This window comes from Schistocerca americana, chromosome 7, assembly GCF_021461395.2.
Source record: "Schistocerca americana isolate TAMUIC-IGC-003095 chromosome 7, iqSchAmer2.1, whole genome shotgun sequence".
Classification (NCBI taxonomy): domain Eukaryota; kingdom Metazoa; phylum Arthropoda; class Insecta; order Orthoptera; family Acrididae; genus Schistocerca; species Schistocerca americana.
In genome coordinates, this window is record NC_060125.1 from 142,008,361 (window position 1) to 142,080,449 (window position 72,089).

The 72,089-nt window shown below is 39.8% G+C and overlaps 2 protein-coding genes across 2 annotated transcripts; one reads left to right on the top strand and one right to left on the bottom strand.

Moving 5' to 3' along the window:
* Positions 1-15,828: 15,828 nt before the first annotated feature.
* Positions 15,829-17,906, bottom strand: LOC124622190. The gene is made up of 2 exons (XM_047147834.1): positions 17,630-17,906; positions 15,829-16,067 (listed from the first exon to the last, which is right to left on the bottom strand). The coding sequence occupies exons 1-2, from the start codon at positions 17,889-17,891 to the stop codon at positions 15,943-15,945; spliced, it is 387 nt and encodes a 128-aa protein (XP_047003790.1). The 5' UTR covers positions 17,892-17,906; the 3' UTR covers positions 15,829-15,942.
* A 10,251-nt stretch (positions 17,907-28,157) lies between these two features.
* On the top strand, positions 28,158-31,060 carry LOC124622177. Its single transcript, XM_047147823.1, has 2 exons — positions 28,158-28,420; positions 30,820-31,060. Exons 1-2 carry the CDS (start codon positions 28,207-28,209, stop codon positions 30,942-30,944), a joined length of 339 nt encoding a protein of 112 aa, XP_047003779.1. The 5' UTR covers positions 28,158-28,206; the 3' UTR covers positions 30,945-31,060.
* The last annotated feature ends 41,029 nt before the right edge of the window (positions 31,061-72,089 follow it).

Consider the following 72,089-nt stretch of genomic DNA (forward strand, 5'->3'; position numbering starts at 1 on the left):
GAATCGCGCTGTATTCTTATAATGGGGATGAAACTCAGGCAGGTATAAGCTATGTACCTGTGATAACTTCAATTCCATCATTGCTAAACATACCTCCTTGTAGAGTTCGGTAGTATGCACACATCTTAAGCTGTAAGACTTATGGCATTTTGATGCTAAAACTCAGTTTCTGTAACTCGCTCTAAATACCACTTCTGAAACATGTCAAAGCGCTTAAAAAACCGTGGAAAGACGACATCATGAAATCTCACTGATGGTCACTAAGAATTTTCGAAACATATGATTAACGTTTACCATATTTCAGTAAACTTTCAACTATTTTTGTTAACTTGTTTGTTGGCACAGACATATTGTTCTACCAGAAAGAGTAACTGCAGTAACTTTCTTTCTGATTTCAAAGAAAGGTTAAATGACAGGCAACTAAATGATTAGCTCAGAAATGTATAGTGTGTGTTGCTCAAAAGAAAACATGTTCTTCCAAATTAGAAAACTCTTAGATTTATTTCTGAGTTCTTGCGATTCTACATCGTACATCTAAAACTACTTTCTACTTTGTGAGGTTTGTTCCATAAGTGTGTTGCACTCAATTACACTGGGATAATTTTCTTAATGTTATCTGTATTGAAAATAATTACATATCACACCAAAAATTACAATCTGGCTTAAAGATTCTAGTTAATCAGGAGGATCAGAAACACATTCCTTATGCTCTTAGTTAAAAGAGTGGCGTTAAAATATGTCGAATAAGCAGTCGTTGTCTTATGGAAGTAATTCCAGATGTGGAGAGGGCTCTCCTGGATGCCATGAAGAGCACAGGGTACAGCCAACTGCAGGTTGTTGCTCACGTTGGTGCCAATGATGTGTGTGACTTTGGATCAGAAGAGATTCTCTCTAGTTTCGAGAGGCCAACAGAAATGGTAAAGGCTGCCAGTCTTGCTTGCAAGATGAAAGCACAGCTGAGCATTTGCAATATAGTCGATAGGACCGATTGCGGAGCTCTGCTACAGAGCCGAGTGGAGGGTCTGAATCAGAGGCTCAGACGGTTCTGCGACCGTGTAGGCTGCAGATTCCACGACTTGTGCCAAAGGGTGGTTGGGTTTCGGGTTCCGCTGAATAGGTCTGGTGTCCACTATACGCAGGAGGCGGCTACACGGGTAGCTGGGGCTGTGTAGCGTGGAATGGTTGGTTTTTTAGGTTAGAGGGTCTCGGGAAAACACAAGTAGGGCTTCAGTCACAAAGAGTGCAGGCTGAACATAGGAAGAACGTAGATACAAGAACCGTTGGTATATAATTTGTAAATTGTCGTAGCTGTGTTGGGAAAGCACCGGAGCTCCAAGCGCTAATAGAAAGCACTGATGCTCAAATCGTTATAGGCACTGAAAGCTGGCTAAAGCCGGACATAAGCTCAGCCGAAATTTTTGCGTGAAGCTAACGGTGTTCCGTTAGGCTAAACACGGTTGGCGGTGGCGTGTTTGTTGCTGTCAGAAGTAGTATATCTTGTCGCCAAACTGAAGTAGAAACTTCCTGTGAGTTAGTATAGGCAGACGTCATTGCTGCCAAACGGAACAAAATAATAATTGGATCCTTTTACCGACCTCCCAATTCAGATGATACAGTTGCTGAAAGGTTCAAAGAACGGTTGAGTTTGATTTTGAACACATACCCGACTCATGCGACAACAGATGGTGGTGATTTTAATTTACCCTCAATATGTTGGCGTAAATACATGTTTAACTCCGGAGGTACGCATAAAATATCATCCAAAATTGTGCTAAACGCATTCTCTGAAAATTGTTTCGAGCAGTTAGTTCATGAGCCCACGCGAATAGTAAACGATTGCGAAAACACACTTGACCTTTTAGCAACAAACAACCCTGAGTTAACAACCAGCATCAAAACCGATTCAGGGGTTAGTGAACACAGAGTTGTCGTAGCGAGATTGAACACTGCAATCCCCAAATCCTCGAAAAATAAGCGAGAAAGATACCTTTCAAAAATCAGAAAAAAATTCACTTGAAGCCTTCCTAAGAGACAATCTCCACTCATTTCAAGCTAATTATATAAGTGTAGACCAGATATGACTTGGATTCAAGGAAATAGTGTCGGCAGGAATTGAGAGATTTATTCCAAATAAATTAACAAACGACGGAGCTGATCCTCCTTAGTACACAAAACGGGTTAGAGCACTTGCAGAAACAACGAAACAAACGTGCCAAATTGAAACAGACGCAAAATCCCCAAGATTGGCGATCTTTTACTGAAGCTCAAAATTTAGCACGGACTTCAATGCGAGATGCCTATAACAGTTCCGCAACGAAACGTTGTCTCGAAACCTGGCAGAAAATCCAAAGAGATTCTGGTCTATGTGAAGTATGTTAGCGGCAAGCAACAATCAATGCCTTCTATGCGCGATAGCAATGGACATACTATCGAAGACAGTGCTGCCAACTCAGAGTTACTAAACACAGCCTTCCGAAATGCCTTCACAATAGAAGACAAAGTAAACATTCCTGAACTCGAATCGAGAACAGCTGACAAAATGTGTAACGTAGAAGTAAATATCCTCGGAGCAATGAAGCAACTTACATCACTTAATAAAAGCAAGTCTTCTGGTCTAGACTGTATACCAATTAGGTTCCCTTCGGAGTATGCTGTGCAGTAGCAACATACATAACAATCATATACAACCGTTCACTCGCCGAAATATCCGTACCCAAAGACTGGAAAGTTACATAGGTCACACCAATATTCAAGAAAGGCAGTAGGAGTAATCTACTAAATTATAGGCCCATATCGTTAACGTGGATATGCATCAGGAGTCTAGAATATACATTGTGTTCGAACATTATGAATTACCTCGAAGAAAACGTGGGTTTAGAAAGCATGAATTGTTGAGTGCTATTGACTTGCTATTGACTTACAAAATGACAAGTGCAATCAATGTAATTGAAAATTGCTTATAGGGAAGCGCAATTTTATGTATTTTTGAATTAACTCTAAGTTTATTAGCGATTGAGTTGATACCTATACACTATTTCATTGAATGTCAGTAAAAATGGAACAGGAATTATTACCTTCCCCTTACTTTCGCCTCTGTGTTTACCAGTGGGAGCTTTAGGAATCTTAAATATTTGATCATCTTTTAATAAGAGTTTTAGTTATATATGCACTTCTGTAGGGATAACAAGCGAACTGCCTTTGTGTGCCTTGAAATTTAATTCGTTATTGTCTGTACCAATAATACCTAGGTCACTTTTGTGAAACTTTTGCCTTTTTCCAGGCGTTACACGCTCTTTCATGATGCTGTCAATACATTTCACTAAAACATCAATACACATATGTACAACACATCCCTCTATATTCTTCAGTCTGTAGAGGACGGTTTCCTTATCTATGTTTTGCTTTTAATTCACCCTTAAGCCATTTATTTTTACAATATATCTTGATATTGTCAGACAGTTCAACGAAGTAAACTTCCTTACAAATCCATTTGCTTGTACACACATCAATTACTTTAAATTGCTTCTTTGGTACATATTGATCAGCAAACTTGCTTTACTGGGCACCGCAAGAAATATTTTGTGCATGTGGCGCTAAGGAAGTTCAAAGAATGTTAAGAATTGGATTATGCAATACACAGTCGTAACGACATATTTTATAACAGACAATCAATTTTGGTCTAGGATCAGACCATCATCAGGACTCCAGTACCAAAGAAAATCAGGAACCCGCATCACAAAGTGTGTAACATGAAAGCATACAGCTGATAAGTGAGACACCAATAAATACTTTACAGCTTATAGCAAAGTAACAAAGAACGTACAGACGCATCTTAGCTCTGTGTCTCCATGATTGTAGTATGAGATACAGGATGTACAATCTTCCAACTTTGCTATTAGCTTGGTCCATTTATCCTTATAGCTGTTAACTGTAAGAAAACCGCATGGATCCAACATAATAGGTAAAAGATTTAACGAAAAGCCAATATGCATCTGCTAGAAATACACTCCACTGACGTTAAGATCATGCATAACAACAAACTCAAGGGGGATCCATTATATTACAATATTAACAGTTTAATAACAGATTACTCAAAATACATCTATTATACTACAGCACTAATAGTTCAGTTACCGTCTGCATGTTATGGTTACTAGACAGCGTTAGTAGAAACACAGGTAGACACATCTCAGTTTAACCAACACTGAAAGTGTTTTATACAGGCAGAGACCTTATACACGGTTTAATAGTCATTATAAGTGCTAACATCGCTAGATCTAAACATTGCTCTAGTTCTTTGTTTAATACATCACTTATCTAGAGTTATAAGGAAAGGCTATCAATGTTCAGCAGTGCCATATGGATTAGGGGAATTACAGATCATCACGTGGTTTAACAATAGACTTACACAGCATCAAAGTAAGTCACCAGCCAATGTCATACTGATATTTGCTTAATAGTTCTCAGTTGGAATTCTTGCCTAGTTATTGTCTTAGTTTATCAAGCTACGTTATAACAGAAGGTCGTGTTAGGTGGGTCATGGAGCCCTTCAGGAACATAGCGGGCAGGGAAGAAGTCCAACGTTCACTCGGTGTGCTCGCCGGGATGTGGAAGAGGCTCTTCCAGCGGCTATCATGCGTGCAGGGTGAAGCCAGCTGCAGATTGTTGCTCATTTCGGCACCAACGATGCCAGTCGTCGGGTTTCTGAGGAAATCCTTTTGTCCTTTCGACGGCTGGCTGAATTGGTGAAGGCAGCCTCCATCTCACCAGGAGTGGAAGCTGACGACCTGCAGCATCATACCGAGGGTGGACCGGGGTCCTCTGTTTTGGAGTGGAGTGGAGAATCTAAACCAGATGCTACGTCGACTCTGTGACGAAACTGGTTGTAGATTCCTCGACTTACGCTATGGGGTGGAAGGTTACAGGACGCCCCTCGATGGATCGGGGGTTCATTATACACAGGAAGCAGCTACATGGGTAGCACAGTGCTTGTGGCGTGCCCGTGGGGTTTTTTTAGATTAGGTTCCTCCCCATGGGAAACAAACGGTTGGCCCGAAAAATTACCAGATCATGACACTGATGTGGGTGTTCCAACTGTAAAAATTGTTAGTTCGCCTAAACACGTCATTCCAAAGGATTTAAATACACTTAATCTCATGTTAGTAAATTGTCGAAATGCCTGTAGAAAGATCCCCGAGTTAATCTCCGATATAAACAGTAGCAATGCCAATATTGTATTAGATAGGAGGGATAGGACTGATGCTATAGGAGGTGGTGTGGTCATTGCAGTTAATAGTTGTTTAAACACAGTTGACATCGTTAATGGGTCGGACTGTGAAATAGTTGGGATAAAGCTGTCAATCAGACAAGGACTGACCATTGTAATAGGATGCTTTTATAGACCACCAGCATCTTCAACAAACGTCACAGAACGTTTCAGGGAAAGTCTTGAGTACATAGGAAGTAAATATCAAAATTATCCATAGGTGGAGACTTTAATCTAGCATCCATTGACTGGCAAACTTACACGTTTATCACAGGGGGCAGAAGCTAAGATTCGTATGAAGTTATTCTAGGAGCGCTCTCAACATACAACCTTGAGCAATTGGTTAGAAAACCAACTCGAGATGTGAACATATTAGATATCTTGGCGACAAACAGACCTGATCCTTATGAGGAAGTTAATTTAGAAGAAGTTATTAGCCGCGACAGTAATGTCGTTGTGGCATCTGTGTCAGTTGTAGCTGCAAAAAAAAAAAAAAAAAAAAAAAAAAAAAAAAAAAAAAAAAAAAAAAAAAAACCTCGTAGAGTTCTCTTGTTTGGGAAAGCAAATGAAATTGTCATTAATGAATATCTTCATCGTCAGCTCCAATCACCGCGGGACAGAAAGATATTGAGCATCTTTGGTCGGAATTTAAAGATATTGTTCACCATGTGCTAGGGAAGTATAAGCCCAGCAAAAGTAGGGGGGAGGGAAAGGATCCACCTTGGTACAACAAATATATTAGGAAGTTGCCGAGAAAGAAGAGAATTTTTCACAGTAGTTTTAAACGTAGTAACTGCCCCGCTGACAAACAGAAATAATGCGAAATAAAAGCAGCTGTCAGAAGGACAATGAGAGACTCTTTAACAAATTTGGAAGCAATATTTTATCTGCAGATAATAAAAATAACCAAAAAAATTTTGGTCATCCGTAAAATCTATGAACGCTCAAATAATTCAATACCTTCTCTTGCTGACAGTACGGGTAATATAACTGATGATGATAAACAGAAGACCGAAATTCTAAACCTAGCTTATAGCAACTCGTTTACGATAGAGGACTGCAGCACCATTCCCCCTTTCAATTATCTAACAAACGCAAGGATGGCTGACATAGTGTTTAATGTATCTGAGATTGTAAAACAGTTAAGATCCTTAGACGGCAGGAAGGCATCTGGCCCAGACGGTATTCCCGTTAGATTTATGTTAAATACGCTACAAATATAGCACCATTCTTATCCGTCATCTATCAGAGATCATTGGAACTGCGACAAGTTCCACGGGACTGGAAGAAGGCCCAGGTCATAGCAATCTATAAAAAGGGTAGAAAATCGGATGCACAAAATTACCGGCCAATTTCACTGGCATCGATTTGTTGTAGAATCATGGAACATATTTTGTGTTCAGACATAATTATCTTTCTAGACTCTGAGAAGCTCATCTGCAGAAATCAACACTGCTTTAGGAAACAGCGGTCATGCGAGATACAGCTGGCCTTCTTTGTACATGATGTACAACAGGGTCCCATGATGTACCGGCTCCCAGGCTGATGCCATATTTCTCGACTGTCGAAAGGCGTTCGACTCAGTTCCGCACTGTCGCTTGCTACAAAAAGTACCCCCTTACGGTGTATCCAATGACATATGCGGTTGGATAGAATGACTGGCAGTTATCTCTCAATATTAGAAAGTGTCGCCCTGAATGGGGTAACTTCAACAGAAACAAGAGTAACTTGAGGTATGCCCCAGGGCAGCGTAATAGGTCCTCTGCTTTTAACGATTTACATAAACGATTTGGTTGATGGTATTGACAGCGGCCTTAGACTGTTTGCCGATAAAGCTGTAGTCTACAGGAAAGTAGTATCACACGAAAGTTGTGAACAAATCAATGAGGATTTGCAGAAAATAAATGAGTCGTGTAATGACTGGCAGTTATCTCTCACTATTAGAAAGTGTAATTTACTTCGTGTAACAAGGCGGTAACATAAGTCAAGTATCTATGTGTGACTTTTCGAAATGATCTCAAATGGAATGATCAGTTTACACAAGTAACGGGTAAGGCGAACTCTAGATTTCGTTTTATTGGTAGAATCCTGAAGCGATGCAGTCCTTCAACAAAAGAAATAGCTTACAATACGTTAGTTCGTGCAGTCTTAGAGTACTGTTCGTCTGTACGGGACCCTTACCAGTTGGGTCTGATTCAAGAGATTGAGAAGGCCCAAAGAAAAGCGGCAAGATTCGTGACTGGTACATTCAGCCATCGCGAGAACGTTACAAATCTCATAGAAAGTTTGAAGTTGCAGATAGACGAGACGCTAAACAGAAGGTTCTGCTCTCTCAGGGCCGAAATCCAATCTTCACTGAGGATGTAGAGCATATATTATTACCACCAACTTTCAAACCACGTAGTGATCATCATTCAAAGATAAGGGGAATAAGAGCTTGTACTGAGGGGTTCAGAGAGTCGTTTCTCCCTTGCGCGATTCGCGAGTGGAACAGTGAGGGGGGTGGGAGAGAAATGTGACTTTGGCGCGAATTGTGCCCTCCGCCACAAACCGCTTGATGGCTAGCGGTGTATTTATGTAGATGTAGATGTAGAAATGCATGACATGTTCACGTATATTTCATAAGAGAAACAGCACAGTTATGGATCGAACATCATCAACCAGACTTTTAAGGTCTTTTAATTGGTTACTATTACATCAAAAATGTTACTAAATAATGGTATGTTAATCTGAATAAAGGTTCTATAAATGTGAATGAAGGAATGGTATGTTCATCTGAATTTTTAGCACCTATTAGGCATAAGATTCCACAACTGTTGCACGTTACATAATTATCAGAACTCGTTACCTGCATCTTGCTTATTATTCTGATCAATTGCCTTAATTAGTTACTAATTATCCAAACGTTCATAACTTTTCATCACATGGCGTTAAAAAGTATACAATAATTCATTTGCGAGTGGGTTCTTTGTACATTTTCTTGCAGGGCATTAAAATAACAAAAATTTGTAGCATCAACAATTCTTGTCACACTATAACAATCAGTAACCACTAGTAGTACAACACATATTCAAAAACTACACAGTAAATTCCATGAGCTAAATCCTTATATAATCTCGACTATTCAGGTAAAAGTATATATTGCTATCAGTTTATGATAGCTCAATAGTGTAAAAAATCACTTGTGGCCTTTGTGACCAGGAATACATACCCTAACAGGAAGGAAGCTTAACATAAGATTTAAAGAACATTGTAAACCCAGGCATAAATCTTTTTTTAGTGACAACCTTACAAAACTTGAAAATACAATGGGGAACATTGAAAAAACGTGTAAATATTTCATGAAATGGAAAAAGGTATTCAGATTAATCTTCTGAAGGAGGCAGAGATGTATAACAATCTAAAAACCCAACCTAAAAGATACTTAATGTACAGAGAGAGCCTAACAACACAAAGTACTTTGAGAACTTTGTTGATGTCTTTGCCAGAATGCAGGTCAAATTATACCAATGTCCGTTATGCCATGTTGTAAGTTAAGGCTACATAGTTTGTGTTGAGTCCTCATAGTCAATTTCAGCATGATTCAAGGTATGCATAGATGTTTTGTAAAAGTTTAGTACTATGGCAGGATAAAAAGTTTAAGGAATTTATCATGATCTTCGCTGTTGGCGTTGTATACACAGTTTGGTGTGGTGAACTATCTTCCTGAATGATCCTGTCAAAGCTTCAATGCTGAATTATATCTTGTGGAGTGGACAGAAATTTTAAGTGGAAATTGGGAAGTGAATATGCTATTAATAGCCTTTTGAAAAACTTTCTGTTAAGTATCGAACTTCTGACTGCATGTCATTCTTTATTCACCAGAGTTTATAAATGTATGATGACATCACTAATTAGGTAGAAGGGATAGTTAAGAACAGTGACAACTAAGAGGTATTAACTGAGCTGTAAAGTGCAAATAACATATTAGGTATTCTCAATACGTAATAATGTAAAAATTGATGTAAATTAAAGTGTGTGTAAGTTTACAATATTTTTGTAATACATTCCTTGCTTTGTTGAGGCAGTATTTTAATAGTTGCCTATATTCATTAATGTGGATTTCATCCTGGAGTTTTGGCGCTGTTGGTCTTATAATTACTATAAATGTCAAGGAAAAAATTTGTGTTAATTAAGGCTGTGATGATCTACTTCTACCACAATTCAAATCGAAATTTTTTTGTTGTGTCTTTATTTAACATTGTACTAGCAGTCTTTACAAATATTTTCGTGTTGAGATATGAGTACAAGATGATCACTATGAGATAATGTGAGGTCACACATGAGAATGGGTCATGCTTTGAATGGAATTGCTATCTTTACCAGCAAAATTGTGGGCACTCACACTACACAAATAGCATATCAAACAATAATGCTCTATGGCATTCCCACTGGACTAATACTACAGACACTCCAGACTGGGTGAGGTGCTAGCTGACAAAATGTTGATTGAAATGTTAATATTAGGAGTGACCGCCAGTGGTTAGTGCACTGCAGACGTCCTACATTGCCATGGCTTGAGAAGATATCATGTAGGACTGAAATCTAAGCCATTCTTCTGACTGCGGTCTCCACAATCATGTTTTCCTTGTCAGGCGCAACACAGATGGTTCTGTACTCCATGATTCTGTTTGTGAACAATGATTAACTAGAGTTGAAGAAACAGTTTATTCTAGAAACAGCCTCTTCATTTTCTACATGCATCGTTTTCTACACGGAGCAATACTGTAAACAATGTCATTAACATAATTTACATCCACTCATTCGACAGCAGACTGATATTGAAAGTGTAATAGACTAGGTTGTTTGGTGCTTAAGTAACAAATTCAGGAGGCTAGCCACAAAAAGTTCTGGTTTCTTAAAAATTTGTTTCATTTGTAGGTATTTGCGTTCTTTTCCATAAAAAAAAGATTATTTATACTGTATTCATAAATGTTTCAGACAAACGATATATATATATATATATATATATATATATATATATATATATATATATATATATATATATATGTGTGTGTGTGTGTGTGTGTGTGTGTGTGTGTCTATGTGTGTGTGTTGGTGCATATGTATATATATCTGTGTGTGTGTGATTTCAGAAGCATTGCGTTCTGATATGTATTCACTTAAAATGGATGATAACTGCTCTTGGGAGATCTGGTTTACTCACAAGATATATGTCTGAAGTAACATTGTTGATGTGGTAATGATGCCATATAATTTTTACTCTTTTCAGGAAATGTTACTAAGAGTACAGTTATTTAAAATAATGATGGTCTGTTGATATGGACCCATAAAGATATACATTGCTATTAGAGTATCAGTCCATTATATGTTAGTGTAATTACTCAATAATTATTGTGTTTGTGTTAGGTGCATGCCGGAGGTTAAGTTACCATTTCTGGAATGCTGACCACCCTGCAAAATAGCATTCGAGATTTGCTGTAAATCTAAGGGGTGTTTGATGAAAACTTTTCCTTAAAATTTCAATGATCAATTTATCGATTCTTATATGAATTCATGCTCGCAAGTCTGTTCAAAAGCTTTTCCTACCAGAACTATCGATTGCTTAATGCATTCCAGTCTTTGACTATTCGAGTGATAGCATGTCCACAAACTTATACTTTGCAGACACTGAGTATGGACCAGTCACAGAACAGCATGTACTGTGTCACGTGTTTATGGGCTTTGTTTTATAGTGGACAAAGTGTTGTCCTTAGTTTTGCGATCTTCTCATCTCGTGAGTTCCACATGTTCTGTTCTGGACGACTGGTGTCGCAACTTGCTCATGGACTCTAGGTAACTGAATTGACATTACATTCTGATGGCTATTCTCACACTACAAACTACATCTACAGCTACATGAATCCTCTGCAAATCACATTCAAGTGCGTGGCAGGGGGTTCATCTGGCACCTACACAATTCTCTATTATTCCAATCTCGTATAGCGCGTGGAAAGAGTGAACACATATATCTTTCTGTACGAGCTCTGATTTCCCTTATTTTATCGTGGTGATCGTTCCTCCCTGTGAACGTTGGTGTCAACAAAATATTTTCGCATTCGGAGAAGAAGGTTGGTGATTGGAATTTCGTGATAATATTCCGTCACAACGAAAGACGTCTTTCTTTTAATGATTTGCAGCCCAAATTCTGTATCATTTCTGTGAATCTCTCTCCCATACTTCGCGATAATACAAAACGTGCTGCCTTTCTTTCAACTTTTACGATGTACTCCGTCAGTCCTACCAGGTAAGGATCCCACACCGCGCAGCAGTATTCTAAAAGAGGACAGACAACCGTACTGTAGGCAGTCTCCTTAGTAGGTCTGTGACATTTTCTAAGTGTCCTGTCGATAAAACGCAGTCTTTGGTTAACCTTCCCCACAACATTTTTTATGTGTTCCTTTCAATTTAAGTTGTTTGTAACTGTAATTCCTAGGTATTAAGTTGAATTTACGGCTTCTAGATTAGACTGATTGATCGAGTAACCGAAGTTTAACGAACTCCTTTTAGCACTCATGTGGATGACCTCACACTTTTCGTTATTTGGTGTCAATTGCCACTTTTCGCAACATTCGGATATTATTTCTATATCATTTTGCAGTTTATTTTGATTTTCTGATGATATTATTAGTCGATAAACGACAGCGTCATCTGCAAACCACCGAAGACGGCTACTCGAATTGTCTCAAAAATCGTTTATATAGGGGGAACGCCAGAAATCACTTCTGTTTTATTCGATGACTTTCCGTCAGTTATTACGAACTGAGACCTCTCTGACAGGAAATCACAAATCCAGTCACATAACTGAGACGATATTCCATATGCACGCAATTTCACTATGAGCCGCTTGTGTGGTACAGTGTCAAAACCCTTCTGGAAATCCAGAAATACGGAATCGATCTGAAATCCCTTGTCAATAGCACTAAACACTTCATGTGAATAAAAAGCTAGTTGTGTTTCACAGGAACGATGCCCTCTAAACCCATGTTGAATGTGCGTCAATAGACCGTTTTCTCCGAGGTAATTCATAATGTTCGAACACAATATCTGTTCTAGAATCCCGATGCATATCGACGTTAACGATATGGGCCTGTAATTTAGTGGGTTACTCTTACTACCTTTCTCGAATCATAGTGTGACCTGTGCAATTTTCCAGTCTTTGGGTACGGATATTTCGGCGAGCAAACGGTTGTGTATGATTGTTAAGTATGGGGCTACTGCATCAGCATACGCCGAAAGGAAAGTAATTGGTATACAGTCTGGACCAGAAGACTTGCATTTATTAACTGATTTAAGTTGCTTCACTACTCCGAAGATATTTACTTCTACGTAACTCAATTAGGCAGCTGTTCTCGATTCGAGTTCTGGAATGTTTAGTTTGTCTTCTTTTGTGAAGGCATTTCGGAAGGCTGTGCTTAGTAACTCTGCTTTGGGAGCACTGTCTTCTATAGTATCTCCATTGCTATTGGGCAGAGAAGGCATTGAGTGTTTCTTGCCGCTAACATACTTCACAAATGACCAGAATCTCTTTGGACTTTCTACCAGGTTTCGAGACAAAGTTTCGTTGTGGAAACTGTTATAGGCATCTCGCATTGAAGTCCATGCTAAATTTCGAGTTTCCGTAAAAGATCACCAATCTTGGGGATTTTGGGTCTGTTTCAATTTGGCATGTTTGTTTCGTTGTTTCTGCAACAGTGTTCTAACCCGTTTTGTGTACCAAGGAGGATCAGCTCCGTCGTTTGTTAATTTATTTGGCATAAATCTCTAAATTGCTGCCGATACTATCTCTTTGAATCGAAGCCACATCTGGTCTACACTTATTTTATTAATTTGAAATGAGTGGAGATTTTCTCTTAGGAAGGCTTCAAGTGAATTTTTTTCTGCTTTTTGAATAGGTTTCTTTCTCGCTTATTTTTCGAGGATTTGGGGATTGCAGTGTTCAATCTCGCTACGACAACTCTGTGTTCACTAACCCCTGAATCGGTTTTGATGCTGGTTGTTAACTCAGGGTTGTTTGTTGCTAAGAGGTCAAGTGTGTTTCCACGACCGTTTACTCTTCGCGTGGGCTCATGATCCAACTGCTCGAAACAATTTTCAGAGAATGCGTTAGGCACAATTTCGGATTATACTTTATGCGTACCTCCGGAAATAAACATGTACTTAGGCCAAAATATTGAGGGTAAATTAAAGTCACCACCAACTATTATCGTATAGGTCGGTATGTGTTTAATATCAAACTCAAGTTTTCTTTGAACGTTTCAGCAACTGTATCATCTGAATTGGGAGGTCGGTAAAACGATCAATTTATTATTTTATTCCGGTTGCCAACAGTGACCTCTGCCCATACAAAATAACAGGAAGTTTCTACTTCAGTTTGGCGACAAGATAAACCACTTCTGACAGCAACAAACACGTCTCCGCCAACCGTGTTTAGACTATCCTTTCGGAACATCGTTAGGTTCATCGCAAAAATTTCGGCTGAGCTTATGTCCGGCTTTAGCCAGCTTTCAGTGCCTATAACAATTTGAGTATCAGTGCTTTCTATTAGTGCTTAAAGCTCTGGTACTCTCAAAAACACAGCTACGACTATTAACAAACGATATACCAATGGTTCCTGTATCTACGTTCTTCCTGTGTTCAGCCTTCACCCTTTGTGACTGAAGCCCTACTTGTGTTTTCCCGAGACCATCTAACCTAAAAACCGCCCAGTCCACGCCACACAGCCCCCGCTACCCGTGTAGCCGCATTCTGCGTATAGTGGACATCTGACCTATTCGGTGGAACACGAAAGCCAACCACACTTTGGCGCACGTAGATGAATCTGCAGCCCACATGGTCGCAGAACCGTCTGAGCCTCTGATTCAGACCCTCCACTCGGCTCTGTACCAGAGGTCCGCAAGCCTGTTTGTCAGACAAACCGTGGTAGGCCTTACGTGCTGCCGCTTGGGAAGTCTTTCGCCGCCTGCTTCGCCCCAGGGCGACGTTCCACTCTACCACAGGTGAAGGGTCAACTTCAGTGCGAGCAGTAACTGGGATGACCACTGGTGAGGACCGATCTGCATTATGGTGAAGTTCCAGAAAGCCTTTCGCAGCTTGGTACAATACTCCGTATGCAATCTTTCAGGGTGTTAAGTAGGCCTTCATTTGTATTCATACTTAACTTGTTTTGTTAAAAGAGACATGTTATGAGCCATGTCTGAGGTATAGTATTTGATTCTCCTTCGTTTACCAGTACAGTCGGAGGTGATGGCTGCATCACATTACCGCTTATTCAAAGGCGTTCTTATCTGCCGCTATGTGAAGAATTTTTCTTTGTACAGTTTCTCAGATAATGTGGCATTTTCTACCACATGGTCACCGGGCGGATTGTGTAATCCTTCATTTGTTATTTTTTTGAATTGAGTATTAGTGATAGGTATTTAGTTAAAAGGTGTATCATTTATCTTCCTTCCAAAATCACTTTTAAAATTAATGCTAAATTTCTACTGTACACATGATTTATTATTCAGTCTAGAGTCTGCGTTTAATTCGTACACGAAGTTTACTGTTAACTCTGACATCAACAGGACTATTAGTTCATGTGTAGTAAAAGTGCAATCAGCAGACGCTGTCCCAAACAGCAGTCAGCAGAAGATCGTTGAAATCTTTGCATACATCTCAGAAAGTAAATAGTGTAGCTGAGATTCTGAGACAACTTGTTTTCGAGATTACATCTGACATAATCATTATATTTTATGTTCTTTGGCACACATCAATTGACTATCAGATTGAGGCTCACATTCTCATTGGTCTTGGTCTACATCCATGTCATATGTAGTCTACTTTCGTTGAACACAGCTATAAAACTTTGAGAAGTAGCTCTGGCCCTAAATTCTTTCCAGTATTCATTCATGTCTCCCATTGTTCCAATTGCAAAATTTGATTATTTTGTACTGCATATTTTTTAAAAACGTTCTCAAATAGCGTTATCAGTTACTCCTTGCGTAATGATTGTCTAGACAAAGGCCACATTTTCAGGTCATTTTTTTGAACACACATATCCTTATGTATTGAGCTGAGTTTGGAAAAAGATTAAGAGGCATACTACCGTCAAAGCCTAAAATCAGATTCTCATTCCGCCTCTATATTGGACATGCAACAGCTCGCTGCAGTCATGTCTGTAGTTTTGGAAATGTTATAACAATTAAAAATCACAATATGTGCAATTACTACAAGGACTTCTTTTCTTGTGTCTTCAGAACCACTAACTCAATATGATACTGGGGTATACACCCTAGCGCTCTATACTGTAGATTATGACTCCATAAGCAGAAATCCAAACTGCCATTCACATCACTGTGCAACATACACAGATAATAATATGATACTGGTAGTATAGTATCGGGCCGCATATCTCGTTTACACCCGAAAACTGGAACACTTATAAGAGTTTGGAACTTTTGCAACTTTTTTCCATTTTAAGTTATTACCTATGTGTGCACTTAATCTTAAATTTATAGGACAACGGGTAATAGACACATATGTTTGCCAGAAAGTACAGTGGTGCTTTATTTTCTCCACATGAGTGCAGGGTACAGGACAGTGGGAGCAGATCCAGACTGCGCCTCTGCAGTGTGGTGCTCCCTCAGCAACAGCGACTACTTGCTGTGTGCAGCTCTGCGGGCGGCGCCTGACCTGGCATGGGGTCTCCTTCCAGCTCTGGATGCAATGTTTCGGCTGCCTGCACGTGCATGTTTCATGTGGCCAGCCCGGGCGTGAACACCTGCTCAACAATAAACAAAAAATATGATGTTCCTCTGACACTTGCGTACTCTCTTGTCTCATCAGAAAATGTTAGTCGGCTTAACAAAAACTTCCATATACAGTTGACACAGATACTAACCTTAAATTTTGTAAGTATATAACACACTGAAGAATTGGATCACACATAACTTGTTTTTCTGACTGATTTCCTTTGGAGTAATTGCTGCTTCAAATATCAAGAGCACTGCTCTAGGCTATAACTTTTGTTTGTAGCATATCCAGCTATACACAGTGTAGCTTTAGGTTGCTATTTTATACCATAGTGATCTGATATATACAGGGTGATTTTCATTAATGTTTAAAAACTCTCAAAGCGGAGTATAAGACTCTGAGACAAGAAATTTAATACAACATACATGGAACCAAAAACGTCAGCAAATATCCTAAATGTGGTTGACGAACTTTGCACATGTTACATGACCAGTTTATGTACCTCCCCACAGGTGCAGTGGTAGCGGTCAGTACTAAACACTACTCTGCTAGCGTACTACGTTTTCCTAATGGTAGATAGATTCACCATAGTCTTGTAGTGCCACTACCATGAACACTACAGTATCGCACTGTATAATGCAAGAATAAACGCAGAATAACCACGTGGAGCAATGTGTAGAAGTGCCACTACAGTGTGGATAGACTGATCTAGCTACTGCACTTACATTAAAGTATGCATCCCCTGATACCATCACGTGTGCTACATTTGTCATCCACTTGGTTTGGGGATTTCCTGAAACTTGCGATCATATGTGTCTCATGTCAAATTACTTATCTCAGAGTCATCTACGTCACTTTTGGTTTCCTAAACGGTGATATGAATCACCCTGTATCTTTATAATCGCCATGAAACTCAGACAGATATAAGCTATGTACCTGTGATAACTTCAATTCCATCATTGCTAAACATACCTACTTGTAGAAGTCGGTAGTATGCACACATCTTAAGCTGTAAGACTTAAGGCATTTTGATGCTAAAACTCAGTTTCTGTAACTCGCTCTAAATATCAATCCTGAAACATGTCAAAGCGCTTTAAAAAACTGTGGTAAGAAGACATCATAAAATCTCACTGACGGTCACTAAGAATCTTCGAAACATATAATTAACGTTTAACCATATTTCAGTGAACTTTCAACTATTTTTGTAAACTTGTGTGTTGGCATAGACATATTGTTCTACCAGAAAGCGTAACTGCAGTAATTTTCATTCTGATTACAACAAAGGTTAAATGACAGGCAACTAAATGATTAGCTCAGTAATGAATAGTGTGTGCCGCTCAAAACACAACATGCATACTTAATGTATGCACTAATGGTATAATACTACACACAAATATCCTCGAACCACCTGTCTTGTCTAGAGACGAATGACTTCAGTGTTCAAAGTATCAGAATAATATAGATTATCAACTAGGGACTTAAACCTACAAGAAAGTACACTCAGACTCGCAGTCTACACCATAACCTGATGCCGTGAATGGTACGGCAATTAGCCCCTTGCATTGCCTGCACGCCTCAGCTGCTGTTTACCTTTGGCTGCCCGCCTGCTCTCTCCACTTATACCCTCCTCATCACCGCTGTCGACGGCGTCGTCGTCTGCTGAGCCGTCGGTGCCGTCGTCATCAGCGTCTCCGTTCTCGGCTGCTTCATCCACCGGTTCCTCTTCATCGTCTGCGACAGCGAACGGCGTGCAGTACGCCACGAGTAACACTCCAGCGATCAGCAGGACAAAGGACGCCTTCATGGCTGCAGTGGTTTCTACTACGCTGGATGCCTCAAATACAAGTGCCATTAGTGAGCACACCGACCTCCTCTTATACGGCGTGTCGGACACTTATCTCCCAAATTGTGGCATTCAAGGACAGCTACTTAGTGCGTACTTCAAAAGCGCGATAGGTCATATCGTCGTCATAACTTACTGCCACAAATATCTTGGGGGCCTTGGTATGCAACCTTGATGCTTAAGGTGATTGTAAGCAATTATAAGTAACTTGAATTATGAAATTGTCTCCTTTGTATGGTCAAGTGCATATAACAGCACTGACTTAGAATAACGGCCAATTTAAAAACGAATAAGACTTTCATCTACTGTTAATCTGTTCATTGTTCTCGTTGCCTTACGTAACAATTGTCCAGATTTAGTTAAAAGTGTACAACGTCTTCCCATCATACTCTGTTATCTTATGTTGAAAATCGTTACTTCGTTTTACCAATAATTAACACCAATTATTAACAATAAGCTCTGGATTTGTTTAACGTGAAGCATAAATTTGTCTTATGAAACCTATCCACTTGTTAAGAGTTTCTCTAAATTCTCCTTACTGTAGATTATTACAGGTAGGTAGACTGTGAACGTCAATATCGACGTTTGGTGCCAAGCAGCTACTTTCCACATTAGTGATTTTCTTTTATTTCTTTCATCGTTTCTCCCATGCGCACAAAAATAGCAACAGTGAGAACCATCAGCCGGTTATCACTTTCGTCATAGTCTTCCATTTTTCTTTCTTTATTAATCACGCTATTTGTATATGAACTGACCCAAACAGGATGGGATACATCACGTGTCTCCACTCCGATGTTTATCTGACTTTGAGGCGTCGTTCATCACATATCGGGTATTAATTATTAAACATTGTTTCCATCCTGAACTAATAATCTATATCAACATCAGTAAGACGTGTGATCCCTAACGACACTGAGACTTTATTTTATACGTTGTGGCTCGGAAGCAACCAGACACCAAACGCATTTTTCACGAATCTCTTGAATGAAACCCTTGCTGTGTCGGTCTCGAAGCTTTCGTCTTGCCGGACATGCTATGTGGGTGACAGATCAGAAGGTCAGTTATGCCATTTGTAAATCTGTTCGTTCCTAAAGACATCTGTGCCATTAACTGCAGTGTTTGATTAGCATATTGCAATTGGCAACCCAGTTATCAAGGGTATAACAGCAGAACTGCTTCTTATGAGCTTTCAGTAGGGTGTCCATGGACACGTTGCTGGCAATCTAACCACCACAAATGGCAGTGAGACTTTTCGCTACGCATATTCGACTAGTCTTTCGTCTGTTTTATATACTCGTCTTGACGCCTATTTAGAACGTGAGACATGAGGCTCGTATGCTCATTCTAAAAATAACTGATTGCTCATCTTAGACATTTAGTTGAAAGAACAATTCGTATATTCCGAGTGTACATCTAGAATTCCTCATTTTCCTCACAAAATAAAATGAGATTTTAATCTTTTCCGTCTTAACCTTCTACTTTATTAGTTCACTAATTTACTACTGCAATGTATTACATAGCTCGGCAGTTACAGGCAGTGTGTGATGCAAATCGATATTAACAATCAGACCTAGTTTGTCATTGAGTAATATGCTATAAATGCCATTCCATGTATCCTGAATCATTCTTGGCTGCTTATAAATCAACTTCACGTTTAGGAAGTGTGAGGTGGAGTGGTTCTGGCCGTAGTGTGCATATGCTGAGAATGCAAAATTAAAGTATCTTTGATCAGAAAATGAAATGAAGCTCCCTATGCAATCATGCAAGTTTCCTTATAAATGACAGTAAACAAGTTGCGTAAAGGATAACTACTTATTAACTTCTGAATTTAACAGGGGTAACCTCATCTTTAAATGTAAATAGTTCTGTATGAAATACATTGGTCAACCACTTCACAACAGCACAGTTTAGTTAAACGTGGCGTCTTTCTGTTAAATGAAAATACAGGCTTATAAAAGAAGCTGTTTATATCGATTAACGAGCATTCAAGTGAGAAAACTTTCAACAAGATAGAATACCGGAAAGTTGTAACGAAAAGTGAACTCGGAAATCAAACATTCTTCACAGATGCAAAAGGTATCCTGCAATTCGAAAAACTAACTGCAGTAGTCAATTACCGTTACGACTAACTCGACAAAGTTAACATATACCACGCCCCGCAAACTACTCCACGAGAAAGCATTGCTACCCGAATCTCAGCAGATAAACGCCCATCACTCGATTCCGTGCGCGCCGGCTGTGGGCGGAGATCTGTAGTGTACTGGTCCATTTTAACATGTGCAGCCCGTGAGGATGACAGCAAGACCGTCGTTCATGGGGGCATGAGGCAGAGTGTCTAAAACTGCAGTTCTAACTTCTCTCTCAGGTTTTGGAGAAGTTCCAAGTCATCCAGCAACGACAGTAATGATTGCGAGCGCTGTACAATCTCTAGATATGTTTTGCCACTACTGCGACCACCTCTCCAATGAAATTTCAAGATTTCTGCAGAGCACCAGCAAGAGTGAAACTTTTTGCTTATTTTGTAGGGGAATGGGGCATAAAAAGAAGGTAATTGTCTTGCAGGTCAATTTCCATAACACCCACTGAGACCAGATTCTATCGATTCCCACAGAAAACTTCCAATCACCACCCCTTTAACTGAAGGAGACATTCCCTCATGTAATCATCGCACCTTGGTAAGAGCGCATTCTAAGAGCCCAGTGTATTATCTCCCATCATATACCAGCCTCGAGTCGGAGGAACCAGCGAGCGTGGTGGATGCACTGACCCTTAAGACCACTTAAAGTTACACACTTATGGCGGTAGCAATGGTTAAACGATTGGGTCCATCTGCCATTTCTCTTTATTAGGCTGCCGTGCAGAATACATGGAAACATACAGCTTCTCACAGGCCGAAATTAACAGTTGTTTCAATTCCTAACTTGACCATAGGCAATATGTGGAATTACTTGTGCATAATGGCAAAAACATTAGAAAGGTTACCAAAAGACTTTGTTTTCTTAAGGTCTTTCACTTCTTTATAGGGGGTCTTCTGATTAATATATATCTCTACTTCTATAACAACACCTTTTCTCAGTTTATACAAGGTTTTTCATATCTTCTTCAGTGTGCCCTATTGTAAGTTGATGTGTTTTAAAGTAGTCACTCAAATCAGCTTTATGACTGGGATTACAGCGTTCTTTGAATCTTATCGTAAGCTTCCTTCTTGTTTGTCTACGTATTCTTCATCATATAGACCACAGATGAATTTAGACACCTCTGATTTATCATATACATCTTCGTTCTCTATCTTGTGCCTTAACAATTTCCCTTACCTCATTATTTATTTGAAAAACCACTTTAGCAGTACCACTTCAGAAACCTGTTTTATTCTATCAGGGATCTTTGCCTAAATATGGCATTATTACAAACCTAGGGTTTCCTTTATTTCTTATTTTCTGTACTTCTCTTTTAATCAAATCTGTGTCTCGTAAACCTTTTCTCCTGACATAGTCAGACCCATTTTCCACAACTACATGATGTAAAATGTTACTCTCACTGTCTATACTTTCTACAGATATGGGTAATCAATTGAACATGTCATCATGGCATGAAAAGTGCACACTTAGAAACATATGGGATGAAATGAAGACACATGTATGATTGCATCTGTGGTTGTTAGTTTTCTAAATACGTTGTAAGTATGCCATTAATTAAGTTTGGATATCTTCAAAAAGGAGATAGCTTATAGAATTATTTTCTTCTACCTTCATAACACAGTTAATATTAGGAAGTAGCTGATTTAAGATACTGTGTAGGTGTTCAATCTATGTTGTACTGCAACTGAAATGTATGAGCATGTCATCAAGGCAGCTTTTATAGTTGTTAAGTGTAAAAATTAATTTTCTGAATCATCCATGAAAATGTTTGCTAGTGTCCCTGCTGGGCGATTACTAATTCCTAAGCCATTTCGCTATCTGCCGAAAGTCAAATTGAATACAAAATACTTTTGAGACAAAACTAGCCTGAACTGATCACATACTAATACAATTTGCTAGTTATTCATTTTCTTGTATGTCAGTTGATTATTTTTGATGATGTTAATTATTTCTTCAACTGGTACCTTTGCATATGGATTGCTACGCTCTAACGGTATGAATTTAGCTGCTGGGTTTGTAACCTCTAAGCTGAACTGCATCAGTTCTGTTGTATTTTTTAACATGTGATTATTTTGGAATCTGTAGTTTTCAGTAGTAAACTCTAAGTTTATTAGCACTTGAGTTCATAGGTATACACATTTTCTTTTGAATGCCAGTAAAAATGGAATAGGATTTATTACCTTCCCCTTAATTTCGTCTCTGTATTTACCAGTGGGAGCTTTAGAAATCTTAAATATCTGATCATCTTCTAAAAAGAATTTTAGTTATATATGCACTTTAGTAATGATAAGAAGTGAACTGTCTCTGTGTGCTTTGAAATTTAATTACTGTACTACATTTAATTAGTTATTGTCTGTACCAATAATACCTAGGTCACTTTTGGAAAACCTTTGCCTTTCCTTGGTCTTTCATGATCTAGCTATTTTACACACTATCCTATTTTTAGCTCAATCCTTGAACCTGTCATTCAGCCAATTGACAGATTAGAATCAACTACCATTTCTTATGTTTTTTTCTCATTAAGTCTGGGTGCAACATTAAATTTTAAGCATTTGCTAAGCAGATTCATACTCGACAAGTGCACAATACAGTCATAAAACGTAATACTGGGGTCAATAAATGTGCCCAGAGTATTATGTAAGTCAACCAGTATGTTAATTTTCTTACCATGCCTGTCTTTGATTACTTACTATTCATTGTCAATAAATTTATGTACAACATCAATACATATATATGTACAACACATCCATCTAAATTCTCCAATCTATAGAGGATGGTTTCCATATCTATGTATTGCTTTTAATTCAACCTTAAGCCATTTCTCTTTACAATATATCTTGATGGTCCCACACACATCACTCCCAACCTTGACATTCATGTAGAAAAAGCTGGAATCACTTTCAACGAAACACACTTTCTTACAAATTCCTTTGGTTTTACACACATAAATAACTTTAATTTAGTTCTTTGGTACATCATGACGACAAATTTTCCTTTACTCGGCAACACAGGTAACGTTTTATGGATGTGGAGCTATACAAGTGTAATGAATGTTAAGAACTGCATTATGCAGTACACAGTCTTAACGATATATTTTATAACAGACAATCGATTTTGGTCTAGGATCAGACCATCACCAGGTCTACAGTACCAAAGAAAAACAGAATCACATATAACAAAGTGTGTAACATGAAAGCACACAACTGTTATGTGAGACAACACTAAATACATTACAAATTATAGCACTGTAACAAAGAACGCAAAGACGCATCTTTGCTCTACATCTGCGTAATTGTAATATCGGATACTGGATGTACACTGTTCCAACTCTGCTATTAGTCCATTTATTCTTATAGCCATTAACTGTGTGAGAAACGCATGGATCCAACAGAATAGGTCAAAATCAAAGATACATCTGCTAGAAATACACCCCACTGCCGTTAAGATCATACATAATAACAAACTCATGGGGGATCCATCATATTACAACATTTTAATAACAGATCATTCAAAATATATCCATTATATTACAACACTAATAGTTCACTTGCCATCTGCACTTTATGGTTACTGTACAGTGTTAGTAGAAACACAGGCAGTCACACCTCAGTTTAGCCAAAACTGAAAGTAAATCCCTTTTAAATATGCAAAGACCTGATACATGGTTTAATAGTCATTATAAGTGCTTAACGTAAGTAGATCTAACCATTACTCTAGTTCTTTGTTTAATATGTCACTTATCTAGAGTTATAATGAAAGCCCATCAACGTTCAGCAGTGCCATGTGTATACAGGGTAGTTACAGATCATCACATTGTTTAACATTTGACCTCTGGAGTATCAAAGTATGTCACCAGCCCAAGTCATAGCAATATTTGCTTAATAGTTCTCAGCTGGAATACTTGCCTAGTTATTGTCTTAATTTTTCAAGCTATGTGATAACACAATGTATGATATGTTCACATATAATTTAACAGAGAAACAGCATGGTTATGGATCAAACATCGTTAACTATAGTTTTAAGGTCATTTATTTGGATACTATTACATCACAAATGTTACTAAATAATGGTATGTTAATCTGAATAAAGGTGCTATGAATGTGAAAGAAGGACTGGTATGTTAATTTGATTTGTCAGGCACCTGTTAGGTATAAGATTCTACTATTCTTGAAAATTAGGTAATTATCAGAACTGGTCACCAATTTCCACTAAATATTTGAGTTTACTCCACAAGATCGCAAAATATAATGCAGCATTGAAGCATTGACAGGATCATCCAGAAAGATAGTTCGTTACACAAAATTGTGTATACAACGCCATAATACACACGTAATTCCACATATTGGCTATGGTCAATTTAGGAATTGAAAAAGCTGTTCATTTCGGAAAGTGAGAAGCTGTATTTTTCCGTTTATTCGGCACAGCGCCCTAATAGCTCTCTAAATCACGCATGGGCGCAATTATTTCACCATGGCCACAGCCATAAATGTGGCCAGTGCATCCACCAAGCACGTTGGTTCGTCCGACTAAAGGCCGGCACGTTTACATAATGGGAGAAAGCCCTCTTGCTAAGGTGCGATGCCTACATAGGGGAATGTCTCCTTCACTAATAGCAAATGGTGGTCGGAAGTTCTCTGTGGGTATCGCAAGACTGTCTCAGTGGGTGTTATGGAACGTGAATTGCACGGCAGTTGACTTTTGCTCATGCTCAACTCCCCTACAAAATAGGCAAAAAGATTCACTCTTGCTGATGATCTGCCGAAATCTTGTAATTTCACTGGGGAGGTGGTCGCGATAGCGGCAACACTTGTCTAGAGATTATACAGCGCTCGGGATCATTACCGCCATTGCTGGATGACGTGGAACTTCTCCATAACCTCAGAGGGAAATTAGAACTACAGTTTTAGACATTCTCCCCCCTGCCTCCATGAACGATGGTCATGCTGGCATGCTCGCGGTCTGCACGTGATAATAGGGGCGAGTACGCTACTGACCTCCGCTCACAGACGGTGAGCACGCAATCGAGAAATGGGCGTTTATCTGGTGAGGTCCGGTTAGCAATACTTTCCGTTGGTAGTTTGGGGGCGTAGTATATGTTAACTTTGCATAGTTAGTCGTAACGTCAACTGATGACTGCAGTTACTTTTTAGAATTGCAGGATACAGTTTGTATCTGTGAAGAACGTTTGATTTCCGAGTTTACTTTTCGTTACAATTTTCCGGTATTCTATCCTGTTGAAAGTTTTCCCACTTGAATGGTCGTTAAGGGATATAAACTGCTTCTTTTATAAGCCTGTATTTTCATTTCACAGATAGATGCAACCTTTCACTAACCTGTGCTGTTGTGAGGTGGTTGACCTGTGTATTTCATACAGAACTATTTACTTTTAAAAAAGACGTTACCCCTGTTAAATTCAGAAGATAATAAGAAGTTATCTTTTACGCAACTTGCTTCATTGCTGTCATTCGTTCGTGAAGAATGCCTTTGGAGTCAGTTTGCTTCCGAGCCACAACGTATATAAGAATGTAGCAGTGTCTGTAGGGATCACAGCTGGCTCTGAGCACTATGGGACTTAACATCTATGCTCATCAGTCCCCGTGTAGGGATCACGCGTCATAATGATGTTGAAGATGGGTATCAGTTCAGGATGGAAAGAAAGTTTAATTATTAATACTCACTATGTGATGAACAACGGCTCAAAGTTTGATAAATATCGGACTGGAGAGACGTGGTGTACCCCATCGAATTTGGGTCAGTCCATACACAAAAAGCGTGACTAATAAAGAAAGATAAATGGAAGACTAAGAAATTTTGGTCTTATGTCAAAGCGGTAGGTGGATCAAAACAAAATGTCCAGACACTCTGTGACCAAAATGGTACTGAAACAGAGGATGACAGACTAAAGACCGAAATAGTAAATGTCTTTTCCAAAGTTGTTTCACAAAGGAACACTGCACTGTAGTTCCTTCTGTAGATTTTAGCACAGATGACAAAATGGTAGATATCGAAACAGATGACAGAGGGATAGAAAAACAAACAAAATCACTCAAAAGAGGAAAGGCTTCTGAACCTGATGGGATACCAGTTCGATTTTACGCAGAGTACGCGAAAGAACTTGCCCCTTCTTGCAGCGGTGTACCGTCGGTCTCTGGAAGAGCGTAGCGTTCCGTTTTCAAGAAGGGACGTCGAACAGATGTGCAGAACTATAGACCTATATCTCTAACGTCGATCAGTTGTAGAGTTTTGGAACACGTATTATCTTCGAGTATGACTTTTCTGGGCACTAGAAATCTACTCTGTAGGAATCAGCATGGATTTCGAAAAAGACGATCGTGTGAAACCCAGCTCGTGTTATTCGCCCACGAGACTCAGAGGGCCATAGACACATGTTCCCAGGTAGATGCCGTGTTTCTTGACTTCCGCAAGGCGTTTGATACAGTTCCCCACAGTCGTTTAATGAACAAAGTAAGAGAATATGGACTCTCAGACCAGTTGTGTGATTGGATTGAAGAGTTCCTAGATAACAGAACGCCGCATGTCATTCTCAATGGAGAGGAGTCATCCGAAGTAAGAGTGATTCAGGTGTGTCGAAGGGGAGTGTCGTAGGACCGTTGCTATTCAGAATATATATAAATGACCTTGTCGACAACATTGTAATTTCACTGAGGCTTTTTGCGGATGATGCTGTAGTATATCGAGAGGTTGTAACAATGGAAAATTGTACTGAAATCCAGGAGGATCTGCAACGAATTGACGCATGGTGCAGGGAATGGCAATGTATCTAAATCTAGACAAGTGCAATGTGCTGCGAATACACAGAAAGAAGGATCCTTTATCATTTAGCTACAACTGGAAGCAGTTAATTCCATAAATTATCTAGGTGTAGGCATTAAGAGTGATTTAAACTAGAGTGACCATGTAAAGTTAATAGTCGGTAAAGCAGATGCCAGACTGAGATTCATTGGAAGAATCCCAAGGAAATGCAGTCCGAAAACAAAGGAAGTAGCTTACAGAAACTTGTTCTCCCACTGCTTGAATACAGCTCACCAGTGTGGGATCCATACCAGATAGGGTTGATAGAAGAGAGAGAGAAGATCCAACGGAGAGCAGCGGACTTCGTCAAAGGAAAGCGTTACTGGATAAACTCCAGTGGAAGACTCTGCAAGAGAGACGTTCAGTAGCTCGGTACGGGCTTTTGTTGAAGTATCAAAGACATACCTTCACTGAGGAGTCAGGCAGTATATTGCTCCCTCCTACGTATATTTCGTGAAGAGACTATGAGGATAAAATCACAGAGATTAGAGACCACACGGAGACATACCGACAATCTTTTCTTCCACGAACAATACGAGACTGTAATAGGAGGAGAAACCAATAGAGGTACTCAACGTTCTCGCCGCCACACACCGTCAGGTGGCTTGCGGAGTATGGATGTAGATGCTGATGTGGAAGTGATAACTGCCTAATGGTTCTCACTGTTGCTATTTTTGTCTGAATGGGAGAAACGATGAAAGAACTGGAAGAAAATCACTAATGTGGAATTTAGTTGCATGGCACCAAACGTCGATGTTGGGGTTCACAGTCTACCTACCTGTAATGATCTATGGTAAAGAGAATTTAGGGAAACTCTTAACAAGTGCATAGGTTGCATAAGACAAACTTATGCTTCATGATCAACAAATTCAAAGATTATTGTTAGTTATTGGTACAAAGAGATGCCGATTTTCAACATAAGATATCGGAGGATGATGGGAAAACATTCTACGGTTTTAGCTAAATAAGGACAATTGTTGCGTAAGGCAACGAGAACAATGAACAGATTAACAGTAGATGAAAGTCCTACGCGTTTTTAAATTAGTCGTTATTCTAAGTCAGTGCTGTTGTATGCACTTCCCATGCGAAGGAGAGACATCCAGCATTCAAGTTGCTTACAATTGCTTACAATTTTCCTCCGTCTCGTATAACCTTCAGCATCAAGGTTTCATATCAAGTCCCCCAAGATATTTGTGGCAGTAAGTTATGACGACGATATGGCCAATCGCGCTTTTGAAGTACACACTAAGTAGCTGTCCTTGCGTGCCACAATTTGGGAGATAAGAGTCCGACACGCCGTATAAGAGGAGGTCGGTGTGCTCACTAATGGCACTTGTATTGAGGCATCCAACGTAGTAGAAGACACTGCAGCCATGAAGGCGTCCCTTGTCATGCTGATCGCTGGAGTGTTACTCGTGGCGTACTGCACGCCGTTCGCTGTTGCAGACGATGAAGAGGAACCGGTGGATGAAGCAGCCGAGAACGGAGACGCTGATGACGACGGCACCGACGGCTCAGCAGACGACGACGCCGTCGACAGCGGTGATGAGGAGGGTGTAAGTGGAGAGAGCAGGCGGGCAGCCAAAGGTAAACAGCAGCTGAGGCGGGCAGACTGCACGGCGTAGCATTCGCTGCATCAGGTTATGGTGTAGACTGCGAGTCTATGTGTACTTTCTTGTAGGTTTAAGTCCCTAGTTGATAATGTACATTATTCTGACACTTTAAAAGCTGAAGGCATTCTTCTCTAGACGAGACAGGTGGATCAAGGACCTTTGTTTTTATTTTTATACCATTACTGAATACATTAAATATACTGCTACATTCAACCTCTGTGTTCTTTCACTGTGGTTGTATGGCTCGTTAAAACAGTTATATTTGCTAAATGCGGATCCTGCTTAAGGCCCAATTGATTTACATCGACCCCAAAAGGGGAATTACCTATTGTATGTTGAAGATAGCTAATACTCAAATGGCTTAAGAAAATAATGTTCAAATACCACATTTCAATAAATCTTGTATGAGGGGTTTTACAAAGTTTTTGTCATAAAATTCTACACAAATGACACTTGCTGAACAGGATATGATATTAACAGTAAGATGTAAAACCAACTCCTAAAGTCTCTTACTTCTCTCATGAGAACCAGTGATAGTATGTTGGCATCCAGTACCTGCAACATTATGAAAGAACTAACAAAGACGATACCATTACTCGCAGCATTTTATGTGTTTTTTCTGTTGGTATTTGTGTTACGTTATTAACCTACAAGAATAGTTTGCACAAGACACAAACAGCAGACCAGTTAATTGATTACAAGGGTAATGATTACTAGAGAACCACTAAAGTACTGTCGCTGTTATAGACAAACGTATAAGACAAAAACTGCTTTTTCGACATTTTTTAATGTCATTCTTTTAAGGAAGAGTATAAGGAATGTGTTTCTCATCCTGCTGATTAACTAGAATCTTTAAGCCGGATTTTAATTTTTGTTGTGATATGTAAGTACTTTTAATACATACAACATTAAAATATTATCACAGTGTAACTGAATGCAACACCTTAATGAAACAAGCCTCATAAAGCAGAAAGTAGTTTTAGAATTAGGATGTAGAATCGCAAGTACTCAGAAATCAATCTAAGAGTTTTCTAATTTGGAGGAACATGTCGTCTTTTGAGCAACACATACTATACTTTTTTGAGCTAACCATTTAGTTACTGGTCATATAATCCTTCTTTTAGATCAGAAAGAAAATTACTGTAAATACTCTTTCTAGTTGGACAATACATATGTGCCAACACACAAATTTAGAAAAATAGTTGAAAATTCACTGAAATATGGTTAAACGTTAATCATATGTTTCGAAAATTCATATTGCTCATCAGAGAGATTGCAAGCTGTCTTCTTGCCACATTTTTTTAAGCGCTTTAACATGTCTCAGGAGTCATCTCAAGAGCAAGTCACAGAAATTACATTTTAGCATAAAAATGCCATAAATCTTACAGCTTAAGATGTGTGCATACTTCCGACCTCTACAAGGAGGTATGTTTAGCAATGATGGAGTTGAAGTTATCACAGGTACATAGCTTATACCTGCTTGTGCTTCATCCAAATTATAAAGATACAGGGCGATTCATATTACTGTTTATGAAACCAAAAGTGACGTAGATGACTCTGAGATAAGTAATTTGACATGAGACACATATGGTCGCAAATGTCAGGAAATTCCCAACCCCAGTGGATGACAAATGTTGAACATGTGATGGTACCAGGGGATACATACCTTAGCGCAAGTGCAGCGGGTAGATCAGTCTATCCCACCCACACTGTAGTGGCACTTCTACACATTGCTCCACATGGTTATTCTGCGTTTATTCTTGCATTATCCAATGTGATACGGTAGCGCTCATGGTAGTGGCACTACAAGACTTAATGAATATATTTACCATTAGGAAAAAGTACTACACTAGCACAGCAGTGTTTAGTACTTACCACTACCACTGAATGTGTGGGGAGGTACATGAACTGGTCATGTAACATGTTCAACATTCGTCAACCACATTTAGGATATTTACTGACATTTGGGGCTCCATGTATCTTGTATTAAATTTCTTGTCTCATAGTCATATACACCACTTTGAGAGTTTTTAAACATTAATGAAAATCACCCTGTATATATCAAATCACTATAGTGTAAAATATCCACTTAAAGCCACACTGTGTACAGCTGGATATGCTACAACTGAAAGTTATAGCTTAGAGCAGTGCTCTTGATATTTGAAGCAGCAATTACTCCAAAGGAAATCAGTTAGAAAAACAAGTTGTGTGTGATCCAATTCTTCAATGTGTTACATACTTATCAAATTTAAGGTTTTTATCTGTGTCAACTGAAGACAGAAGTTGCTGTTCAGCCGACTAACATTTTCTGATGAGACAGGAGGGTATGCAGGTGCCATAAGAACATCATATTCTTCGTTTATTGTTGAGCAGGTGCTCACGCCCGGGCCGGCCACGTGAAACATGCACGTGCAGGCAGCCGACACATTGCGTCCAGAGCTGGAGGCAGACCCCATGCCAGGTCAGGCGCCGCCCGCAGAGCTGCACACAGCAAGTAGTCGCTGTTGCTTAGGGAGCGCCACACTGCAGAGGTGTAGTCTGGAGCTGCTCCCACTATACTGTACCGTGCACTCATGTGGAGAAAATAAAGCACCACTGTACTTTGTGGCAAACATACGTGTCTATTACTCATTGTTCTATAAATGTAAGATCAAGTGCACACACAGGTAATAACTAAATATGGAAAAAAGTTGCAAAAGTTCCAAAAACTTGTAAGTGTTCCAGTTTTCGGGCGTAAACGATATATTCGGTCCGATATTATACTACAAGCTTTATATCATTATCTGTGTACTTTGCACTGTGAAGTGAAGGCAGATAGTATTTATTCTTCAGGAATTATGATCTACAGTATAGAACGCTAGGGTACTTGCACCTGTGTCTTATTGGGTGAGTGGTTGTGTTTGCATGTCAAATATAGAGGCAGAATGAGAATTTTGATTTTAGTGTTTGACGGGTATATGCCTCTTAATCTTTGTCCAAACTCAGCTCAATACATAAGGATAACGCTATTTGAGCACATTTCTATAAACATATGTAGTACAAAATAATTAAATTTTGCAACTGAAACAAGTGTGGGCATGAATGAATACTGGAACGAATTTAGGGACACAGTTGCTTCTCAAAGTTTTGTAGCTTTGTTCAGCGAATGTATACTACATACGACATGTATGTAGACCAAGGCCAGTGAGGATGTGATCCTCAATCTGATAGTCAAGAGATGTGTGCCCAAGACGTGAAATATAATCATTATGTCAGATATAATCTCGAAAACAAGTTGTCTCAGAGTCTCAGCAACACTACTTACTTTCTGAGATGTATCCAAAGATTTCAACGATCTTCTGCTGACTGCTGTTTGGGACGCATTCTGCTGATTGCACTTTTACTTCACATGAACTAATAGTCCTGTTGAAGGCAGAGTTAACAGTAAAATTCGTGTACGAATTAAATACAGACTCCAGAGTGAATAATAAATCATGTGTACAGTAGAAATTTAGCAAAAGTGACTGGGGAAGGAAAATAAATGATACACATTTTAACTAAATTACCTATTACCAATACTCAATGCTAAAGCAATAACAAATGGAGGATTACACAAGCCGTTTAGTAGACCATGTGATAGACAAAGCCACAATATGTGAGAAACTGTACAAAGAGAAATTTGAAACATATCGGCAGTGAAGAACGCCTTTGAATTAGCGGTAATGTGATGTAGTCATCACCTCCGACTTTACTGGTAGACGTATGAGAATCAAATACTATACCATGGACATGGCTCAAAACATATCTCTTTGAGCAAAGCAAGTTAAGTCTGAAAACAAAATAAGGTCTACTTAAGGACCTGGAACATTGAATACAGAGTAGTATACCAAACTGCGAAAAGCTTCCTGGAACTTCACCATAATGCCGATCGGTCCTCAACGGCGGCCAACCCAGTTACTGTTCGCACTGAAGCCATCAGAATGTAATGTCAATTCAGGTAACTAGAGTTCATGAGCAAGTTGCAACACTAGTCGTCCAGAACAGAACATGCGGAATTGTGATATGAGAAGATCGAAACACTAAGACAACACTTTGTTCACTATAAAATAAAACCCACAAACACATGACACTGCACATGCAGTTCTGTGACTGGTCCATACACACTATCTGCAAGGTATAAATTGTTGACGTGCCATCACTGGAATGAATAAAGCAATCGATTGTTCTGACAGGAAAAGCTTCTAAACGGACTTGTGAGCTAGAATTTATGTAAGAATGAATAAATTGAACATTGACATTTTAACAAATGGGTTTCATCAAACTCCCCTTGCATTTATAGCAAATCTCGAATGCTCTTTTGCAGGGTGGAGAGCATTCCAGAAGTGATAACTTAACCTACTGGATGCACCTAAAACAAACACAGTAATTATTGAGTAACTACACTAACATTTAATGGACTGGTACTGTAATAGAAATGTATATGGTTATGGGTAAATATCAACAGAACATCATTATTTTAAATAACTGTTCTCTCACTTAATAACATTTCCTAAAAAGAGTATAAACTGTATGGCATCATTACCATCTCAACAATGTTACTTCCAACATCTCTCTTGTGGAGAAACCAGATCTCTCAAGAGCACTCATCATCCATTTTAAGTGAATACTTAACAGAATGCTATGCTTCTGAAATCACACACGCACACGCACACACACACACACACACACACACACACACATATATATATATATATATATATATATATATATATATATATATATATATATATATATACGAGGGTTATTCCAAAAGTAAGGTCCGGTTATAAAAAAAAAATCAAAACTAAAATGTTTTTCAAAACAATTGTTTTATTTACATTCCTTACATCTTTATCTATTTTTCTACATAACTTCCATACTTATTTAAACATTTGTCACATCGTTCAACAAGCTTTTGAATGCCAATGTTATAGAAATCGGCCGCCTGTGACGATAACCAGTCCTTAACTGCTTCTTTCACTTCATCATCTGTGTCGAAGCGCTTGCCGCCGAGTAACTCCTTTAAGTAACGGAACAGGTGGAAATCACTTGGCGCCAGGTCCGGACTGTAAGGAGGATGGTCCATCTGTTCCCATCCAAATTTCTTGATCAGAGCTTGCGTTTCATTTGCAGTGTGGGGTCTGGCATTGTCATGCAACAACAAGATTCCAGACGACAAAAGACCACGTCGCTTATTCTGGATTGCACGTCGAAGTTTAGTCAGGGTAGCGCAGTAGGCGGCTTTATTAATCGTTGTTCCTCTCTCCATAAAGTCGACTAACAATACTCCACGTCTATCCCAGAACACAGTCGCCATAACCTTACGTGTTGAGATTGTCTGCTTTCCCTTGACCTTGACTGGCGATGACGTGTGACGCCATTGCATTGACTGACGTTTAGACTCTGGAGTGATGTGAGAAACCCATGTCTCATCCCCTGTGACAACATTGTCTAAAAGACTGTCACCTTCCTTATGATATCGCTCCAAAAAATCAAGAGCAAAAGCCATTCTTTTCATTCGTTGGGGCTCAGTAAGCAGCCTGGGAACCCAACGGGCACACAATTTGTGAAACTTCAAATGTTCAGACACAATTCTGTACAAAGTTGTTCTACTCACATTCGGAAAATGCATGTCTACGTCTGTAATAGTGAATCGGCGATCTTCACGAATTTTTTTGTCAACCGCATTGACCAAATCGTCTGAAATCACTGATGGTCGGCCACACCGTGGTTCATCGTGCACATTATCCCGTCCTTCATTAAAAGCTCGCACCCACTTGCGCACTTTACTGTCGCTCATTATGTTAGGACCGTACACTTCAGTAATCTGCCGATGGATTTCCGCCGCTGAATTGTTTCTTGCAGACAAAAACCGTATCACTGCCCTTACTTCACAATCGGCGGGCTGATCAATTGTCTTAAACATTGTAAAGTGACACTGTGAACTACACTCAGCAACAGTAACAAAGCGAATGGCGGCGTTTGACGCGCAAGGCTTGCCGGGAGTCGGCGCGCATGCGTGTTTTGTCATTGGCGCCAAATTTCAATAGTTACGGCGAATCGGACCTTACTTTTGGAATAACCCTCGTATATATGTATATTTGTGTGTGTGTGTGTGTGTGTGTGTGTGTGTGTGTGTGTGTGTGTGTGTATGTGTATGTGTGTGTGACTGTATGCATGTGGGTGGGTGTCTATAATCGATATCGAGACAATATTAGTATAAATTTAGTTACTCAGGCGGACACATTAACCTTATAGGCAGTCATAAACAAAGTACTTGAATACACTGTACATTACGATCTTTTGAATGTAACAGACATTATGAATACAGTATAAATAACAATCTAGGATGATGGTAAAGAACACAAATATCTACAAATGAAACTAATTTTTTTAAAAACAGAACTTTCTGTAGCTCTCCTCCTGAATTTGTTCTTAAGCACCAAACAGCATAATATAATAAACCTTTAATATCAGTCTGCTGTCGAATGAGTGGAAGTTAATGACATTGTTTACAGCATTGTTTGTGCAGAAAATGATGCAGGGATGGGGCTTAGAATGCTCTTAAGAAGCTCTTTCTAGAATGAACTGTGTCTTCAACTCTTGTTAATCATTGTTCACAAATGGAATCATGGAGTGCAGTACCAAATATGTTGTGCCTGCGAAGGAAAACATGATTGTGGAGATCTCAGACAGAAGAATGGCTTAGATTTCAGTCCTACATGATATCTTCTCCAGCCATGGCAATGTAGGACGTCTGCAGTGCACTAACCACTGGAAGTCGCTCCTAGTATTAACATTTCAATAAACATTTTGGCAGCTAGCACCTCACCCTGTCTGGAGTGTCTGCAGTATTAGTCATGTGGGAGTGCCATAGATTATGACTGATTCAGATGGTGAGCGTATCTCTATAGTGAGTGCCCTCCATTTTAATGGTGAAGATCGCAACTTCATTCAAAGTATGGCCCATTCTCATGTGTGACAATGCACTATTTCTCAGTGATCATCTAGTATTTATATCTCAACATGAAAATTTTTGTAAGGGCTGCTAGTACAATGTTAAATAAAGTCACAATTACTAATTACATATAACATAAAAAAAACTTTCGATTTTGAATTGTGGTATCAATCGATCATCACATCCTTAATAAACACTAAATTTTTCATGACATTTATGGTAATTATAAGACCAACAATGCCAAAACTCCGGGAAATTACAATTATAGTAATTATAAGGCCAACAGTGCCAAAACCCCAGGATAATGACAATTATAGTAATTATAAGACCAACAGTGCCAAAACTCCAGGGCAATGACATTCACATTAATGAATATATGCAACATATAAAATACTGACTCAACACAAGCAATGAATGTGTTCAACATTATCAAAAACTTACACACAAATAAATTTATGTCAATGGTTACATTAGTTTATTTGCAGAATACCTAAAATGTTATTTGCACTCTTCAGCTCAGTTGGTACCTCTTTATTCTCACTGTTCTTAATGATCCCTTCTGGCTATCTGTGACCTAATCAGTGATGCCATCATACTTTCTACATTTTTTAACTCTGGTGAATAAGGAATGACACGCAGTCAGAAGTTCGATACTCAATATAAAGTTCTTCAAATGGCTTTTAATAGCACATTCATCTGCCAATTTCCACTTAATATTTCAGTTCACTCCACAACATCAGAAAATATAATGCAGCACTGAAGCATTGACAGGATCATCCAGAAACATAGTTCGCAGCACAAAATGATATATACAATGTCTACAGCGAAGATCATGATAAATTCCTTAAACGTTTTATCCTACCATATTAGTAAGTTTTAGAAAACATCTATGTGTACCTTGAATCATACTTAAAGTGACCAGGAGGACTCAACACAAACTATGTAGTCTTAACTTATAACATGGCATAAGGGGCATTGGTATAATTTTCCCCTACATTGTGGCAAACTCAACAATAAAGTTGTCAAAGTACTTTGTGTTGTTAGGGTCTTTGTACATTAAGTATCTTTTAGGATGGGTTTTCAGATTGTTATACATCTCTGCCTCCATAAGAAGATTAATTTGAATGCCTTTTTCCACTGCTTCAAATATTTCCATGTTTTTTCAGTGTTCCCCATTGTATTTTCCTGTTTTTTTAAATGTGGTCCTCAAAGCTGATTTATGACTGGGATTACAATGTTCTTTAAATATTATTTTAAGTTTCCTTCTTGTTGGTCTATGTATACCTGGTCACACAGGCCACAGGTGGTTTTTTACACTCTTGAGCTGTCATAAACTGATAGAAATATATTCTGTTACTTCAATAGTGAAGATTATATTTTTAATTAGCTCATGGAATTTATTGTGTGGTTTCTGAATCTCATATTTATGGCTGTGGCTGTGGTCAAACAATTGCACTCATCGCCATTTCTCTCTATTAGGGTGCTGTGCCGAATAAAAGGAAAAATACAGCTTCTCAATTGCCAAACTGAACAGCTGTTTCAATTCCTAAATTGACCATAGCCAATATGTGGAATTACATGGATATTTTGGCAAAAACATCAGAAAAGTTACTGAAGGACTTTGTATTCTTAAGATCTTTCATGTTTTCCTGTGGGCTTTTTGATTAGCATATATCTCTACCTCCATAACAATATGTCTTTTAGTTTATACAAGGTTTTCATGTTTTCTTTAGTGTGCCCTATTGTAAGTTCATGTGTTTTAAGGTGGTCACTCAAAGCAGCTGTATGACAGGGATTAGAGATTCTTTGAATCTTATCGCAAGCTTCCTTCTTGTTTGTCTATGTATACATCGTCATGTAGACCACAGGTGAATTTATACACCTGTGATCTATCATATACATCTTCTTTCTCTATTTTGTGAGTCACCATTTTCCTTACCTCATTATTTATTTGGAAAACCACCTTAACAATACTACTTCAGAAAACCTGTGCCATTTTATATGGGATTTTTTACTAAATATTTCGTGATTACAAACCTAGGGTTTCCTTTATTTTTTATTTTCTGTAGCCTTATCACTTGTTTTCTGCTCTTCTCTTTTAATAAAATCTCTTTCCTGTACATCTTGTCTACTGACATAAAGTCAGACCCATTGTCCACAGCTACATGTCGTAAAACATTGTGTTCATTGCCTATACTCTCTTCTAGATGAGGGTAATCAAATGGTCCTGTCATCATGGCATGAAATGTGCACGCTTCAAAGCATGTGGGATGACATGAAGACACATGTATGATTGCATCTGTGATTGTGAGTTTTCTAAATATGTTGTAGGTATGCTTTCCATTAAGTTTGGATGTCTTCAAATGAAGATATTCTTCTTCCTAGGTAACACAGTTACTATCAGCAAGTAGCTCATTTAAGTTACTGCTTACGTTTTCAATCTATGTTGTACTCGAACTAAGAAGTATGATCATGTCATCAATGAAGCTTTTGTAATAGATAATCCCATTATTCATCATTTCTTGTTCAGTGAAATAATTTATTTCGAAAATCATCCATGAAAATGTTTTCTAGTGTCCCTGCTGAGCAATTACTAATTGCTAAACCATCTGGCTATCTGCAGAAGGTCAAACTGAATACAAATTAATTTTGAGTCAAAACAATCCTGAGTAGTTTATACAACTCTACAATTAGGTGGTTATTAACCTTTTTGTATGTTAGTCGATTATTTGTGATGATGTTAATTGTTTCTTCAACTGGTACATTTGCATCTGGATTGCTTAGCTCTAATGTTAAGAATTTACCAACTGTTGGGATCGTAACCTCTAAGGTGAACTCCAACAGTTCTGCATTTTTTAACATGTGACTATTTGTGAATCTGTAGTTTTTAGTAGTTATCTTATTCAATTCTCGACTTACATGGTAACCTGTGCAATCGATGTAATTGAAAATTGGTTTAATGGGAGCCGCAATATTATGTATTTCTGGATTAATTCTAAGTTTATGAGCACTTGAGTTGATACCTACAAACATTTTCGTTTGAATGCCAGTCACTGTATGTACCAGTGGGAGCTTTAGGAATCTAAAATATTTGATTATTTCCTAGAAAAATTATTTTACTTATATATGGGATTTAGTAAGGATAACAAGGGAACTGCCTTAGTCTACATTGAAATTTAATGACTGTACCACATTTAATTCGTTACTGACTGTACCGATAATATGTAGGTCACTTTTGTGAAACCTTTGCCTTTTGCCAGCTGTTACAATCTCTTTCATGACGTTAGCTACTTTCCACACTATCATATTTTATCTCAGTTCTTGAACCTCTGATTCAATCAACTGTCAGATTAGAGTGAACTATCATTTATTATACATTTTTCTTTTTAAACCTGGTCGAAACATTAAACTTACAGCATTTGCTAAGTACATTCATATTTGACAAGTTCACAATGATATCATAAAATGTAATACCAGGGTCAATAAATGTGTCCAGGGTATTGCATAACTCTGCCTGTTTGTTAATTTTCTTATCATGCCTGTCTGATTACTTACTGTTCAAAGTCAAAACATTTATCTACAATATCAGTAGCCATATCTGCAACACACCCTTCCTGATTCTTCAGTCTACAGAGGATCGTTTCCTTATCTATGTTTTGCTTTTAATTTGTGCTTAAGGCATTTCTTTTTACAATATTTCTTGAGGTTCTTAGATATACGATTGCTGACCTTGATATTCATTTAGAAAAAGTGGGAATCACTTTCAATGAAATATTTTATGGACATGGCGCTATACAAATCTAATGAATAACAATCTGAAGGGGATCCATTAGGTTACAAAATTAACATTTCAATTACAGATTACTCAAAATACATATATTATGTTACAACACTAATAACTCAGCTGCAAACCATCTGCATGTTATGGTTACTATACAGTTTAGTAGGAATACAGGTAGATACACCTCAGTTTAACCAACACTGCAAGTAAATCGTTTTTATACATGCAGAGACTTGATACATGGTTTAATAGTCATTACAAGTGCTTAACATCAGTAGATCTAACCTTTACTCTAGTTCTTTGTTTAACATGACACTTATCTAGAATTATAAGGAAAGGCTATCAATTTTCAGCAATGCCACGTGTACATAGCGTAATTACAAATCATCACATTATTTACCAATAGACCTTCAGAAAATCAAAGTATGGCACCAGCCATAGTCACAATAGTATTTGCTTAATAGTTCTCAGCTGGAATTCCTGCCTAGTTATTGTTTTAATTTATCCAGCTATGTTATAACACAGTGATTGACTTGTTTATGTATATTTTATCAGAGAAACAGCATAGTATTGGATCAGATACCATCAACCATACATTTAAGGTCATTTAATTGGTTGCTATTTCATCACAAATGTTACTAAATAATGGTATGTTAATCTGAATAAAGATGCTATGAATTTGAAAGAAGGAATTGTCAGGCACCTTTTAGGCATAAGATTCCACAATTCTTGAAATTTAGATAATTATCAGGTCTGGTCATCTGCATCTGGCTTATTATTCTGATCAATTGCCTTAATTATTTACCAAATATCCATACATACATAACTTTTCATCACATGAAGAGTAAACAATTAAAAGGATGCTGACAACGAAAGTACAAAAATTTGAAACATTAACAGTTCTTGTCACATTGTGACAATCAGTAACCACTGGTAGTGCAAGAGAGATTCAAAAACTACATAGTAAATTCCATGAGCTAAATTCTAATATTAACTTCACTATTGAAGAATATATTTTTACCAGTCTATGATAGCTCAAGAGTGTAAATAATCACTTGTGGCCTGTGTCACCAGGTATACATAGACTAACAGGAAGGAAGCTTAACATAAAATTTAAGGTACATTGTAATCCCAGTCATAAGTCTGTTTTGAGTGATCACCTTAAAATGGAAGAAAATACAATAGGGAACACTGAAAAAACATCAAAATATTTTATGAAGTGGAAAAGGGTATTCAGATTAATCTTCTTAAAGAGGCAGAGATGTATAACAATCTGAAAACCCGTCGTAAAAGATACTTAACGTACAGAGAGACCTTAATAACTCAAAGTTCTTTGACAAAGTTACTGTCATATTTGCCACAATGCAGGGCTAATTATACTAATGTCCCTTGGGCCATGTTACTAACACTTAAGGACTTCGATATTTTAAGTAAAACGATGACTGTTATATATGTATTGCAAGTGAATAAAAGATATTTTGGTATCAATATCATTAGGTAGGCGCTTAGTACAATTTAGAACAGTTATCCTGTTCAGGTTGACTGAGGTAAGATGGACCAGTTCTCCATTGATGTTCGATTGTATTTGGTTTCATCGGCTGATACACAGTCCACTTATGTACTAAATGCTATCAATTAATTATGTTATATCTGTCTTACATCTTAGTCCTAACAATTATTGTCTACTGCAGCTACCCAGACAATGATATAGATAAGATTAATTAATGTAATGACTCCCATATTTGATCTGAAGAAACTAAATGAGTTTTGATTTCATGAATATTGAGTTTGTACTGATATGTAGGTGTTTCACTGATTCAAGTTACGCCTACTGATATATCACTGGCCAATCCTAATAGGCACAAGATTGAGGGTGATCATTCAGCTGTTGTCAGCTGGTATATAATCAAGTTATGTATTTTATGTTATTAATTAACTACTGTATAGAGTAGGTGAACTGCTGTGATTGCTGCCATAATTGTATCCCCGTAAGTATGAAAGGAGGAGAGAAACGGTTTTATATCCTGCTCAGCAAGATATTCCTGCTAATAAGATAGGATAACGGTAGGGGTCATAGCACATTGTGAAATACTTACTAGTCGCTGTCCTTGCCTGCCACGCTGTGGGCGATAAGCTTCCGACGCTGGCGTGTTGTACGTGGCGCACTGCGCGCCGCTCGCTGCTGCAGAAGAAGTCTCAAATGAAACAGGCGATACCTGTGGCACTGATGATGACATCACTGAGGGTCCAGAAGTCGGTGATGCTCGCGGAAACGGTGATGCGGAGGGTGGGAATGCAGAGAGCAGGCTGGCAGTGAAACTGCAAACAGCAACTGAAGTGGGGAGGCTGCGCTCGACCACAGCCCCCTTTGTGCCGCCATTTCTGCCCCAGGCGGGCGCCCCCACATGGCGTCTGACTCCAGGTAGCGCGAGGGCAGTACTCACGTCGTCAGGTTCAGCTGTATTATCCGAGCCCGGCAAACCCTTCTTCATCGTGGCAACTGTCCTGACACTTTAACTGTTTAAAACCGTACACCTACCAACGACATCGACTCCAGAAGAGGCGAGAAGGTCAAGGAACTCTGTTGTCGTTATTAAACCATTAGCAGAATGCTTAATTGGCTAAATATGCAGTGTCCTCTAATACACAAATTATGGCTCGTTAATATAGTTACACTTGCTAAATATGGAACTCTAATTAAGACCCATCAGGTTTATATATTTGCCACGCCGAGAGGTTATCTATGACAGTGATGTCGTAGGAAGGAGGAAGGAAGATTGCGTTTAACGTTCCGTCGGTGTGAGAGGTTATCTGTGACAATGATATCGTAGGAAGGAGGAAGTAAGATAGCGTTTAACGTTCCGTCGCCATCGAGGTGCCACAATGCTGGACTTTTTCAAGGATGGGGAAGGAAATAGGCCGTGCACATTCAAAGGAGACATCTCAGTATTTTCGTGGACGGATAAATCACGGAAAACCTAAATCTGGATTGTCGGACGCGGGTTGGAACTGTTGCTCTCCCGAATGCGAGTCCAGTTTACTAAGCACTGCACCATCTCGCTCTGTAATGGTATCTTATTTCTACGTAGGTATGATATTTATAGTCCAAGTAACATATTATTATCAGTCATCTATACAGCGTGGTACTAAATTTGATCTACAAATTTCTGTTCCAGTTAGAGTTCCTGAATACCTAATGATGTAAACAAAAATCCACACTCTGGAAATGAGAGTTTCCATGCTATATAAACAAACACATAAAAATCAAATGTGACTGTCTTTTCCATCTTCAATGCGAAAGAATGATGTTATTTTGACCCCAGTAGGTATTATTAAAACGAAACTAACTAGCGTGCTATCACTGCTGTGTGCTGAGACATACACTGAACATGGTATTCATGTATCTCATTAAAATATTTTACGTCTCTTTTCCATTGGTATTGTGTTCCATACCCACAATTTTGTTTAGTGCATGGTACAGTTACTACGTGAGTTACTTCTGTATACAAGTACAGTGCGTGGCGGAGTCTACGCTGTACCTCTGCTAGTCCTTACCTCATCTCTTCCACTCGCAGACAGAGCAAGTGCAAAACGACTGTCTATATGTATCCGCACGAATTCTAATTTCTCTCGCCTTATGTTTGTGATCCTTAGGGAAATTACGTTTGCGGCAGAAGAATCGCCATGCAGTCAGATTCAAATGCGGTTCTCTCGATTTTCTCAATAGTGTTCCTCGAAAAGAACGTGGCCTATCCTCTAGAGATTCCTATGGGAGCTCCCAAAGCTTCTCCACAGTACTTTGGTGTTGATCGAACCTACCGGTAACAAATATAGGCGCTTGTCTGTGAATGCTTCGATATCTTCCTTTAATCTGACGTGATGCGGATTCCAAACACTCGAACAGTTCATAAGAATGGGTCACAGACAACCACATTTTTCCGAATTTTATCCTAATAAACCGAAGTAGACCATTCGTCTTCTCCACTACGATCGTTACATGTTCGTTCCATGTCATATCGCTTTGGAACGTGTAGTGTAACGACGTAAGTTTCGTTTAAATGATTTTCATTTGACATATGACCATGTGCAGACTTCGTCACCTACGTCAATTACAACATACTTCAAAATTATTTAAACTCTTTTTAAAATTTGTCTCTGAATGGTTCTTGAACGAAACTGTAATTAAGACATCATCATTTGAGTCGTATGCGCAGAATTACGTCACTCAGTCCAATTGGTTTGCGTAAACTTTTTTCAATTTAGATGTCGATTGTTTCTTCTCAGAAATTATATTAATGCAAGTGATCTGCTTTAATAAATGCTAGAACCACATTGAATAAACTTTCGAGATTCAAACTCGCGATGAACGTTGTCAAAAATTAATAATCTTGTCACATAAATTACGTAACATAATTCTTCATAAATAAATTCTCGGAACACTTTTTTCAACTTTAGTAGCATCCACTAGTTTATTATCTTCCTACATATAGACGTGAACCTGAGCCTTGACAAGACAGAACTGAACATTTACAACATGATTAACTTTCTATGACGTCATTGTTATAGAAACATTACAAATTCTTATTTTTATTAATTTTTAGAAGCACGACGCAACAACTCGGTTTCAGGATCTTCTGTTGCTCTTTGGCTGTCGACCCGCGACGTATAGTGGCCAGCAATTTTCTCTCTGGTCCCGGCAGTGAAGATGCTGTCTCCGTTCGTTGCGCCGCCCTCTCCGTACATGAAACATAAAAAATAAATACAAAACTTTAGATAATTTACAACCATTACAAATATTACAAAACATACATAAACAAAAACTAAATTAAATTTATATTCACCTGCAAACTGGGCTGACACTGGTGGATGGGTGGCGCTTCAATTTCGTGTCCCACTACATACCCAACCCACAAGCTCAGTTTGTCAGGTTTTAACCGAAAATGAAACTTCCTCTATCTACAATATTTAACTGTTAATATTGTACATTTTTCTCACATTTTCCGTAATCTAAAGTCCTTGCTCTTAGATATATTCAGTCATTTTATGACAATATTGTTGTGACTATTTGTCATTCACTTTCAATTGTCCAGTTATGGTAATTCACAGCCGAATATACGGTGATTACTCCTTCTCATTTAATAGTTGCTACTAATTAATAATTTAGTACGTTCTTTAACGTTGTTATATTAGGACAGAGCGTTCAAATTGTGATAGGTTAGTTTCAGTTTTATTCATTTACTAGAGTTATTCTTTCCAAAAATGTATATTACTAATAAGTTTCTCACAATAACTAATAGTAGTATTTACTTTACTTCATTCTTTTCCCCAATGCTTTATTTATGCCTGAGGTCAAGAAGAAATCAAGCAAAACTGTCTTCAGGATCTCGGCACGGCTTTCTTTATCTTTGGACACTTTGTTGGGTAATGGCAATTTATTTAGGAGAAACAAGCGAGAGAGCCCCGTTTGGTGTGTTCTATATTAACACTATCACAAATCTCTATTAAAGGCACTCTGCTATGTTCTCGTGAGCCATTCAGCTCTGGACGCCCATGGTCCCTAAAATTATTAACCATCCCCTTTGGTTCCTACTATCCGAGTAAATATAAAATATACAAAATTCCTTCTGACCTAATAACAAAATTTTCTTCCATATAAATCCCCTTTTAGGTATCTTTCCCTTTTTAAAGCACCGGTAGATTACTGTAGAACACTTGTTTAAGCTTCCTGTCATTTCTTTAAAAATAACACGTAACTATCACGAAAAACGTCACATGAATAAACTATGAACGCTCTTCCATATGTAACATATACTAAATATTAACTTATTTAGGAATGAAGGGTTTCATTTGATCGACACTGCATAATCCTTTCATTACACCTGATGAAGGTTCCATAAGAAGTAACGTTTTGGGATGTACAATCTTATGTACAACATATGGACCTCCAAAGATAAAGAAGAATTTTCTACATTCCTTATTGATCTTGGAACTTTTAGGATGAGATCGTACTAATACAAGATCTCCTACCTGAAATGAGGGTTCTATAGCATGTTGATTATAACTTTTAATTCTCCATTCAGCATTTTTAACAATCTGTTTGCAAACTTTTTCGTCTGGGATGCATTGTTGGATCTCATTTACTGGTGGCCGAGGTAGAGCAGCTAGTAAAGGCTGACTTATAATTCGTTTGCCTAAAATTTCTGTAGGTGATAATCCCGTCGTTAGATGAGGCAATTCATTTAATATCTTTTCGAATTCAGGCATTAGTTTGGCCCACCGAGTATGTTTATGTGCACAAAAAGTTCTACATAATCGTCTTAATTCTTTCATGACTCTTTCTACTAAATTACTTTGAGGGTGATATTTCGAAATTAAGATATGTTTGATTCCATATTGTTTTATCATATCTTGAAACTTTTGACTAATAAAGGCAGTACTGTTGTCAGACATAAGTTGTTTAGAAATGCCGCAGTTAACAAAGTAATTTCGGGTAAGACAGCGTATAACGCTTGCGGTATTCGCTCGTTTCAAAGTATATAGCTTCACATGTTTGGACCAACATTCCATTGCAACAAACACATAAGTAAATTCAGCTGAACTACGAGGCAGAGGGCCAAAAAGATCTAATGACAGTACATCCCACAGACCTCGAGGAATTACAGCATATAATTTATAATGCTTAGATTTGTTATTAACTTTAGTCTTTTGACAGGTTTCACAAGCCCTAATAATACTTCTCACAATATGGGACATATTTTTGAAATAATAATACTTCATTAGATGTTTAATACATTCATGAATTCCAAAATGCCCGTAACCTTCATGAATATAAGTAATTAATTCGTACACAACAGTTTTCGGAATGCAGATTTTCCATCTCTGGTGTTCCCTCTGTGCTTTCCAATACAACAAGTCGTTGAAATATAACCACACACCCCGGGTGTTAACTGTTTCATCCCCATTATTAAGGTTTTGTATAAGGTCCCTATATTGATTGTCATTTCTTTGATTGCATCTAATAGCAGTTACTATCCATGTAACTTTACGTTCGTTCTCCTGAGTTAAAAGGAAATAAACATGGTAATTTGTTCCTGGTTCTTCTGCAATGTTAATATTCTCCATTCCTACTGGAAGTCTCGACAAAGCATCCGAAACTACATTTTGAGATGCTTTTATATACCTAATTTCATACTGAAATTCTTGCAAGCATAATACCCAACGTAATAATCTATGGTGAAGTAACCGACAATTGTTCAAAAAGGTTAAAGCCTGATGATCAGTATATACAATTGTTTTTCTTCCCATTAATAATCCTCTAAATCTTTGAAAACCCCATACCACTGCAAGAGCTTCCATCTCGGTTAGAAAATAATTTCTTTCATGTGTATTTAAAGTTCTACTAGCGAATCCAATAGGCTGATATAATCCCTTTTCATTGGTCAGATCATCTTGGAATATTATGCAAGACACACCATAATCAGAGGCATCTGTACACATACAAAAGTCCTGATTGAAATCTGGATGGTATAACATTTTGGCTTCTGTTAACGCTCCATTTATCTTATTAAAAACTTCCTCTTCCTCTTTTCCCCAGAGCCATACTGATTTCTCTTTTAATAAATCCAGTAATTTAGGATTAACAACATCCTGCCCTGGAAGAAATCTTCTCAGAAATCCTACCATTCCTAAGAATGATTTCAGTTGTTTCCGATTTCTAGCTTCAATACGTGCTGGGTCTGGCCTAATACCTTTACTGTCCAGTATATGCCCCAAAAATCTCACTTCCTCCTTTCCGAAGTAAGACTTAGATAATTTTAAAGTAATTCCTCTGTCAATTAAATGGTCAAACAAGCAGGCAGGTAGAAGTCTGTTAGGTAGGAAAATATAGAGATAAAGTTATGTGTTGAGGTAAGCTGTGGGAAGACAGAAGGTGGAACAGACAGAGAGTGAGGAGGAGTTTGGTGTGTGTGTAGGGTAGTGCTCATAAGGGAAATGGAATGGTGATGGAGAAGGAAAATGAGAGGGTAACCTTAATGTGGTGTGCATAGATGAGGAAGAGCGAAAGTTGGTAGGAGGGATAAATATGAGTTGGGAGTCAGACGTCATTGCCTGAGAATCGAGATGATGGAAGTTACTGTGGGATAGGATGAGGTATGTGTAGGTATAGGGACAGTGGGATGTCTCTGAATGAGCACAGCTGAACATGAGGATTGATGATCAGAGGGGAGACAATGGGGTTACTGGAATCCAGTTTGCAGATAGTATTGGAGGTATTTGATGTGTTCAAGGGCATATGGAATTTTGATGAGATGGTATAAGGTTCATATGGGGAAGATTAATGGTATTTGACAATCTGTAGGGTTTTATAGTTCAGTGCAACATTTATATAGCATGAAAGAAGGTTGTATACATGGAAGAACCCTGGAGATACTAATAGGTATCAGATAGATTATATAATGGTAAGACAGAGATTTAGGAACCAGGTTTAAAATTGTAAGACATTTCCAGGGGCAGATGTGGACTCTGACCACATTCTATTGATTATGACCTGTAGATTAAAACTGAAGAAACTGCAAAAAGGTGGGAATTTAAGGAGATGGGACCTGGATAAACTGAAAGAACCAGAGGTTGTACAGAGGTTCAGGGAGAGCATAAGGGAACAATTGACAGGAATCTACATCTACATCTACATTTATACTCCGCAAGCCACCCAACGGTGTGTGGCGGAGGGCACTTTACGTGCCACTGTCATTACCTCCCTTTCCTGTTCCAGTCGCGTATGGTTCGCGGGAAGAACGACTGTCTGAAAGCCTCCGTGCGCGCTCTAATCTCTCTAATTTTACATTCGTGATCTCCTCGGGAGGTATAAGTAGGGGGAAGCAATATATTCGATACCTCATCCAGAAACGCACCCTCTCGAAACCTGGCGAGCAAGCTACACCGCGATGCAGAGCGCCTCTCTTGCAGAGTCTGCCACTTGAGTTTATTAAACATCTCCGTAACGCTATCACGGTTACCAAATAACCCTGTGACGAAACGCGCCGCTCATCTTTGGATCTTCTCTATCTCCTCCGTCAAACCGATCTGGTACGGATCCCACACTGATGAGCAATACTCAAGTATAGGTCGAACGAGTGTTTTGTAAGCCACCTCCTTTGTTGATGGACTACATTTTCTAAGCACTCTCCCAATGAATCTCAACCTGGTACCCGCCTTACCAACAATTAGTTTTATATGATCATTCCACTTCAAATCGTTCCGCACGCATACTCCCAGATATTTTACATAAGTAACTGCTACCAGTGTTTGTTCCGCTATCATATAATCATACAATAAAGGATCCTTCTTTCTATGTATTCGCAATACATTATATTTGTCTATGTTAAGGGTCAGTTGCCACTCCCTGCACCAAGTGCCTATCCGCTGCAGATCTTCCTGCATTTCGCTACAATTTTCTAATGCTGCAACTTCTCTGTATACTACAGCATCATCCGCGAAAAGCCGCATGGAACTTCCGACACTATCTACTAGGTCATTTATATATATTGTGAAAAGCAATGGTCCCATAACACTCCCTGTGGCACGCCAGAGGTTACTTTAACGTCTGTAGACGTCTCTCCATTGATAACAACATGCCGTGTTCTGTCTGCTAAAAACTCTTCAATCCAGCCACACAGCTGGTCTGATATTCCGTAGGCTCTTACTTTGTTTATCAGGCGACAGTGCGGAACTGTATCGAACGCCTTCCGGAAGTCAAGAAAAATACCATCTACCTGGGAGCCTGTATCTAATATTTTCTGGGTCTCATGAACAAATAAAGCGAGTTGGGTCTCACACGATCGCTGTTTCCGGAATCCATGTTGATTCCTACATAGTAGATTCTGTGTTTCCAAAAACGACATGATACTCGAGCAAAAAACATGTTCTAAAATTCTACAACAGATCGACGTCAGAGATATAGGTCTATAGTTTTGCGCATCTGCTCGACGACCCTTCTTGAAGACTGGGACTATCTGTGCTCTTTTCCAATCATTTGGAACCCTCCGTTCCTCTAGAGACTTGCGGTACACGGCTGTTAGAAGGGGGGCAAGTTCTTTCGCGTACTCTGTGTAGAATCGAATTGGTATCCCGTCAGGTCCAGTGGACTTTCCTCTATTGAGTAATTCCAGTTGCTTTTCTATTCCTTGGACACTTATTTCGATGTCAGCCATTTTTTCGTTTGTGCGAGGATTTAGAGAAGGAACTGCAGTGCGGTCTTCCTCTGTGAAACAGCTTTGGAAAAAGGTGTTTAGTATTTCAGCTTTACGCGTGTCATCCTCTGTTTCAATGCCATCATCATCCCGTAGTGTCTGGATATGCTGTTTCGAGCCACTTACTGATTTAACGTAAGACCAGAACTTCCTAGGATTTTCTGTCAAGTCGGTACATAGAATTTTACTTTCGAATTCACTGAACGCTTCACGCATAGCCCTCCTTACGCTAACTTTGACATCGTTTAGCTTCTGCTTGTCTGAGAGGTTTTGGCTGCGTTTAAACTTGGAGTGGAGCTCTCTTTGCTTTCGCAGTAGTTTCCTAACTTTGTTGTTGTACCACGGTGGGTTTTTCCCGTCCCTCACAGTTTTACTCGGCACGTACCTGTCTAAAACGCATTTTACGATTGCCTTGAACTTTTTCCATAAACACTCAACATTGTCAGTGTCGGAACAGAAATTTTCGTTTTGATCTGTTAGGTAGTCTGAAATCTGCCTTCTATTACTCTTGCTAAACAGATAAACCTTCCTCCATTTTTTTATATTCCTATAAACTTCCATATTCAGGGATGCTGCAACGGCCTTATGATCACTGATTCCCTGTTCTGTACATACAGAGTCGAAAAGTTCGGGTCTGTTTGTTATCAGTAGGTCCAAGATGTTATCTCCACAAGTCGGTTCTCTGTTTAATTGCTCGAGGTAATTTTCGGATAGTGCACTCAGTATAATGTCACTCGATGCTCTGTCCCTACCACCCGTCCTAAACATCTGAGTGTCCCAGTCTATATCTGGTAAATTGAAATCTCCACCTAAGACTATAACATGCTGAGAAAATTTATGTGAAATGTATTCCAAATTTTCTCTCAGTTGTTCTGCCACTAATGCTGCTGAGTCGGGAGGTCGGTAAAAGGAGCCAATTATTAACCTAGTTCGGTTGTTGAGTGTAACCTCCACCCATAATAATTCACAGGAACTATCCACTTCTACTTCACTACAGGATAAACTACTACTAACAGCGACGAACACTCCACCACCGGTTGCATGCAATCTATCCTTTCTAAAACCGTCTGTACCTTTGTAAAAATTTCGGCAGAATTTATCTCTGGCTTAAGCCAGCTTTCTGTACCTATAACGATTTCAGCTTCGGTGCTTTCTATCAGCGCTTGAAGTTCTGGTACTTTACCAACGCAGCTTCGACAGTTGACAATTACAATACCGATTGCTGCTTGGTCCCCGCATGTCCTGACTTTGCCCCGCACCCGTTGAGGCTGTTGCCCTTTCTGTACTTGCCCAAGGCCATCTAACCTAAAAAACCGCCCAGCCCACGCCACACAACCCCTGCTACCCGTGTAGCCGCTTGTTGCGTGTAGTGGACTCCTGACCTATCCAGCGGAACCCGAAACCCCACAACCCTATGGCGCAAGTCGAGGAATCTGCAGCCCACACGGTCGCAGAACCGTCTCAGCCTCTGATTCAGACCCTCCACTCGGCTCTGTACCAAAGGTCCGCAGTCAGTCCTGTCGACGATGCTGCAGATGGTGAGCTCTGCTTTCATCCCGCTAGCGAGACTGGCAGTCTTCACCAAATCAGATAGCCGCCGGAAGCCAGAGAGGATTTCCTCCGATCCATAGCGACACACATCATTGGTGCCGACATGAGCAACCACCTGCGGATGGGTGCACCCTGTACCCTTCATGGCATCCGGAAGGACCCTTTCCACATCTGGAATGACTCCCCCCGGTATGCACACGGAGTGCACATTGGTTTTCTTCCCCTCTCTTGCTGCCATTTCCCTAAGGGGCCCCATTACGCGCCTGACGTTGGAGCTCCCAACTACCAGTAAGCCCACCCTCTGCGACTGCCCGGATCTTGCAGACTGAGGGGCAACCTCTGGAACAGGACAAGCAGCCATGTCAGGCCGAAGATCAGTATCAGCCTGAGACAGAGCCTGAAACCGGTTCGTCAGACAAACTGGAGAGGCTTTCCGTTCAGCCCTCCGGAATGTCTTTCGCCCCCTGCCACACCTTGAGACGACCTCCCACTCTACCACAGGTGAGGGATCAGCCTCAATGCGGGCAGTATCCCGGGCAACCACAGTCGTAGTCCGATCAGGGGATGCGTGGGACGAGCTGGCTGTCCCCGACAAACACCCATGGGGGAAAGAAATACAGTAGAAGAAGAATGGGTAGCTTTGAGGCAGCAGAGGATGAAGTAGGTAAAAAGACAAGGGCTAGTAGAAATCCTTGGGTAACAGAAGAAATATTGAATTTAATTGATGAAAGGAGAAAATATAAAAATGCAGTAAATGAAGCAGGCAAAAAGGAATAAAAACGTCTCAAAAATGAGATCGACAGGAAGTGCAAAATGGCTAAGCAGGGATGGCTAGAGGACAAATGTAAGGATGTAGAGGCTTATCTCACTAGGAGTAAGATAGGTACTGCCTACAGGAAAATTAAAGACACCTTTGGAGATAAGAGAACCATTTGTATGAATATCAAGAGCTCAGATGGAAACCCAGTTCTAGGCAAAGAAGGGAAAGCAGAAAGGTGGAAGGAGTATATAGAGGGTCTATACAAGGGCGATGTACTTGAGGACAATATTATGGAAATGGAAGAGGATGTAGATGAAGATGAAATGGGAGATACGGTACTGCGTGAAGAGTTTGCAAGAGCACTGAAAGACATGAGTCGAAACGAGGCCCCGGGAGTAGACAACATTCCATTGGAACTACTGATGGCCCTGGGAGAGCCAGTCCTGACAAAAACCATCTGGTGAGCAAGATGCATGAGACAGGCGAAATACCCTCAGACTTCAAGAAGAATATAATAATTCCAATCCCAAAGAAAGCAGGTGTTGACAGATGTGAAAATTACCGAACTATCAGTTTAATAAGTCACAGCTGCAAAATACTAACACAAATTCTTTACAGACGAATGGAAAAACTAGTAGAAGCCAACCTCGGGGAAGATCAGTTTGGATTCCGTAGAAACTCTGGAACACGTGAGGCAATACTGACCTTACGACTTATCTTAGAAGAAAGATTAAGGAAAGGCAAACCTACTTTTCTATCATTTGTAGACTTAGAGAAAGCTTTTGACAATGTTGACTGGAACATTCTCTTTCAAATTCTAAAGGTGGGAGGGGTAAAATACAGGGAGCGAAAGGCTATTTACAATTTGTACAGAAACCAGATGGCAGTTGTAAGAGTCGAGGGACATGAAAGGGAAGCAGTGGTTGGGAAGGGAGTAAGACAGGGTTGTAGCCTCTCCCCGATGTTGTTCAGTCTGTATATTGAGCAAGCAGTAAAGGAAACAAAAGAAAAATTTGGAGTAGGTATTAAAATCCATGGAGAAGAAATAAAAACTTTGAGGTTCCCCGATGACATTGTAATTCTGTCAGAGACAGCAAAGGACTTGGAAGAGCAGTTGAATGGAATGGACAGTGTCTTGAAAGGAGGATATAAGATGAACATCAACAAAAACAAAACGAGGATAATGGAATGTAGTCGAATTAAGTCGGGTGATGCTGAGGGAATTAGATTAGGAAATGAGACACTTAAAGTAGTAAAGGAGTTTTGCTATTTGGGGAGCAAAATAACTGATGATGGTCGAAGTAGAGAGGATATAAAATGTAGACTGGCAATGGCAAGGAAAGCGTTTCTGAAGAAGAGAAATTTGTTAACATCGAGTATAGATTTAAGTGTCAGGAAGTCATTTCTGGAAGTAGTTTGTATGGAGTGTAGCCATGTATGGAAGTGAAACATAGACGATAAATAGTTTGGACAAGAAGAGAATAGAAGCTTTCGAAATGTGGTGCTACAGAAGAATGCTGAAGATTAGATGGGTAGATCACATAACTAATGTGGAAGTATTGAATAGGATTGGGGAGAAGAGAAGTTTGTGGCACAACTTGACCAGAAGAAGGGATCGGTTGGTAGGACATGTTCTGAGGCATCAAGGGATCACCAATTTAGTATTGGAGGGCAGCGTGGAGGGTAAAAATCGTAGAGGGAGACCAAGAGATGAATACACTAAGCAGATTCAGAAGGATGTAGGTTGCAGTAGGTACTGGGAGATGAAGAAGCTTGCACAGGATAGAGTAGCATGGAGAGCTGCATCAAACCAGTCTCAGGACTGAAGACCACAACAACAACAACATGATGTCAGATCAGGGTTTTGTAGGTGTGGAGAGTAGTGGAGGAGTGTAATCCCCAAGTACAGCCAGTTAGTAGTTTTAGTAGTTTTAGTATATTGTGGGCTTTCTCTTGAATGAGCACTAGGAAACTTTCCACATAAATGACAATCGAGGGTCAGTTCAAGATATTTTAGTGTATTATTTACTACACAGGATGGTCGTAAATGGTAAGTTAAATGCCATGGGGGTGGGCAGTGTGGGTAGATCATCCTACAATTACCACCAGGCTTTTGGAGAGGTTTAACTTGAGCAGCTATTGGTTACACAAGGAGGTAAACTGATTGTTGTGTATTTGCGGGGGAGGGGGGGGGTGAAAGGTGTTGTCAGAATATCAGGAGTGTGGGGTAGTGTGGGAAAAGCATTGTTGTGAACATTCTGAAGACTGTGGACTGGTGGAGCTGGCTTGGGTACATCAGCAGTATAGAGGAGATAAAGGAGTATTGCCACTAATGAAGTGGGATAGAAGATAACTGGAATTGTTACTGTTAATAGTGACAATGTTGTTGTTGTTGTTGTGGTCTTCAGTCCTGAGACTGGTTTGATGCAGCTCTCCATGCTACTCTATCCTGTGCAAGCTTCTTCATCTCCGAGTAGTTACTGAAACCTATGGGCCAATAGATACTATGGATGAAATATTGAAGATATAGTTCACTGGAGATTCCAGTATCTCGTTTGAAAAGGACACCAGAGAGTCAGTCAGGGTTGTAGCCTTTCTTTAGGTCGAGGGAGATAGAAACTGCAAATTTATGGGAGTTGAGCTGGTGGAATAGGAATGGTACAACAGCTGATCAGCGGAGGAGAAATTGGGAGGAAGGCCATACTGGTTAACGGAAAGGAGGTGGTGTTGGGTAGAGTGTTGATAGATGTCATGGTAGAGGGTGAATTCGAAGACGTTACTAAACAATAACGTGTTCCAGGTAGGGCAGTAGGAAGAGGTGCCGCTAGGGAGTTTGGACAATTTGAGGAAAAGTAGGATTTTGGTACTTTTCATAGCTGAGGTTATTAGCCTGTAGTGAGGATAGTGGTACAAAGAGTTGCAAAGGTGGCCAGAAAGGATAGGGGCATTCTCTGAGGTGTCGACAAGTAATACAGTCGTGGCTTGGGGGATTTTTGCGTACTTTATGGATAATTTGTTTTATGCCATATGTCTTGATTGACGTATATAATTCTGTTTGTGGTATGTTGCCCAAGTACTGGAAGCTGGGGGCCAAGGGTAAGACAGCGTTGTTTATACGTGCTGAAGGATAGCTGATAGGGAACGAGAAACTATCAAATTGGGGGTCATCAGGGATGGAGTAAATGTCAGAGAACAGGATGAAAGTGGTCTGCTTTGCTCTGGTTGTCGAGTGCGAGATGGTTGTTGCGGATGATGGGATAGTGAGGTATGTGGTTAGTGCCAGACAACTGATGGAGTGGTCATGGGGATTGTAGCATTCAGACTGGTGTCTGTCTGGTGTCAGTACCGACGTTTTTCTTCGTTAAATAAATTCTTGGTTCAAATGGCTCTGAGCACTATGGGACTTAACATCTTAGGTCATCAGTCCCCCAGAACTTAGAACTACTTAAACCTAACTAACCTAAGGACATCACACAACACCCAGCCATCACGAGGCAGAGAAAATCCCTGACCCCGCCGGGAATCGAACCCGGGAACCCGGGCGTGGGAAGCGAGAACGCTACCGCACGACCACGAGATGCGGGCAAAAATAAATTCTTGATGTGTCTCTGTACTTGCCGGCGCAGTGTGAGTGTATCCCACGGTACAAGCGACGGGACTCTCGAAGAAGGTGTAGCAGTGATGGTGGGCATGGGCGGGGGCAGAGGGGGAAGTGTAGTGCGATGACAAAATATGATTATTTTAGGATTGCAGGTGGCTATTGCATCTGACAAGATCTGTTGCAGGAAAGACGTGGGATGGGGAATATAGTCACGTTGCTGGGAGGTTAGATGTGGCTTTCAGTCTCGGTTACTATGAATTCCCGGCAGGCATCCCAGTTGGAGGGTGTTACATCGGATGTTGTGCACACCCGTTATGTAGCCTATCACCCCTCACATTAACACCAGACACGAACAGTACTGACGCACTCTGGTGGCCATTCTACCTGTGACGGAGAATTGCAACCGTAATCATTTACATTTCTGAATATAGTGTGTACCTGTACAGCCTTATATCGACCTCAGGATCGGGTTTCTTCTGGGTGCATCAGTTTTTTGTCAGTGTAATACTGACTTTGTCCTTGAACTTTTAAACACAAAGTAATCATTAATGTGTCTCTCATCACCTGTGAAAGCTTTCATCCTCGAAGTAACTGTTAGTTCATATAGCCTCGTACCTTCGCATCCGTGCAGCCCTCTAAACTTCAGTTTGTCCGTAAGACAGACTCCTGGATTGGGAAATCCAGCCAACTACACTCCTGGAAATTGAAATAAGAACACCGTGAATTCATTGTCCCAGGAAGGGGAAACTTTATTGACACACTCCTGGGGTCAGATACATCACATGATCACACTGACAGAACCACAGGCACATAGACACAGGCAACAGAGCATGCACAATGTCGGCACTAGTACAGTGTATATCCACCTTTCGCAGCAATGCAGGCTGCTATTCTCCCATGGAGACGATCGTAGAGATGCTGGATGTAGTCCTGTGGAACGGCTTGCCATGCCATTTCCACCTGGCGCCTCAGTTGGACCAGCGTTCGTGCTGGACGTGCAGACCGCGTGAGACGACGTTTCATCCAGTCCCAAACATGCTCAATGGGGGACAGATCCGGAGATCTTGCTGGCCAGGGTAGTTGACTTACACCTTCTAGAGCACGTTGGGTGGCACGGGATACATGCGGACGTGCATTGTCCTGTTGGAACAGCAAGTTCCCTTGCCGGTCTAGGAATGGTAGAACGATGGGTTCGATGACGGTTTGGATGTACCGTGCACTATTCAGTGTCCCTCGACGATCACCAGTGGTGTACGGCCAGTGTAGGAGATCGCTCCCCACACCATGATGCCGGGTGTTGGCCCTGTGTGCCTCGGTCGTATGCAGTCCTGATTGTGGCGCTCACCTGCACGGCGCCAAACACGCATACGACCATCATTGGCACCAAGGCAGAAGTGACTCTCATCGCTGAAGACGACACGTCTCCATTCGTCCCTCCATTCACGCCTGTCGCGACACCACTGGAGGCGGGCTGCACGATGTTGGGGCGTGAGCGGAAGACGGCCTAACGGTGTGCGGGACCGTAGCCCAGCTTCATGGAGACGGTTGCGAATGGTCCTCGCCGATACCCCTGGAGCAACAGTGTCCCTAATTTGCTGGTAAGTGGCGGTGCGGTCCCCTACGGCACTGCGTAGGATCCTACGGTCTTGGCGTGCATCCGTGCGTCGCTGCGGTCCGGTCCCAGGTCGACGGGCACGTGCACCTTCCGCCGACCACTGGCGACAACATCGATGTACTGTGGAGACCTCACGCCCCACGTGTTGAGCAATTCGGCGGTACGTCCACCCGGCCTCCCGCATGCCCACTATACGCCCTCGCTCAAAGTCCGTCAACTGCACATACGGTTCACGTCCACGCTGTCGCGGCATGCTACCAGTGTTAAAGACTGCGATGGAGCTCCGTATGCCACGGCAAACTGGCTGACACTGACGGCGGCGGTGCACAAATGCTGCGCGGCTAGCGCCATTCGACGGCCAACACCGCGGTTCCTGGTGTGTCCGCTGTGCCGTGCGTGTGATCATTGCTTGTACAGCCCTCTCGCAGTGTCCGGAGCAAGTATGGTGGGTCTGACACACCGGTGTCAATGTGTTCTTTTTTCCATTTCCAGGAGTGTAGTTGTCTGGGCCCATCCGCAGGTTATCCATTTGTCAATGTTAAAATGAATGCTCATCCACTTTCACAATGCAAAAGCACTTGAACTGACACGTGCCTTCGTCAACAGACTTATTATACAATAACCTCAGAAAAACTACAACAATAAAAATATGGTGATTTTGGAGCTTGATTTATGTTTACATTTTCACTTAGACTTATATTTATATCTCTTTTGTGAGATTCTTATGGTTCTTGTAGAATAATTCTGATGATGAAGTTTAGCTCCTCTGAAACGCGCAATTCTACTGCTTTTGGATTCTGGAAGGCAGTTGAACGTACATTTTCATCCTGATTCTAACAACCACGACTCGTATCCGTCATGAATAAAAACAAAGTTACCCAACAGTTTTCTCAACACTGAGGTTACTGGTTACAAAGAGCAGACACATTCCTACTTTCGACAGCCCTCTTCTCTCAGTTTTTTTAGCATTTTTTACAAAACTACTTTCATTGGGGAAACAGATAAAGCCTGCAGATTTTCATAATGTACACAACACTTCCACTGAGTACAGGAGATGTTTACTACACCATTGAAGTGCTAAGAATTTAATGACAGTAAAAATAGTGTTAAGCCGTAAAAAAGTGCCAGTGTATATCAACGGTTTTTTTAACTGTTGTATTCTTCGTACAGAAATCTTTTAAAGTGTACAAAAGTCATTTAACTGAAACTGTGTACACTATATTGGGTTAGGATGTGAATAATCCACTATTCAGCAGGTAACTGGTACCCGTGTCGGTGCTGCTCTATTTGCTTCAAGAGAGACTACGAGTGTGCAAACTGTGATTGTGACAACACATCACTTGTGCATATATAAGGCGTCACGCTGCTTTTGATCCCAGAACAGGACGCCATATATTACAGTTAACTTCACTTAATATAACTGCATAAGAATCTGCTGTAATGTTTACATGTTTGGTTTTCTTCCAGTAGCTCTGAAGATGATCAGTGATAGTCGAAACTGAAGAAACGAGATTTTAAATAATTTTTTTAAGACTTCTTAGCTCTAGTGATTCTTACTACATTACTCATGCTGTTCTAAGCGATATACATCACTGTCATCCTCTCATCTCTTAGACGTTCTTTACGAGTTCGTTTCTCTATCACGCAGACACAGTGTTATCGCACGTGGTGGATTGCAATGCAAAACACTATCTGTCCAACTCTTTCTGATTTTTGTATTGGATATTAGAAAGATCCGACATAAGTAATAGATGTTTCCCAATATAACGTTTAGTTTCAGTCTGAAGAACGAACATTGTGGAATGATGCAAACAGGCAAAATGAGTTATACATCTGAGTTCGAGCTAGACTACGACTCGAATTCGGACATGTTCGTCGCACATGGACCGGACATATCTGCCTGACTTCGCTCTGCTGTGTACATTAACCTGTTCAGCACATAAATACTGGAGACTTTCCGTTAGTGCGGTAACCAGCACAAAAACTAAGAGAGAAGGCCGTATTACCTTATCGTGCTATGTACGTAAACATACAAGCAAAAAAAGCCATCTGTACAAAAAGAAAAAAATAATTACCGTCTTATCTCTACGTCTGACGTTAGCGTAAGGTTGGAGGAACTTACTGGAAAAGGAAGACAGATAAGAAAACTACACGCTAGCGCACAGAAGTTATGGTAACTACTGCTTACGCAGGGACTGATAAGCAATAGGCTGTAATCTCAGTTACCGCCATTCTGTGCGTATGAGGACTGCAAGGCACCAAGGCTCCGATGGAATCCAGTCCAACATGTTTCCCCACTTCTATGAAGCGCTATTATGCGAAACACTGTTTTCCATTTATTTGGCCACTAAACATGTTTTGATACGTATGACGTGTATTGTATGGGTAGAAATTCGTGTGTTCCGTAACATGACTGGTTGCCAAACTAAATGCAAATATTTTATGTTCTGGAGAGTACAGATTTTTAAAAGCCATACTATTTCGAACGCATGTATAAATCCAAGAGTCTCAACAGTCCTCAAGAAGATTATGTTAAGACTTGTACGTAAGGCCTGACAAATTCGTGCTAATGATATGTAATACTGATGTGTACTCGGGTTTCTAGTCTGTTGTTAATCGTGCGTGTGAATTATTAAACCATAATACACTACTGGCCATTAAAATTGCTGCACCAAGAAGAAATGCAGATGATAAACGGGTATTCAGTGGACAAATATATTATACTAGAACTGCCATGTGATTACATTTTCGCATTTACACGCAATTTGGGTGCATAGATCCTGAGAAATCAGTACTCAGAACAATCACCTCTGGCCGTAATAACGGCCTTGATACGCCTGGACATTGAGTCAAACAGATCGTGGATGGCGTGTACAGGTACAGCTGCCCATGCAGCTTCAACACGATACCACAGTTCATCAAGAGTAGTGACTGGCGTATTGTGACGAGCCAGTTGCTCGGCCACCACTGACCACACGTTTTCAATTGGTGAGAGATCTGGAGAATGTGCTGGCCATTGCAGCAGTCGAACATTTTCTGTATCCAGAAAGGTGTGTACAGGACCTGCAACATGCGGTCGTGCATTATCCTGCTGAAATGTAGGGTTTCGCAGCGATCGAATGAAGGGTAGAGCCACGGGTCGTAACACATCTGAAATGTAACGTCCAGTGTTCAAAGTGCCGACAGTGCGAACAACAGATGAACGAGACGTGTAACCAATGGCACCCCATACCATCACGCCGGCTGATACGCCAGTATGGCGATGACGAATACACGCTTCCAATGTGCGTTCACCACGATGTCACCAAACATGGATGCGACCATCATGATGTTGTAAACTGAACCTGGATTCATCCGAAAAAAAATGACGTTTTGCCATTCGTGTACCCAGGTTCGTCGTTGAGTACACCATCGCAGGCGCTCCTGTCTGTGATGCAGCGTCAAGGGTAATCGCAGCCATGGTTTCCGAGCTGATAGTCCATGGTGCTGCAAACGTAGTCGAACTCTTCGTGCAGATGGTTGTTGTCTTGCAAAAGTCCCCATCTGTTGACTCAGGGATCGAGACGTGGCTGTACGATCCGTTACAGCCATGCGGATAAGATGCCTGTCATCTCGACTGCTAGTGATACGAGGACGTTGGGATCCAGCACGGCATTCCGTATTATCCTCCTGAACCCACCGATTCCATATTCAGCTAACAGTCATTGGATCTCGACCAACGCGAGCAGCAGTGTCGCGATACGATAAACCGTAATAACGACAGGCTACAATCCGACCTTTATCAAAGTCGGAAACGTGATGCTACGTATTTCTCCTCCTTGCACGAGACATCACAACAACGTTTTACCAGTAACGCCGGTCAATTGCTGTTTGTGTATGAGAAATCGGTTGGAAACTTTCCTCATGTCAGCACGTTGTAGGTGTCGCCATTGGCGCCAACCTTGTGTGAATGCTCTGAAAAGCTAATCATTTACATATTACAGCATCTTCTTCCTGTCGGTTAAATTTCGCCTCTGTAGCACACCATCTTCGTTGTGTACCAATTTTAATGGGCAGTAGTGTAGATATAATTTGCTTTCATCTAAGATTCTATATTGAAAATAAATCGCCAGTAACTTGGTGTTTAAATAGTAAATCGTTCATCAGTTCGAAAGCGGATTTAAAAGTCATGGACTGTATTTAGCAGGGACGTACTGGAGGGGCTACGTCCTTCAAGCCAGCCGGCTGTAGCAAGAACAGCTGCCCTGCGGGGCTCTCGTCCGACGCCCAAGTAGGTGGCCTCACATACGCAAAATATTGTGTAATTCATATTCACTAACATTAACTGAATCAGACAACTTTAACTGCCATTGAATGATGTGCAATGTTACAGAATCCTTCTGGTTGAAGATTCGTTTGAGTGAGAAGGAATGCGTGTCGTATGCTTTGAAGTAACTAAGGGTCACCTGTGCAGTAATTAAAGAACTTCACGTTCTGTACAGGCCGTAGAAACTTCGTCAGAGACGCAGTTTTTCTTGGTTTAATCGTAAGAATCGCGAGGAGTAAAAGAATAAATAAAAATAAATATAAAAAATAAAAATTAAACTTAAAGAAGAGCTACGTGACACTGGGTTTTCCGTTACACAAGAGAAGCAAACGTTTGCTGACAACCCTGTAATAGGCCAGCAAGACATATAAGGAGCTCACCCTCACAGTTGTTCCTTAGTACGCAGTGGTTTCCAGAGCAACTCCTTACAGTCAGTCAAGAGGGCTGCGGGCGGCTTGTCGAGAGTATCTGCTGACGTTAATTCCTTGACAATACTTACTTATCTTACATTCCTTATCTGGGCAACAATACCTAAACTACGTTTCCAAAAGTCTGCAGCTTTAATAGCTTCTGGCCAATAGTTGAACACCTAGTCATACCGAGAATCTTTATTACATTCGAGAAACGCTGTTGTTTGAAATGGGCCTCCCACTTATGGACAAACGTTTTATGTTAAATGCGTTCACTTGAAGTAGGTGAACAAATAAGTCCATAGGGACTTCCCTCCTTGTCACACAAATTCAGAATGAAAAAAAATGTGGGCGTGCTCCAGACAGTTACAGAATCTCACCAATTTGTTGAATAAATACATGTAGATATAAAATACTTAAAAGAAGCTTGATAAGAAGCAGGTATTGCTGATATAAGGAATTACGCGAAGAAGATAAATGCATATGCGTTGATAGTGATGTATAACTCGATACCTTTACCAGAATGCGTGCCAAATGATTACAGCAGCTAAAAGATGAGGCTTAGAGTTCCAAAGGGAGTTACATCAGTTGTAAGATGAGGCTTAGAGTTCCAAAGCTATGTGCTACTTTACGTCGCAGCACTATGGAAACACAACCATATCATGCAAGGAACAGAGTACGAGCGGAATGTGTGTTTACGCCGTGAGTAGTTCCGCAGTGGGGAAACTCTTGTGTGCTTCAAAGGCGTTCGTACGCTATTCCGGAAACATTCACTCTAGCGTCAAGTCTCTTCGGTGTTCATTAAGGATGGGGACATAGGGTTATCAGTCCAGTAACATGTTCTGAAGCCAGCAGCGTTTGTTACATCCTTCGCTACTGTCGACGAAAAAAGCACGCGGGTAGAAACATCCTTCAACACAAAACTAATCAGCAGAAGTTGGTATGTACATATGTACCTGCAACTAGTTTTCGAAGACCTGAAACTGTGTTGCAGTCTACAGGTTTCTTAATACCATCTTCAAGGGTGATAAGTATCGGTTACGTATACAGATTTCAACCATGAAGGTAGATAGAAAGCAGCCTATTTTAACAAGACGTGAACCCAGTACGTTGTCCTCGATCGTGAGTGTTCATGGGAGGTGAGGGTATCATCTGGAGTGCCCCAGGGAAGTGTCGTAGGTCCGCTATTGTTTCCTATCTACATAAATGATCTTTTGGATAGGGTGGATAGCAATGTGCGGCTGTTTGCTGATGTTGCTGTGGTGTACGGGAAGGTGTCGGCGCTGAGTGACTGTAGGAGGATACAAGATGACTTGGACAGGACTTGTGATTGGTGTAAAGAATGGCAGCTAACACTAAATATAGATAAATGTAAATTAATGCAGATGAATAGGAAAAAGAATCCCGTAATGTTTGAATACCCCATTACTAGTGTAGCGCTTGACACAGTCACGTCGATTAAATATTTGGGCGTAACATTGCGGAGCGATATGAAGTGGGACAAGCATGTAATTGCAGTTGTGGGGAAGGCAAATAGTCGTCTTCGGTTCATTGGTAGAATTTTGGCAAGATGTGGTTTATCTGTAAAGGAGACCGCTTATAAAACACTAATACGACCTATTCTTGATTACTGCTCGAGCGTTTGGAATCCCTATCAGGTCGGATTGAGGGAGGACATAAAAGCAGTTCAGAGGCGGGCTGCTAGATTTGTTACTGGTAGGTTTAATCATCACGCGAGTGTTACGGAAATGCTTTAGAAACTCGGGTGGGAGTCTCTAGAGGAAAGGAGGCGTTCTTTTCGTGAATCGCTACTGAGGAAATTTAGAGAACCAGCATTTGAGGCTGGCTGCAGTACAATTTTACTGCCGCCAACTTACATTTCGCGGAAAGACCACAAAGATAAGATACGAGAGATTAGGGCTCGACCGAGCCATATAGTCATTTTTCCCTCACTCTGTTTGGGAGTGAAACAGGGAGAGAAGATGCTAGTTGTGGTACGAGGTACCCTCCGCCACGCACTGTATGGTGGATTGCGGAGTATGGATGTAGATGTAGATGTAGATCTCCAAAGAAACTAGGCACTCACTGGAAAACAACAGAAAACCAGAACTTCCAAGACAATCATAACTTCCTTCAATCTCCTTGTCCAGTTTGGAGGATGCCAGTTTACAGGTGAGAGAGAAGTTGAGACTTCTGTTAGATAAAAGGAAGAAGCACCTCCAACAAGCGACTGACAACATGGACAGAGAGATACTGCAACTGAGAAGGCAGATGGCTTCCATCAACCCGTCAGACGTAAAAGGCGACGGGGTTGCAACTATTGCCATGGGGTAGGCCCCATATTATATCTACATCTACATCTAAATCTATACTCCGCTAGCCACCAAGCGGTGTGTGGCGGAGGGCATAATTCGCGCCAAAGTCATATTTCACTCCCTCTGTTCCACTCGCGGATCGCACGAGGGAAAAACGACTGTCTGAACCCCTCAGTACGAGCTCTAATTTCCCTTATCTTTGAATTGTGATCATTGCGCGATGTGAAAGTTGGTGGTAATATATATGCTCTACATCCTCGGTGAAGATCGGATTTCGGAATTTAGTGAGCAACCCTTTCCGTTTAGCACTTCGTCTATCTGCAAGTGTGTCCAACTTCAAACTTTCTATGAGATTTGTAACGCTCATGCGATGGCTAAATGTACCAGTCACGAATCTTGCCTTTCTTCTTTGGACCTTCTCAATCTCTTGAATCAGACCCAACTGGTACGGGTCCCATACAGACGAACAATAAGACTGTAGGAACTAACGTATTCTAAGCTATTTGCTTTGTTGAAGGACTGCATCGCTTTAGGACTGTACCAATAAATCGCAGTCTAGGGTTTGCCTTACCCGTTAGTTGTATAATCTCATCATTACATTTGAGATCATTTCGAATAGTCAAACCCAGATACTTGTCGGATGTTCCCGCCTCCAAACACTGAGTATTTATTTTGTACTCGAACATTAATGGGGATTTTCGCTTTCTTATACGCAGTTGGTTACACATATTAATATTGAAAGATAACTGCCAGTCATTACACCATGCATTTATTTTCTGCAAATCCTCATTGATTTATTCACAACTTTCGTGTGATACTACTTTCCTGTGGACTACAGCATCATCGCTGTCAATACCATCAACCAGATCGTTTATGTAAATCGTAAAAATCAGCGGATCTATTACGCTGCCCTGGGGTACACCTGAAGTTACACTTGTTTCTGTTGAGGTCACCCCTTTCCGGACGACATACTGCTCCCTGTCTGTCAGAAAACTTTCTATCCAACCGCATATATCATAGGACTGACCGTGGGCGCGCACTTTTTGGAGCAAGCCACAGTGCGGAACTGAATAGAACGCCTTCCGAAAGTAAAAAAAAAAAATGGCTCAAATGGCTCTGAGCACTATGCGACTTAACTTCTGAGGTCATCAGTCTCCTAGAACTTAGAACTAATTAAACCCCACTAACCTAAGGACATTACACACACATCCATACCCGAGGCTGTCGCTCGTTTTCAGACTGTAGCGCCCAGAACCGTACGGCCACTCCAGCCGGCCTTCAGAAAGTCGAGAAATATGGCATCAACGGGGAGCCGGTATCTAGAGCGTGTTGTATATCATGCACAAAGAGGGCCAGCTGTGTCTCGCATGACCGCTGTTTCCTAAAACCGTGCTGATTCCTGCACGTAAGCTTCTCAGAGTCTGAAAAGGTTATTATGTCCGAACTCAAAATATGTTCCATGATTCTACAACAATACGATGTCAGTCGAATTGGCCGATAATTATGTGCTTTCGATTTTCTACCCTTTTTGTAGACTGCTATGATCTGGGCCTTCTTCCAGTCGCGTGGAGCTTTCCGCTATTCCAATGATCTCTGATAGATGATGGATAAGAATGGTGCTATATTTGTAGCATAGTCAACATATAATCTTACGGGGATACCGTCTGGGCCAGATGCTTTTCTGGCATCTAAGAATCTTAACTGTTTTACAATCCCAGATACCAGTACACTAAACACTAAGTCAGCCATCCTTGCGTTTGTTCGATAGTTGAAAGGGGGAACGGTGCTGCAGTCCTATACCGTAAAGATGGCTGTATCCATGTGTTACGCATAAACGGAATGGATGGCCTCAACGGGCCAGGAATTTACTAGCAGCTGCTGTAACAAAGCAATATATAGTCGTCCCACGTTCACTTTTCCTACCCCCTCAAAAACTAGCAAACGCAAAGTGTGTGCCTAGCTTCGTCACACACTTGATTATCAGTCTACACTAAAGCGACCTGATACAAGAAATTAAAGATTTTCATAATGGAGACTGTACACAATTTCTTTTATTCGATGTAATCACATGTATACCAATGTATCAGTTATTGGAACAAATAAAATTATGGTGCATATTTCACATATAAATGGTAAAATGTTCTCAACTGAAGTAGAACATTAATATCACACGGAGGGCCAACATTGGCCGCTGAAGTAGAAATCTTTGTTTCTGTTGCAAGTCTATTTCCTCTGTGCTGTGCATAAAACAATACATACATTTTTGAATCACATATAAAAGCATGTAGATATAAACATATATCCAACACCATACAAAATCTCTTATAAACAGCACAGAAAATTCTCATATATTCAGATATACTGAAGTCATTTATTGCCATAAGGCGCTCTTGGCGTTTGAATCTGAAGAGTGATTACTCCACTTTACTGCCATTGAGACTTAGTCTATAATATAACATAGTAGTTTGCTGTTATGAAAATTTTCTCACCTAAACATAAATAGAAACACAGAGAAACTGTATACAGTCCTCCCAAACACGTTTCGCTCTCACTTGGTGATCTGATGCAGTGGCATGATATATAGACGTTATTGCCTGGCCACTGGATTGATGTGTCTAGCAATTCGTAATTGGCACCAGAAGCGATGCGGAACGCTCCCAAAAGTGAGTGCTTTTCATTGACTTCTGCTCGTCGAGCAGCGTACATCTGGACGACTTTTAACTACAAAATAGCTCCATCTCTTCAAGGACATCGAGATATCTTCCTTTTCTACAGCTTTTCATTGTGATGTCAGATGCGATATTCAAGTGGAACCTCACTTCAAGTCTTCTTCCAGTTTGCCCGACGCAAATAGCATAACATGCAGAACACGCAACTTTTTTTACCCATGTATTGTTTTATGCATTGGTTGTTAGTGCGTTTCTCTTGTTTTTGGGCAACTGTGTTATAAATGTCCATCACATTCTGCGCTGGGTAACTATTGTTTCTGGCTACACATTGTATCACTTTTAGTTCTTTATCATCATTTTCTTAGAAAGTGGTAACCTAAATAATGATTTAAAGTAGAGCGCAAAGAATGCTTTTTTGTGTTGGTTCGGATGCTGCGCACCATAATCAAGGATTACATCTATGATAGTTCGTTTTCTATACACATCAAACACTCACTCTTTAGCCTTTCTCTTTGGTAACTGTTACACACAATAAATTAATGGAACGCCTTCCCCTTTCTCCATGGAAAACACAATATTCTGTGAAGTGTACTCAATTTGCTTACAATCTTGTCAATCTGAGTTTGATCAACATTTATCACTAAAAGAGTATCGTCAACATACCTGTACTATTTTTTCAGCTACGGTTGGAAAATCGTCAATATACTTTATCGCTAAATAGTTGATGAAAATATAAGCTAATAATCACTAAATGGTGTTTCCCATACTCAATGCTGTACATTAAAAGTAAAGTAATTGTATTTCACACAAAACAATAAGAGATCTACAATTTTGTCCTCTACATATTTGTTCATTAAAAGTAATAGAATTGTATTTCAGACAAAACGATAATAAATATACAAATTCACTAACTTCATTACTGAACTGACTACTTTGATCCTAACACTGGCAGGAATAATGTCTATTGTTTCCTGAATAAGAATCTGTTATAGATAAATCTTTTGTCTCCACAACTGACGGAATACTATTTTTTACTGATAATTGTTGCCTGAACTTACACTACTTTTTTATATTTCAACATTTTCTAGAAAATTTGCGTAGGAGCTCCCCTCTAAGGTCCTATCTGCTTATGTTCCTTATGGATCTGCAATTATAATTTTGGACCCCTCAGGTTCATAACTTTGAGAATCTGTATGACATATGAAGACATAATTTCTGAATACGACTTTAACTAATCAATTTAATTTTCTGAAAATTTAATTGCTGGCTTCCCTAGCTATTGCTGTAACATTATTTTCTTGAAGAAACTGTATGATCTTATCAATGCACATTTTCCTCATAACTACAATAATCATATTACCTTTACCTGCCTTGTAATGATTAAATCTCCCTCTATAAACTTCCTATTTATTTCTTTAATCATATTATATCCTTTGTTCAACTAAATTTTCCGTTTCATCATTCGCTTGTAATTATCCCATCAACTGCTATTGTCATTTTATTCTGTTCTAACTTGGATAATGTACTAGTATCCATTCCAAATTTAACAGGTGCTAAGGTATTTTTTACTGTTTTCTTGTATACCCCTATATTCACATTATATTTAAACTGCCTTTGAATAGCATCTCTTCATCCTGGTTAAAATCACTATCAGTCAGATTTAAAACTATTGAACAAAATTCATAACATGCTTTCTCACGCATTACAGTTACATTATCTTGTCCTATAAAATTACCCATTTCTTTGTTATGCTTATGCCTATGTCACTGTTGCTACAAAAACAGCTTATACAAAATTTGAATAGAACGATAGATAAGAAAGCAGTAAGGAATACCTTAGCACCAGTTAAATTTCTAATGAACACAAGTAAGGGGTCCAAGGTAGAACACAATAAAATGGCGATAGCAGTTAACAGACTACTTATAACTGAAATGAGGAAAGCGAATATTCAAGCCATAAAGGGGGGTAACACGATTAAAGAAATAAATAGAAAGTTTGTGGTGGGAGATTTAATCATCATGAGAGCACATTAATCTTGTACGATTACTGTAGTTACGAACGAAATGTATATTGACGAGGCCTTACAGTTTTCTCAAGAAAATGATATAGTAGAGTAGCTAGAGAACCCAGTAATCAAATTCCTAGAAAACTAAATGTAAAGTTTAGGTCATAATCACAAATTGTATACCTAAGTCAGATGTAACTTCTAGAAATCATGAATCCAAGGGCTCCAAAATTAAGACAGCAGATTAAGGTCCATAAGGAACATAAACCGATAAGATGGAAGAGGGGAATGGTTATGTGAAACTGCTTGCAAATGTTTAAATATCCTAAAATGACAGTATAAGTTCAGGCCACTATTTTCAATAGAAAATAGTATTTACATGAAGAGAAAGATGTACCTATGACAGTTACAATGATATTTGTGTCGTTAAATATTGTTAACATACATAAAAATATTCCAATTGAGGAAATTATTGACGCTGTTTCCGATAATTTAAGAAATCAAAATAATTTGTCTGGCAAAGAAACCGGTGAATTTATAAACATTTTATCGTTTTGTGTAAAATACAGGTACTTTACTTTTAATGAACGGATAAATGTACAAGAGGACTGAATGTGGTAAGCTCCATTTTGGGATTATTAGTGTATCTTGTCCTCACATTTTAGAGACAAAGTTTATTTCTGACTTTAAACATTAGCCAAAACAATAGTTTTCTATTACAGGAATGTGGACGATACTCTTTTACTGATAAATGAAGATCAAATAGAGACAGATGAGACTATAATCAAATTCAGTATTTGTAACTTCATCGTATTACGACATTGCCAGCAGAATAATAGGTGAAATTTTAGAAACAGGATATCAATGAGACATTTTCTGCCGAAAATAGTTTCGGTTATTCTGTAATTAATAAATTCGTACATATGATCAGCTGCAGGGATCAGGTATTTACAGATTGGCGTGTTCTGCATGTTATGCTATTTGTGTTGGGTAAACTGGAAGAAGTCTTGAAGTGAGGTTCCACGAGAATATCACATCTGACATCCCAATTGAAAATGTAGCTCAGCTACAGAAAAGGAAGATATGTCGATGTCCTTGAGGAGATGGAGGTATTTTGTAGTGAAAAGTAATAAAAAGCACGACGAGCAGACTTCAATGAAAAATACTCCCTCTTGGGAGTGTTCCGCGTCGCTTTTGGTGCCAGTTACGAATAACTAGACACTTCAGTCCAGCGGCCAGGCAATATCGTCTATATATCATGCCACTGCAGCGGAACACCACGTGAAAGCGAAACTTGTTTGGGAGGACTGTATACAGTTACTCTTTGTTTGTTTTTATGTTTAGATAAGATAAACTTCATAACAAATGGCTCTGAGCACTATGGGGCTTAACTGATGTGGTCATCAGTCCCCTAGAACTTAGCACTACTTAAACGTAACCAACCTAAGGACATCACACACATCCATGCCTGAGGCAGAATTCGAACCCGCGACCGTAGTGGTCACGCGGTTCCAGACTGTAGCGCCTAGAACCGCTCGGCCACCCCAGCCGGCAAAAACTTCATAACAGCGAACTGCAGTGTTATACTGTAGACTAAGTCTCATTGGTAGTAAAGCGGAGGAATCACTCTTCAGATTCAGTTGCACAAAGCGTTATGGCAATAAATGACATAAGTTTATCTAAATATGATTATGAGAATTGTCTACGCTGTTTTTAAAAGATTTTATACGCTGTTGTATATATTTTTATACCTACATGTTTTTATATATTTCATTCAAAAATGTATAAGTGTCAACAACAGTGCCAGAGGTTGTGAGTACAGTCGCTCTGCCTAAATATCAGTAATGACAAATTGGTAATTTGGTTTCCTAAAAGTTTTTACATGGTGTTGCGTACTTTTATACCTACATTTTGTTTTAAACATTTCGAGTTGTATAACTACAGAAGTTAATGTCGCAAGGCGTAATGCTACATCATGTTCTTTAGGATGTGGTTCCTACAACAAGCGCCAGAAGGGCTGAACACTATCAGTTTATGGTTCTGCGATTTAAAACCTACGGAATTTTACATCTAAGCTTCTTGATGTGTGCGTGGATTAGATACCATATTTGTGTCCCAGTGGAGGTTCGAGTCCTCCCTCAGGCATGGGTGCGTGTGTTTGTCCTTAGGATAATTTAGATTAAGTAGTGTGTAAGCTTCAGGACTGATGACCTTAGTAGTTAAGTCCCATAAGATTTCTCATACATTTTAACATTTGAATTTGAACCATATTTCGTTATGTCTTTTGTTTTCATTAATAAAAGGTTTTGTCACAGTGATCAAATGGGGGCCCTGTTGCTTCCGGCTTTGGCAACGAGTATAGCTGTAAGTTGTAAGCAGCCTGCTCAGCTGCAGGGAGGCATGTTGAAAGAAACAGTGAATTAAGAATTAAGAAAACTGGAATTAGAGCTATAAATGCAAGAACATAGCTTAGCACTGGGAAATTACTAATACTTTTTTTCACCATCTTGAGAACAATGGTTTTAAACAACTGTCCAGAATGGACTAGTAAATTCTCTACTACTGCAGACACATCAATGATATATTAATTTTATTTTAAAGAACACAAAATGAAATAAACTTCTTCCACTCGTAATGCAATAACTTTCCATAAAAATATCGCATTTATAATCACACATAAACAGCATAATGAAATAAACTCTCTAGATCCTGAAATCAAAGGAAATAGACGAATGCACCAATTCAGTGTCAATTAAAAACAGACAATACCAGAATGGGTAGCGCACAGTGGCTCTTGTCATCAAAATCAGAAACATATTTCTGAACCTGTATTGAGAGAATAATATGGTATCCGTTGAGCAAAGAAAGCAGGACATCTGAATTAAGGACCTTAAGGAGAGTAGCAAAAAACAGTGTTAACAGCCTGCCTAATTCGACTGAATTTGTACCAGGAAACTACACACTAATGAAAAGAAAGAAAAATATACCATTAATACAACAAAGACAAATTATACATACTGTAACTGGGCATTTGATTCTAAAGCATTATTTCAGGGCGAAAAACACTAAGTAAATTACTTTGTCTCTCTTAACAACTTGTGGGCAGGGTGGGTTCCTCCTTGGCCTGAGTATGAGGTAGAATGAAACAGCATTTTACATAAGCTAACTTTTATTGAAAGATTTGTACAATGGTTTTCTTACTCGATTATTCTGGCTGGGAGAGCAGCAGCTGTGTCGCTTGCGAAGCCTCTGCTGCATGAGCGGCGGCGTCTGATTACGCCTGGCGGTGGGTATCTCGTGTCGCTGTTTCGCCCAGTTGACTGGAGACGCGCATCGTGAGATGGCCCGTTTAATTATTGAGAACGAAGTCATGAATCGGATGGTGATACCTTGGATGTGGCGTC

Bases quoted from the DNA above. Each gene is read 5' to 3' on its own strand.
- LOC124622177 (XM_047147823.1), top strand. From the start codon at position 28,207: ATGAAGGCGTCCCTTGTCATGCTGATCGCTGGAGTGTTACTCGTGGCG. The intron at 28,421-30,819 runs GTAAACAGCAGC...ATTGTTGAGCAG, and splicing joins GAGCAGGCGGGCAGCCAAAG to GTGCTCACGCCCGGGCCGGC.
- LOC124622190 (XM_047147834.1), bottom strand. From the start codon at position 17,891: ATGGCACTTGTATTTGAGGCATCCAGCGTAGTAGAAACCACTGCAGCC. The intron at 16,068-17,629 runs GTAAACAGCAGC...ATTGTTGAGCAG, and splicing joins GAGCAGGCGGGCAGCCAAAG to GTGTTCACGCCCGGGCTGGC.